Source organism: Mustela nivalis (assembly GCF_964662115.1).
Source record: "Mustela nivalis genome assembly, chromosome: 15".
NCBI lineage: Eukaryota > Metazoa > Chordata > Mammalia > Carnivora > Mustelidae > Mustela > Mustela nivalis.
In genome coordinates, this window is record NC_139034.1 from 58,505,020 (window position 1) to 58,577,108 (window position 72,089).

Sequence of the window (72,089 nt, forward strand, 5' to 3'; positions counted from 1 at the left end):
TCAAAACTATGCTAATGTCACTCATAATTTTGTTCTTTTTACTCCTCTGTGGGAGCTAAACTGCGTCTGTTGATTTTCACCTCTAAATTGATGCATATTTTATTCTCTCCTTTATAGTAACTAAAAAAAAAAAAGATACTGGTCCCATATTAATTAATTTTTTAGATTACGATCATACTCTCCCAAACTTTTTTAACTTTATGAAATCATTTTTGATTTAAAAAAAAAAAAGCGGGGCACCTGGGTGGCTCAGTGGGTTAAAGCCTCTGCCTTCGGCTCAGGTCATGATCCCAGGGTGCTGGGATTGAGCCCCACATCGGGCTCTCTGCTCGGCGGGGAGCCTGCTTCCCTTCCTCTCTGTCTCTCTCTCTCTGCCTACTTGTGATCTCTATCAAATAAATGAATAAAATCTTTAAAAAAAAATAAAAATAAATTTAAAAAATAAAATTAAAAAAAAGCTTCACAAAAGACAGATTACCATCTTTGCATGGGTGCATTTGGGCATGTTACTTAATTTTTTTGTACCTCAGTTTTCTACTCTATGAAAAAGAATAAAAATATTTACTTCTTAGGATTGTTTCGAAAACTAAGACACAATTTGTGAATGTGTATGTACAGGGTTTGGCTCCTTCTCATGTCATGCCCCAACCCATTCCTATTAAACCTAACAACAAGAACAGGACCTGTTCTCAAAAAATCAAAGTCCCAAGATCCCTGCTGAGAGCATTGATTATTTTACTGTATTATAGTGGTGATTCCTCATGCCTTTTGAGGCTTGTAAGGCTCTTTGTAGGGCTGTTTGTTGCATAGAAATGTCCCAGGTTTCTATGCATTTTTTCAACCTTTATATTTGTTTTTAATTTTTCTTGTATTGCTTCCTGCACATCAGTTTACCAGCTGTCATTTTGTATCAAAATCAATGCAACTTCTACCATCAGCCTCCCACGATTTAATTCACTGCCTCAGATAACTTGTGAGGTGGAAAATCAGATGATCAAGCCTATTGGAATTTGGGGACATGTAGGGGAGTAGTAATTATCAAATCCCATCTCTGCACTCAGTGCTATGCTGGGTAATTGTTTCATGCTGGTCTCAGCCTTTTGATAGAAATGCTATTGGCTAGAAATGCCTGGGGTCACTCACCCAGGCCCTGGTGAGCGTCCCACAGACATCTCCCTTTTCCAAACCAATGTGCTGACTGGACTGACCCTTGTGGTTCTCATTATGTTTGCAAGTCATCCTTCAGCAACAACCATCAAAATCTTTGAAAAAATAAAGACTTAATACTTACATGACCTGAAAAGTACACAGCACACAATGAGGACGTGGGTAGAGAAGTAGAGAGAAAGAGAGTATGCATGGGGCCAGGAGTTGCACCTTTCCTGGGTCATGGTTCAGGACTCAGCATTTGGCTCATTCTTTATTAGTGAATTTAAAACGTAAGAGCAGAAATTTAAAGCAAGGGAAGAGGAAAGACACGTGGCGCAAATGGTCAGTTATGAAAATCGACCAAGAGCTCTAAAACAAGAGCTTAGGTAGGGGAAGTGGCCTGGCTCTTTATCTAGTCCCATGGCAGGGAGTTGTGTTTACTGAGATTGCAGTCTTTGAAGTGGATGCCACAGCAATAAAATTTTAGTTAGACACTTACATGACAAAAAAGAAAAAAAGTCAAAACATCAGGGCTTACACTAACTACCAGGATTTACCAGATTATATTATTTAATCCTTAGAACAACCCAGAAAGGAGGTACTGTTATTACTTTTGTTTTATAGATGAGGAAACTGAGAGGTAATTTGTTCAAGGTCAAGTGTGTAGGAAGGAGTAGAATCAGCACCTGAAGTCAGATCTTCCAAATCCAGGTTCACTACATTCATATCATATACCCTCGAGGGATATAGTTCTGTAATGGATTACTAAGGGCCCCAAACTTGTGCCATATTGATTTAGTTATGATTCTGCCTTATAGCACTTTTCTCAATGATCTCAGGTACTTTTTTGATATTTAATTAAACACCATAGCACTGTAGCTCTCTGCCAATTTTTATATGATAAAATTTAATGATGAGGTAAATCTTGGAAAATGAAGTTTTAATCAAAGAAATCTCTTATTCAACAGCAGTAAAAATGAAGTAGTGATGTTTATTGAGTGACTGCTACATGTCAGTCTCCATCCTTTGTTCTTTACACATACTTTACCTGGGTTATCACATTTAATCCTCAGAATTACTCTGTGAAGTAAATGCTTTTATTATACCTATTTTGCAGGTAAGAAGTGTCAAGTAGTTAAGTAATTGGCCACCCCATCAGGGACCAATAGAGCTAGGTTTCAAAGTCAGGCAGATGAGACCAGTAAGAGAGCCAAAAACAGACACAATGCCTTAAGCACAGCACTCCAAAGACAGAAGGTTCCAACAGTGTTACTAAATATTCATTAATGGTTCAGAGTCATTGAGCAGAAAGTAGTTTACCTCGATGAAATTCAGTTTTCGAAAACCAGGAGTAACTATTCAGGCTATGGGTAGAACTAAAATACTGGCAAGTGAAACCTATCTACTTATTTCATTTTCATTAAGAAGTAACCCAGATGTACAGCTTTTTACAGTTAACCCCAGAATTGTCAGACCGAAATTTTTTTTTACCATGCTTTCCCTTATGGAAGCCATCTGGGGCTCAGTGTGTTTTGCACAATCTGGCCACTTCCTTCACTAATTTTACTTTTTGTTTTGGCAGGGGCTTTCCAACCACCCCCAGAGCTACCCCCTTTCTTCCTTCTTCCTCCCACTTTCCAGACTGTCCCATCTTTGGCCCCTTGTTCATGGTCATCCTTTGTTTCTCACTTTCTACTTACATCCTTGAGGACTCAAGTTCTCAAATGAAATTTCTAGGTCTTTTCCATTTTGAGCATCCTTCACTAAACAGAAAGTTAGGTAGAACTTCATTAATTCTAAATTGGCAATCATAGTTTATTACCTTTCCCACTTTATTATTACCTGATTCCCACTATATTGAAGTTCAGGAGCACATCTAAATTTTCTGCTTATTCTTTTTAACTGTAAGTCTGTCTTAAACTAATGACCAAACCCTTGAGTCCAGGATCTCATTTGCATCAGAAGTAAATAAAGTAGTAAAATTGCCATCAAGAAATGGCTACTAAATGTGTAGAACATTAAACAGATAGATTGACCCAATAATTTTGCCACCAATTATATGTGTAAAAAACTTAATGTATCCTTAAAATGATATTCTTTTCTAAATTAAAGTCTAAAAGTCATCAAAATATCTTTTCATATTTTGTTTTTGATCATAAAATGCATCTCTAAAGTAGATGCATAAAATTCTACTATATTATTAAATATAAGAAGGATGAAGAGCTAATAATAAAAAAAGAAAAAACTTTACTATCAATATACTCACTCATGAGCACATGTCATTTTTTACTGAAATAAATGTACTAACAGCATGGAGAATATATGTAGTATGATTAGAAATTCCCTGTAAAATATTTAAGAGTTTAAGATTTGTTATATTGAACTCACTATAACCTAATGCACCAGAAAACAAAGTTGGCATTTTCTTTCACAGGCATGGGAATGGTGATTCTCAGAAGAAATTCCATAATAGAGAACCTCAGGTAATTAATCATTAATGAAATTACAAAGGGCAATTCTTTTGGAAGGAAAACTAGGAGAAAAACAAATGTTGGTCTTCGGCATCTCTGAAGAACAGCAATTCCTTGTTTATGAACAAAACAGAGCTAAAAGGAAATTTTTGTTTTCCTTCTTTCATGGGAAACTGAGCATAAAATATAATTGCTATAGGTATCACTGAAAATAAGAGGAATAGTTATTAAGTGGCAAAAGCATTATTTCGAGATCAATAAAGCAGGGAGTTTGGAGTGATAAAATAAGAAAAGTATGTTGATATGTATGTGGGGCATTGGGGACAGTGGAGGATGATGATCCTTCTTTTGGTAAGAATAGTCTAGAATAATTTAGGAGGCAGCTTTCCAGCTTTGAGATCCCAGAAGGCTTACATCTTAAGAAGCAACAAGCAGGACTGGATACTCCCCTGTATATGTAGTATAAGGAAAACTATAGTGTGGCTGGTGAGCAAGCTGTTAAGTCAACTCAGTTTCCTGTCACTTACAAAACAGTTCCCTCCATCTCCTTGCTTTCTGCCTCAAATCCCAAATGGAGTCTTCATTTCACTAGGAAATCTGAAAATTACTTCTGTTGAGCAAGGAGTGGAAAGTTCAGGAAGAATTAGCTATTAGGCTTAGAGAATGTTTGAAGCATAGACATAGGGATCTCCTCATGGGACAGTGAGAGAGGTCCTCTAGAAACTCAGACTCACCAAGGACTCCCCCATCTCCTTGCCAGTTGCACACATGGTCCCAGGGAGAAAATAATGGGGCACACACAGTGGTGTCAAGGAGAGGCAGGGGGACAACTTACCAGTGTGGTAAAGTATGCCCTTAACCATTTTATCAAGTGACATTTGCAAATTCCATAACCTCTCCTTTCTTGCATCTCTTGGGGGAAAAAAAAAAAAAGAAAAGTAAAGAAAGGAAGGAAGGAAGAAAGGAAGAAAGAAGGAAGGAAGGAAGGAAGGAAGGAAGGAAGGAAGGAAGGAAGGAAGGAAATCTATACCCCCTACCCACCAAATGAAATTGAGAGAATGATTGATAACGTGTTTTTCATGCTTGCAACTCAATTCTGAGGAAGTTTCCATATAAATAGAATTTAGGATTATTACCATACTGGATGCCCAGGTTTCTTAATAAAGTTCACAAGGTTTGCTAGGAGCAAAACTGGGGTAAGGCTGTTAGGAAAAGCATTGTGAATACTTCAGACAACCCACAGAGTAAGCTTTGGGAAGTATTTTCATTTCCTCCTGTACCTTATTCATTTTCTTGACACTAAAATGAACTTTAAAAATGACAGCATTTGTTGTCCACCCGTGAAAAGACCAGACCTCAGACTATCTGGGAGACTTTTTGCTAAAATGAGATTTTGTTTGAAAACTTCTTAAATGTAAAAAAAAAAAAAAAAAAAAAAAAAAAAATCCCCTGAAAAGGTTAAAAACATAGTGAGGGACAACCTGGTAGCTAAAATTAGGCCTGTTCCTATTAGCAAAGGCCAGGGCTCACGATGGGGAAATGTGGAAGCACCTTTGTTGAGAACATCTGAACCTTTTCATCATCACTGGATTCCTAGGGAGCAACAGGCATTTTATGTCTTGCTTTCAGTTATGCTTTCTCATCTTCCTTGCTATCTTAATTTGATAGTTGGTTAGGCCATGAAAAAAAAAAAAACACTCTATCTAACTGAGGTTCTTCTTTTAAGTAAGTCTCTTTAATGAGATTTTGAAATGAAAAATATAATCCCCGGTAATATTTTCTGTTAGTGTCTTTCTTTCTTTCTTTCTTTCTTTCTTTCTTTCTTTCTTTCTTTCTTTCTTTCTTTCTTTCTTTCTTTTTCCTACTATAGGTAAAAATAAAAATGTGGCAGTTTCCTTTAGCCATTACCTCTGAAACAACTGAAAATCTAAGGAAAAAAACTTCAGTGCTTTCTCATCTTCCCACGGTTCAGGAAGCTGTAAGATCAGGAAAACAAAGATTTTAGAATTAAACCATTTATGTATTTAAAAAAAGGATCATTTTTATTTAATAGAGTGTCCAGACATGGCTGAAGAAACCCGGTTTCTATCTTTCCCTCAATTTCTCCATATCTTCAAAATAGAGAAAAATAATAGTAACAGAAATAATAACACATGAAAACAAAGTTGGTTAAATGAAAACAATAGCCTTTAATGAAAGGCTTTTCAGCTTTCTCCTTAAAGATGTGGTTGTCTTTTTTTTTTCTAGCTGTATGAAGGTATGATTGACAAACAAAAATTATGTATTTAAGGTATACAATGTGATGATTTGATATACATATACATTATGAAATGATTGCCATATTCAAGCTAATTAACATATCCATTGCCTTACATTGCTGTCTTTGTATGTGTGTGGTCAGAACACTTGAGATCTACTTTCTTACCAAATTTCAAGTATCTGAGTCACCATGCTATACATTAGACCTTGAGGAACTACTCATAGCTGAAAGTTTGCACCCTTTGACCAATATCTTCCCATTTTCCCCAGGTATGTTAGTGTTTCATGGGAAATAATTTTCATCATAGTACAGTGAGAAGAAGAAAAAACAAACATACCTGTAACATATTATTAAAAGCAGAAAATATCTCCAGGGAAGCAATCAATCTACAGCCCTGCTATAGGAGGAAAGCCAAAGGTATTTATTTCATCAAGGCGTCATTATATAGATGGAGAAATTCTGTTTGTGAATCATGGCAGCCTCTCCCAAATAACCAGAATATTATGTGAGGCTCTGAGTTACCTAGAGAGGGGTTGCTAATCAAACATCAACTCCATTTGCAAATTCCAAATTGGAAATTTTAATAAGGTTCAACCACTTGAATTGCTTTTCTTAGCAGTTTCTCTTTTTGGGGGATCTAGGAATTATGATTCCATAGACTCTTTACAGTACTAAAATCAGCCTTGCTTAGATTAACCTTGTGATACCAATATCAAATAATTTAATTAGCTTTATTTTCATTATTTTATAGATCATGTGTTGGAAAATGTTAAATAAAATAAAGAAGTGTATTTTTTTAAGTGGTGGATGCATCACCCTTTCTTCTTCTATTCTCTAAAATAATAAAGAAAACAAGAAACAGAAGCCAAGCTAATAAAATTGAAGACACTGGTAGCCAGAATTGTGGAAAGACTGCCAAGTGCAGTGAAGGTCAAATGGAGATGAGGGAAAATGCTGAGAAAGCAAGCCCAAAAATAGAATTTCAAGCAATGGGGCAGAACACCGTTATTCAAAGAGGGTTTTATGAGTTTCACCAAGTGATTCGCGTTAATGCCAACAATGATGGCAAAAGTGGGTATTGTGAGCCTCTTGAGGAAAGTATGTCACTTATTCCTGCTCCCCGTCCCTAAAAAGCACAGCTTGAAATGAATCATGAGGAAATAGTCATATAATCTAAATTGAGGGTATTATGGACATCAGCAGAAATGGAAACCCACACAAAATTTGGTTCCTGCGCTGAGACTGATGATCAGACACACTTGCCCCAAGATGATATGGGAAGGTTTATTACTCACATGATGAAGTTTTCTGGGGGAAGTGGGCAGCTCCCAAGCACACCCAAAAATAGAAAGAGAGGAACAAGAGACTGGCTTTGGGTTTTTATTGTCATTAGAAGTGGGGCAGAGCGAGGGTTCCTGCACAGGAGTAGGTGCTTGTATGGTTTAAACCTCCAAATGGACCCAAAAAGGAACAATCTAGGTTTTCTTACCCTCTTGCCTACATGTGTGGCTGAAGGGGAAGAAGCAAAGAGAGACTGAAAAGTTGTCAACAAAAACAAAAAAATAGTAAGACTGCTTATTACGAAGGGACACTTTGCAAATAATCGGCCTAAGCTCTTCTAAAATGTCAGTATAAAGATGTAAAATCATATAGAACTATTCCAACATTGAAGAGGATTAACGAGACATAGCAACTAAATTCAACGTGTGATCTTACATTAGAAACTGAATCAGAAAACAATGCTCTAAAATAGGATATTGAGGCAATTGTGATATTTTTAAAAGATCTATTTATTTGAGAGAGAGAGGAAAGAGAGAGAGCAAGTGAGCGGGGGTGGGGGAGGGGTGGACAGGAGCGGGAGATAAGCAGTCTCCTCACAGAGAAGAGAGCCAGATGCAGGACTCAATCCCAGGACCCTGAGATCATGACCTGAGCCAAAATCGAGAGTCAGGTGCTCAACCTACTGAGCCACCCCTGCTGAATTCTGAATATGAATGACATATTGTATTTATTTGGTATCAAAGTTAAATTTCCTTAATTTAAAAATATTATGCCATAGTTATCTGAAAGGAGGTTTTAGTTTTAGGATAACCATAAAGTATTTATGCATAAAGAATCATGAAATCTGCAATTGATTAACTAAATAATAATATTTCTGTATATACATTGTAGGAATGTAAATACTTAAACATATAGAGAAGGCAAACATATCAAACATATCAAATGTCATCAATTAATCTAGTTAAAGAGTACATATACACAAGTGTACCTACTTGCAAATTTTCTATAGCTTCAGGTTTCTCCAAAGGAGAAGGACATGGTGTGAAATCTTTTTCCTGGAAATAAAAAATGGATTCATAGTACTATTTTTTTGTTGAATGTAGAGAAGAAAAAAACAACTCATATGCTTGCATATACCCTGGTTCATATCAAAGAACTTCACTTAATACCAGGAAGAAAATCTACTAACCCAGATAATTATCTTGCCCAGTATGAACATAAACTTATGCCAACAGCAAGTTCACTTCATGTCATCAACACAAAGAAGCCAGCACAAGACCCATGCAAATACCAATAACCAGTGGTTTGAAGAGTCTCAGGACTGTGGATACAAACCTGAGCCTCCAATCACCTTTTTCAGTCACTGCCTTCAGCTCTGCTATGTCAAATTCCCTTTCCAGTTCCTTAAGGTCACATTGGGGAGAGTCCATAAATTTTCAGTCATATTTAGTTATTAACACTTTAGTCTATTATTATTGTTTCAACCAGACATTCAAATTAAAGCTCCCCTCCTTGTCAACACTGGTCACGTCTTATCTTTTTGTTTTTAGCCATTCAGATAGGTATAAGGTGATACCACATTGTGGTTTTATTTTGCATTTCGCTGCTGATTAGCGATGTTGAACATCATTTCACTTGTCTATTGACCACCTGTATGTCTTCTTGGAGAAATGTCTGTTCAAATCCTCTGCCCATTTTTTTTTAAAGTAGGCTCCACGCCCAGCATGGAGCTCAATGTGGGGCTTTAAACTCATGACCCTGAGATCAAAACCTGAGCTGAGATCAAGAGTTGGACACAGAACAGACTGAGCCACCCAAGCACCCATCTGCCCATTTTTAAATCAGATTGTTTATGTTTTTTGGTATTGTGTAACATATTTATATATCTTGGATATTACCTCCTTATCAGATGTATTATCTGTGAATATCATCTCCCATTCAGTAAGTTGCATTTTTGTTTTGTTGTTGGTTTCCTTTCTGTGTAGAAGATTTTGTTTATTTTTTTCTTAAATTTTTTAAATATTTTATTTATTTATTTGACAGACAGAGATCACAAGTAGGCAGAGAGACAGTCAGAGAGAGAGAGAAAGACAGGCTCCCCACTGAGCAGAGAGCCCAATGCAGGGCTCGATTCCAGGACCCTGGGATCATGACCTGCGCCAAAGGCAGAGGCTTTAACCCACTGAGCCACCCAGGCACCCCTATTTGTTTTTTTAAGAAGCTTTTTATTTTGGTCTAATTCTAATAGTTTATTTCTGCTTTGTCTCCCTTGCCTCAGGAGACTTATCTAAAAATGTTATTATAGCCAGTGTCAGAAAAATTACTGGGTTCTCTTCCCAATTTTTATGGTTTCAAGTCTCACACTTAGGTGTTTAGTCCATTTTGAGTATATTTTTTTGTCTGGTACAAGAAAGTGGTCCAGTTTCATTCTTGTGCATGTAGCTCTTCCGTTTTCTTGGCAGTATTTATTGAAGAGATAAATCTATCTTTTCGTCTGTTGTGCATTCTTGCAATGTGTCCACCTAAAACTCATGTAATACTGTATGTCAACTACACTCAAAAAAAATTTAAAATAGGATAAACTAAAATAAAATAGTACCTAGGGTGCCTGGGTGGCTCAGTGGGTTAAGCCGCTGCCTTTGGCTCAGGTCATGATCTCAGGGTCCTGGGATCGAGTCCCGCATGGGCTCTCTGCTCAGCAGGGAGCCTGCTTCCCTCTCTCTCTCTGCCTGCCTCTCTGTCTACTTGGTGATCTCTCTCTGTGAAATAAATAAATAAAATCTTTAAAAACAAAATAGTACCTAATAAGACATCAAAAAACATAGTAAAACAAACAAAAACAAAGTAAAGTTCTTCCCTTCCACGCAAAGTAGAGCAGGCTTGAGATGGAGGAACCTGAAGTGAGGAGGGTAAGGAGAAAGGACACTCATCCACTTTCTCTCTCTCCTAAATCTAACTAATCTAGACCTGGGGATAGAAATAAGAGAAGACGGGGAAAAGCACTTACATTTTATTTATTGGATGAAGAGGTAATCCTAATGGGTGTGTGAGAGTCTTTTCTGGCTACTGCTGAGTGGTTACAGATACTTGTGGCTCAGGAATCCAAATGCTAGCTGACGTATAACGTTACACGTGAACCTGAAATCTGACTTCAGTTTAGCTTCTTCCATCTCCTCCCTGTAACATGGTATGGTTAGCAGCACCTTGCTGCTGGGAACCTCCTCAACCTGAAGACAGCTCTCTTAGCTGGGGAAACCCAGCTTCCTCCCAAGTACCCTGAATACACTGGCTATTTTGCTCCCTTGTCACATTTAGTAGAGATAGCAGCCTACTTCCCCATGAACCCTTTTTTCTATTCCACCGTCTTCCTTAGCTGCCTAAGCAAATGGCAGCTAGCAACAAAAATGTCAGTCTTCCCTATCATCTGACTCTCTGCTGGTATTTCCATAAATCCTGGCTTTGAATTGGGTTAGGAAACAGCTTTCTACCACCAATATAAGCTGTAGACCCTTTATGATTTTCTTTTCCTCCCTCTGGTCACAGAGAAAATGGCATAAACTGTGTAAAACAAAAATTGGGAAAGAAAGGGAAAAATAATGTAGATGATAGTGTAAGTATTGTCTTTCTTGTAACAAACCAGGGAATAAAAGAAAAGATTTCAAATTGTTAATCAAGAATAAAGATATAAGTATACATAGAAGTAAAAAGTGAGTAATGTCAAGAAAATGACAAAAAATGTAATATAAATATAATATTAACTAGTGGAGGGAGGGAGAAGAGGAGAACACAATAAAAATCTTATTTTGTCAATGTTCATATTGGCTATAGCAATAGAAGTTTAAATACATAAAGTTGTATTGTAGTCTAAAATATAATAAAAATAGGAAGATCCCAAATTATAAACAGAAACATAACAGGTAAAGGAAACCATATCATGTAGTAAAACATGAAAAATAAAAGAAACATTAACACAAAATTTAGCACAATATATGAAGACTAACTGAAACAAAACAAGTATATCATATTGATTAGTATAAATGGGCTAAAACTCTTTTTGAATAAGAAAGGCCAAACCAAATATTTCCTGTTTACAGCATATTACCAGCCTCTAAATCAAAAGGAGACAAACCATAAGTGACTCTTAATCTCACAAAAAACTGAGGGTTGCTGGGGGGAGGAGGGTTGGGAGAAGGGGGGTGGGGTTATGGACATTGGGGAGGGTATGTGCGTTGGTGAGTGCTGTGAAGTGCATAAATCTGGCGATTCACAGGCCTGTACCCCTGGGATAAAAATATATTATATGTTTATAAAAAATAAAAAATAATTTTAAAAAAGGAGTTCAGAAAAGTTGAAAATAAAAAGATGAGCAGAAATAAACAAGCAAACAAAACAGGCAAATATAAACACAGGTAAAATGAGAAGATCTTCATATCAGAGTAAATTGACAAATAAAGTAATTTTATAATGATAATGGGTACAGTCTATAGTAAAAGTCAAATAATTATATAACTGTATTTACCAAATAAAATGAACATAAAAATGGAGTCAGTCTCAATTATAGAAATACAATGGGAAAATACTAATGATAGTAAAATCTAATTCACATTTCTTTATCTATAAAAGTTTGAAGATGAGAGACCTAAATAAAAATAAATATTTTCTGATAATTATGTATTAATTCTATATTCTAAAGACTAAAAATCTTTTCAAATATCCATTGAATATTTACAAAAATTGACTATTTATACAGCCACAATACAAACATCATTAAATTCTAATACTCAGTGATCATGAAGCAGGAAGAACAACCCTCACAAAATTGAATGTAAAAATAAAGTATAAGTAGAAAATAAGTATAGTAAAGATATTCTATATTAAAAGATTTGAAAACAATTAAAAGAAGTGTTCACAAGAATAGAAAAATCCATCCATTAATTCACCAGAAAACATGAAAATCAATTAACTGTTGAATTAAAGAAATTAGGCAAATAGCATGGCAAAGTATAAAAGTATACTTTTATACTTTATAGCAAGGTATAAAAAAAAAGAAAAAAGAAAATTTATAGGGACAACAAGCAGAAGTTTATCAGTTATCATGCAGAAAGATGTTAAAACCACTGAATAAAACAGAAGTGGATAGTAAGAGGAAATATAACAAAATAAAATAAAGAATCACTAAACTTTCTTAGGGAAAGGGTGAGAGAGCGACATAATAAATAAGAAATGACATTGGGGAAATAACCTCATGTGGCTAGAACATTAAAATATTCCTGTGAGATCACTTTGTTCAACTCTGCACAAATGTACAGGAAATAGATAATTTTCCAGGAAGTTACACTTTCTCAGCTTGTATCTGACGATACAGAAAATCTAAAAAAATGCACTTTATCTCCTCATAATGATGGCCTTGTTATTTCAACTCTTCTGGAACATATAAAAAGAAGAAAGCTTTCTTTTTAATTTTTTTAATTTAAATTCATTTACCAAACTATAGTGCATTATTAGTTTCAGGTATGGTGTTTGTAATTCATCAGTTGCATATAACACCCAGAGCTTATCACATCATGTGCCTTCCTTAATGTCCCTCACCCAGTTACCCCATTCACCCCTCACCTCCCTTCAGCCACTCTGTTTCCCAGAGTTAAGAGTCTCTCATGGTTTGCCTTCTAGAAGAATGCTTTCTAATTATTATTTAATGAAATGATCATGAAAATGATATTAAAACCTGAGAAAGATAGGCCTAAAAGAGAACTATAAACAACTCTCAGTCACAAACATGCAGAATATAGCCATAAATTCCAACTAATTGATCTCAATTGATGAAAGAAGTGACACTCTGACCAGATGTGGTTTATGAAATAAATGCAAGGTTATTTTAATATGAGGAAATTTACTAATATAATTCACTATATCTATAATGTAAAGGAGAAAAATAATTTCTTTTATATGTTGCTGAGGCATTTAGGAAAATTCAACATTCAATCTTAAAAACAAGCTAATCAAAAAGCCTCAATAAAATAGGACTATTTTGATACATCCCAATCATGTGGTCTGTGTGCATGTCTCTGTCTCTCTCTCTCACTCCTCCTCCAGGGAGACACTGGAAATCTCTAGAAGGGCTCAGACAGGTGCCTCAAGAAGGGAATGTAAGGGCATAATGAAATGAATGGTGGAAAAATTATTTGTGTGTGTATATAACTTCAACACAACTGATACAAGATAGATCAGGTTTATCATTTCATATGCTAGTTGACTATGAATTCCATTATAGAAAATAAGCTAAAATCTACCATATTTTTGTATTGAAGTGGTAGGGCTTATATAAGGGAAGACTTAATTAGGTGAGGTACTTGATGGGTGCACCTACACCATTTAGAAGAAAATTATGAGATAAATACAAAAGGTTACTAATTACTGGCAGAGCTCACTCTCTTATAATGCAGATTAAAAGAAATGATATAGCATGAAATTGCTTTACACATCTGTCAAAAGTAAACTAAAATGATTATATCCTATTTCATGCTGTTTTGAACATTGAGGTTATTTTTTAAATTCTAGAATCATAATCTTATTGCTGTGACAGCATGATACCAAGTTCTACTTTAATGTAATGGGAAAAAATAAAGAATAATATAAAAGAGTTATCAAAAAAGAGAATTTTGTTCAAGTGACAAAATGATTTGGACAAGGATGAAAAGACGATACTAAATAATAAAAATATGAATGATGCCCTCGTTCTGGTATCATCTATACACATACTGTCAGTAGGTGAGAATTCTTAAAGCATTATATGTCTATTAGAAAGATGTCTTCTCTGAGTAGAATATAAAGCACATTAACCTTGTGGTCACAGCTTAATAGTGTAATATGAGTGAATACACTTTGGAAATATAATGAAAATATAGTTAATGTAACAATGTTTAAAAATAAGTTAATATAACTATATACATTAGAAATAGTAAATATCTATAAAATATTGTTTCTCCTTTAAAATTTCTATAGCACTCACTTTTACTCTCCTAGAAAAAGCTCTGCTCCTAACTTACTGTCATCTAAAACTGGTGAACATAAAGTTCTGGGAAATTACTATGGAGAGGAAATGAATAAATGTGCTGAGTTTATGAGAGGTGCAGATTTGTGCCATATACAGAGTGCTGAGGTGGGAAAGGGAGCCTCACAGAGTAATAATGGTAGATCTTTATCTTCAAAGAGGGGTCCATCCTGTTTCAATGATTGTCAGTGATGCATCAGTCATAAACAGGACATTCTAGTCAAAGTGAGCAGAAGCGTGGAGGTGTGAAACCGGCTGGCTTGTCAGGGGTGCTGCAGGCAGTTCTCTCTGACTCAAATAAAGAGTCTGGGAAGTGATAACAAAGGAGGGCCCCTGGTGGCTCCGTCAGTTAAGCATCCAGCTCTTGGTTTCAGCTCAAATCATAATCTCAGGGTCATGAAATCAATCCCCACCTTGCGTTCCACACTCAACAGGGAATCAGCTTGAGATTTTCCCTCTCCATCTCACTCTGCCTCTCAGCCTAGCCCCATGCAGTTCTCTCTCTCTCTTTCTCTCAAATAAATAAATAAATAAATACTTTAAAAATATATAAGACTGGGGAGTAGATAAGACTAAGATAAGATAAGAGCTTTTGGTGCAATACCAAGAATTATGAACTTTCTTCAGAGTAAAATGTATAATAAAAAATGTTAAACGGGAGATGTAGTATTGGTCTTTGGAAGGTCACTCTGGCTATGATTTGGAGAGTAGACGGGGCAGGGTATGAGAGTAGAAGGAAAATATCTTGGCAGAAAACCTTTCTCAGGGATGATGGACCCTTGAACTATGAGAATAGAAATAAAGATGCTGAGAAGACCGCAGGTTCTGTGTGATGGCCATGGATACAGAGTCTATAGAACTTGGCAATTGAGGGACTATTAGGAGAACATCTACGATATAGATAAATAATATAGATTTTTGCCTTTGATGCTTGGGCAAATGTTGGTCATTTCATTGAGATAAGGAACACAAGATAAGTAGGTTCTAGGGAAACATGGGGACTTATTTTAAACAAATACAAAGAGGATGTCAGGCAACCAGCGAGGCTATTGAAACTTGGTAAGAGATCAGGCAGAGAGAGATACATCAGGTTGTTTTGTTTTGTGTTATTTTCCACCACATAGTTGGGAGTCACACAGAATTTATCAATAACCCCTTTAATGATAAATGCTAGTGAACAGCATCATTACTCTGGACTCACAGAATGCCAAGATCATACTGGTCTAAATGTAAACTCTTGAGTATATTTATGACACCCTGATTAATTTGCCTCCTGACTATGTCTCCAATTTCATTTCTCCCAATTTTTCTTTTCTCACTCTGCTCCAGGGATACTGATATTTTTTCAACTTTTCAAGCAGTGTTTTTGTTATAAAAATTTGTCCATTCCTTCTGCCTGGGATTCCTTATCATTCTGCCCTCCCATCATCAAAAAAACAAACCAACTTAGCTCTTTCTCATCCTTCTAGGTCAGAAACTTCACTTGCTATCACAATCTAACATAGGTTCATCCACCTTGTTATTTCAAGCCCTTAATGGCTTCCCTCAGAATCCTGTTACCTTGTAAATATATTCCTTTACAATCTTTCTCCCTCCCAGTAGACAGTACAGTAGACTGCTATCTTGTATACTATTTTATCTTGAAGTCCTATAGCAGTGTTGGGCACATTAGAGGAATTCAATAAATATTGTTGAATAAAGATATGAAAATACAATTATGAATCTAATCATTATAGAGGGAAAAAGGGTCCTTACAGATTATGACATTAACCTGTCATAATTTAGGTGTCTTTTTAGCAAATAACTAAACTCCTCATTGATAGATCTCCATTTTTCTCTGTGCATACAGGTCAAGCATGCAGCCACTGGTGAGACTAGGAGAAAGCCACACTTTCCTAGGTTCAAATACTAGGATTTAGATGACATCATCTTGAACTAACTTCTCTAAGCCTAACCTCCTCATCATCAAATATGGAAAAGATCTCTCTCTCCTATGGCTATCCTATGGCTCTGTGGTAAAGATTAAATGATGAAAGAATCCAACCCCTACTGCAGAGATTTACTCATGGTAAGCACTCAGGAAACCGGGGGCAATGATAATACTGCTCATACACCCGAAACAAAACCACTTGCTATAACAGGTGACAGTGACTATTTTATTTTGAACTACAAAACATTTCCAACTTAGCAAAATCAGAGAAAATATGTGATAAATCACATGTACCTATCAAGGCTTCAACAAATATATCAGCTCATGGTCAAGGCTATCTATCTGTAACTCATCTATCTTACTCTTTTACATTACATTTCCATGTTTCTAGATGTACGTCTAAAAATATTTTTATACTTTTAAACATATCCACAATACCATATCACATTTAAAAATAATACTTTTTTAATATAATCAAATATTCAGTTAATATTCAAAGGTTCCCATTGGTGATATACATGTATCGCTAATTGCTACTGGGGGTAGAGCAGGCTTTCTTGAGCAGAACAGTGGCCTTCAACTGAAGCACAAGTCTTCTTGATACATTCTTACATGGAAGGTGCCTGAACTTTACGTAAATAACAGGCTAACAGTCCACCTACCCTCTGATCTCCTGTGGCAGTTCCTCATGGCTGAACCCAACAGGAGGCCAGAGCATGGAACCCTTTTGATACAGTCAGTGCAGGTCAAATACTGAAAGCAGAATGCAGAACTGAGAGGGGTGAAAAGTGGATCTGGAGTGGTAAACAACAATTTTAGCATAACAGTGATCCATGCAGTCTTTCCAGAATTTACACCACACATACACAGACAGACAGACAGACAGACACACACACATATCCCTTTTAGTAAATTATTAATCTTTCATATCAACACTGTTCTGAATTTATACGTCAACATAATGAAGCACTCAAGACCACACGGATTAAAGTGGGCCATAGGAGAATTTGGGAAGAAAGACCATGAAGTAGAGTTGAAAAATTTAGAAAATAAATCACTTGCAATTTCGGCTTCACCACTTCATTAAGATGTGATTACTTGCTACCAGAGACTACACGAATGTTTTTATTCTCTTTTTCCTTTCTCTACAATGAGGTCTGGTAACCCCAAATACTTGCTCATTCACACTTCCAGCTAGGCCTGGCCGTGTGAGACCATTTTAGTCAGTGGGATGGAGGTAGCAGTCACTGGGTAAGAAGTTTGGGAAACTTTTTAAATGGAGCAGACAACTCTAGCGACATACTCCCTGGCTTTCTCTCTTTCCTCCTTCATTCTCGCTGGCAGGCAGGCACAGCGCCTGGAGGGACAGCAAACACACCGCAAGCATTAGGATGAAAACCACCCAGTGAGGCTAGTAGAGCAGGAAGAACAGAGGAGCCTGTCTTCTGAATGACATCCTTGTACAGCTTCACCACACCAAGGCTGCCACAGCTTATTCTGAGGGAAGAAGAGCCCTTATCTGTTTAAGCTGGTGGTAGATCTACATTCTGTCATTGGAAGTTAAAAAAAAAAAAAAAAAAAAATCCTTCCTGGATTATATGCTTACTGATTTTCTTATTTTTAACAAGAACTGTCCATCAGAAAGTTAGGCTGTTGGCAGGTAGACAGGGGACATTGTGATGCCTCCTAGATTTTTTTTTATCCCTCTGAGATTCTTTTGGTTGTTCATTCTAGCTACCATGGTTTACTACTATAGGCAACGTGAAGGAATATGGTTTACTTACTCTGGATTCATTCACTGAAACAAAGTTTGGGCTCAGAACCAGATGTTTCTGCCTCTAACAACAAATTTAACTGTGGTAATGATTAAAACAGATATCTGAGTTTTCTCCCCAAGGGAGACTAGACAGACTAGAGAGCTAGTCCATCAAAGAGAATGCATGGGTACAATTTTATGCTAGTTAGGGAAATAGAGGTTCATATATGAAAGTAAAATAAATAAAAATAAAAGTCACCTTTTAAGATGAGCTTTCAGCTTTTTTGCCATCCACTTTATGGTCTCATGATTTTGCTCAGTAATACTAAAGGTGCACTTCAGTAATCTAAGACACTCCAGGAGCCCAACGAAGAGCAATTACAGATTTTTATAATTTAGGGCCTTGTGCCAGGAGTCATCCTACATCTGATTAAAGATGGTTCTTAAAGGAGTAAGATGCATTTTATGCTTCATATGTTTTTTTAAGATTATTTATTTATTTATTTTGAGAGCGAGCACTCATACGTGCACAAATGGTAGAAGGGGGTAGGGGGGAGAGAATCCTAACCAGGCTCCATACCCAGCCCCAGGCAGGCTTGATTTCACAACCCTGAGATCATGACCTGCATGGAAAGCAAGAGTCAGATGCTTAACCAACTGAGCCACCCAGGCACCCCTAAAAAAAAATTAAAATTCGTGTTTTAAAGTTGCTCAATTCTTAAGACTGAACATTTTGTATCCTTTTTGCCCTTTTATTTAGGTAGCTGTTTTCATCAATTTTTACATATCTATAACTCCTTTTTCCTACCACTGTTTTCTTAAAAATAAAATGGCATAAAGGAAAATCAGAAAATACAGAGAGTCAAAACACTTAATTCTAGATACAGCTCTTGGGTGATCACCTTGGCCACAGCATGACTGACCTTGACAGGAGATCTCTAGGAACGCTGCTTGAGAGAGGCATCAAAGCAGGAGTCTGGCTGGGAAGGGGGGTTGGAAAATTTATCAGCACAATACCGTGTGGTGGAGTTATGTCGGAGATGGGAGCAAGGGCTAAAGCCCTCCTTATTTCCTTTTGCTTACCACGACCCTCTGCATCTTCATTTCTTCATTTGTAAATTACAGAGACTGGTTGAAATATACGTATTTTAAAATTCTAATTCTACCTTGGGCTTTCTACTATTTCCTAACTTTCATCACATTCTCACCACTTACACACTTTTAATTCCAACTTTTACTTTTCCCTGGCAAAGTCACTATCAGGCTTTCCCTGACACATAAAATCTGTACTATGTCAATGCTGTGCCAAAGTTATATGTTCCTCAAAGCTTATTTTATCTCATGAGATTACTCTAGGTCAATTATACATATTTTATTTTTCATAATGTTTGATGAGCTCCAGAGAAGCTTGTCACATAAATATATTGTGCAATGGCCCTGACATACGAGGTTTACCTGATTTTCAGAAAAGCACACTGAAACTCATAGATCACTAAGTAACAAAAATGACCATTGCATTAGCTTTTTTAAGGTAGTTTTACACATATTATCACACATATTTCTTTCTAGGTTTTACACTATACTAGGTTTTATACTATGTATTCCACACATACACATATTTAGTGTTTCTGTTACGAGTATTCCTAAGTGGTAGATATTGCTTCCTTTTTTTTTAGGCAACAAGTGAGAGGCTGAGATGAGTGACATATCTCACCTCAGTGAATGGTGTCATCCTCTTTCAAGCCCAAATCTCTTTGACTCCTAGAGCCATCTCTTCCAACCACAGGATTCCACTACCAACTAGGCTTTCCCACTTTTTTCATGAATATAACAGCTCTGCTTACTTTTCTTCTTGCCAGATCAAAACTCCAAGTAGACACAACATTAACCATCTACTCATATACTTGATGACTAGCCTATGAGAGAGTGTACCATTTTCAAGATCAGTTCTTCACTCCACAGTCAAAAAAAAAATGTTTCCAAATATGAGGGAGACAGGGTCCAAGTTCCCACTCCAATTTTGTACCATGGCAAAGAGCTCATGGCCCAGGGACAGTGTTGATTTTAGCAGTGCTCACAGAGGCCTTAAAGGGAAGGCACTTTATTATTAGATAACTGATGCAGAAAAAAAAGACTATAATCTACATACTTCCTAAAAGTGATTTAAGGTGATGACTTCAAATAAAAATGAGCAGAGATAATAAATTGCAAAAGAGAAATGATGAAGCACAAAGCAAACTTCTAAAATAAATAAAAGATAGGTTCCACATACCAGAAGAGAAATGGGAACAAGGAGAGAAAACTTGTGAGAGAAAAGACTTGGAAAGAAATTGCTGTAAGAGAGAGTAAAGCTTTGTCCAAACACGTCTAGAAGCCCAGCTGGACACAAAAACATGAACAGCTACCACACAGCACTTCTCAAAATTGACCATGCATGTGAATCAACTGGAGATCTTGTTCAAATGCAGAATCTGATCCAGTAGAACCAAGATGGGGCCAGCCATGCTTAATAAGTTCCTGGATCATGCAGACTATAAATAGAAAGAGGCTACATTAGTAGTCCAACAACCAAAAACCCAACCTAATGAAACAAAAACAAAACCAGAACTTTATTTTTTATCTGATAGTTATGAAGCCAAGAAATACTTAAAATAGCTGGTAAAACACCATAAGCTAAGAAAGTGTGGACCAAATTCCTCAGAAGGACCCAACTTTGCTGACATTTTCTTGATTTTTAATTTTTTAAAATTTTTATTTCAGTATAGTTCACACAAAATGTTGCATTAGTTTCAGATGTACAGCATGGTGCTATAAGTTTGTCCCTTCGGCTATGCTCACCACAAGTGTAGCTACCATCTGTCACCATATAACACAATCACAGTATCTGTCCTTACAATACCATTGACTATATTCCCCATGTTGTTACTTTTTTCCCTATGACTTATTCATTCCATAACTGGAAGCCTGTATCCCCTATTTCCTCTACACCCATTTTGCCCACTTTTCCATCCCCACCCCCTCCCCTCAGGGAACCATCATTTTGTTCTCTGTATTTTTGGGTCTGATTCTGCTTTTTGTTTGCAAAAATCCTAGAAGAAAACACACACAGTAATTTCTCTGACATTGGCCGTAGCAGTATTTTTTCTAGATATGTCTCCCAAGGCAAGTGACATCTTGATCTTGATCTTGGATTTGTAGCATCCACATCTATGTAACAATAAATTTCTGTTATTTAAGCCACCCAGTTTGCGGTATTTGTTACAGAAGCCCCAGCAAACTAATACAGAAAGAAAATAATGTCTCTATAGAAGGAATATTGCACCACATGTCATCCTGAACTGTGATTTAATGCGAACACCCTGAAGTGTCCCTTAGCCCTGAATATTTGTCTTCTCTTCCTCAGACATTGCCTTCTTTTACAGTCATTAGCATGTGTTTGCCTCTGTGAGCTAGTTTCTGGGATATCCAGTCATCTCGGCACCAAAAAAGATCAATGAATGGTATTCTGTTCTTTCCCACTTGAATAGACTACTATTGTGGTTTTCTGGGCCTGAAGAGGAAAGGGAGGCTGAAAAGAAAAATAACTTGTCTCCCCACAGTAACTTCCCCCAGTGATTTCAAACTGACAAAGAGCTCACCAATTTTTTTGGAAATATGTAAATGAATATCTGTTTAACAAAGCCTAAGAGCTTTGTTTCATTCCCTACCTTATTTTCCCTTCCTATGAGCAGAGAAGCAGATAAGATCTCATGCTTCTGCAGCTACCACTGCCATTTTCATACTCCTGTAGTTTCATTGCCACTTCCATCCAGTTACTTAGTAACTGCATGTTTGCTACCACCCATGGAGCTGAAGCCCTGTCCATCATCTCACCTACTACATAGCTACTGCCTATTACTGTATATATATTTAATTTGTATTACTGTACCATATAGCTAGTGTGTATTACTACAGCCCATAGCTAGTGTATATTACTGTAACCTGGAACTAGTGTATATTGCTGTAATAGGTGGTTAGCATACTCATTTCTCTTTGGATGGATCACACATTTGATTTACTGCCCTCTAAGAAAGAAACATCAAGACTAACAGGATATCTATCCTGATATGGATTCTCGTTTGAAAATAGATTGAAATATAATAGAATACCACATGAGGGAGTGTTTCTCTCAAGTGCCCAGTACCTTGTATCAAAGCAAAAATTGCACTAGACAATGTTAAACAGTTTAGGAAGATTTTATTCAAGGCTATTGCAATAGAAGAGAGAGAACAGAACTTTCTGATCTTGACACCAGAGAAACAGAGTTGGAGAGTTTTTAAGAACTGTGGTAGAGGGATCGTAGGATAACCTATGTTTAGTAGTAGTCCTTGCCCAAAAACTGAAGCTTCCTATATCTTCAGAACAGGAGTTAGTTTTACAACTTGGAGCAAGGAAGCCTCAGAAATTAGGCTCTTACCCTCCTACAGAGAATGGGAATAGGGGACACTATGTTCCTGGATGGTTAATTTCAAAGGGATGATTCCCATGCCCTTGAAAAAGATAGTTCAGGATTATAAACCTGGTGAAAGGCTTTTTAAAAGATTTACATCTCAAATAGAAAAATAATTTACAATTACAGGTTTTCTAACACACATGCTCTAAGGAAAGGGAGGTCAGGATGTAAAGGCAAGAAGAAGCCTTGTCTGAAGTTTAGGTAGGCTGAGGGAAATGTTCATGCTGCCTTGGTCACCTGATAGGTATGTGGGTAAGTGAAGTATCAAGTAACAGTTTGCCTTGATGCAATTAACCGTGTATTTGGCAAATCTCCTGTGTGGATCAGTAATTCCCAAATGGGGTTGGGAATAGAATCAGAACTATTTGAGGATTTTTCAAAATAACAAATTCTCATATCCTGCCCCTGGATATTCTGATTTCATAAAGTTGAGGTGCCTCCAAAGAACTTGAGTTCCTACATAACCTCTCAAGGTACAACCAAATATATCTGGGAACTAGTGGTTGAAGTTAACATTATGGTGACAATATGTTTCATGGGGTAATTGTGAGATACAACATAGGATTTGTTCTCATCCATTCCAATTTCTAGAACAATTTTTTAAATGTTAGTTGAATAAATTGATTTAACTAATTTATACACTAGATAAAATTGGTTTATGAAAAATTTGTTGTCTGCTATTTATAATTACTCTTTCTGGCTTTTGGCTTCACATCCTAATGTTTACAAAATAGAATTTATCAAATAAATAAGAACACTCATCTATTGAATTTTTTATAAATTTACTAGTGTCTTTTTAAGCAGGAAAAATGAATGACTTTGACCTGTCTGTTCAAACCACTCAGATTGAGCCCTTTAGTTTGGTGAATAAAGAGTAGGCCGTCCAGAGAAAGTCAGTGTTCCCAACTCTTCCCTGTAGGCTGAATACCATTAGTGTAAAACTGTGAAAGCACATCTGTTTTTCCTTATGAAATTCAAACAATTGCCTAACCTCTTGGCTCTTAAGTAAAATGTTCAAGGGTTCACATGACAAGACTTTGTTGTATATAACAAATCTGTTGTATATAATGAATCTGTTGTAATAATATAATCTGTTGTATATAATGAAATTTAAACTGTTTTTGCTAAAGAGGGAAGAAGGGGTATAAATAAATGGCTATGAAACATCTGGTTAAGATCTGGAGAAAGTTGTATTTTTTCCATGTCTCCCAAAGGTTTGTTCTATCTGTCACCCATGGCTTTGTTTGAGTTCCTGCTGGCAAAAATATCATGGAGAAGTACAATGTCTGGAGCCTACTATGGCTTCCTGCTTGGCTGGAACTGTAGCTAGTCCCTGGACAGACAGAAAGCAGCTGTGCAAGAATCTGTGTTTAAAATAGTGTTGCTTGATAGAAACCAATGCAACTCACAGGGCTCTGCAATACATCTCTCTTGAAATATTGTACCATGTGCAAATTTGTTTGTCTAAGATTCAATTCTAGAAGTTTAGTAGTGTTATATAAACAATTGGGAGAGGGAAAAGATTGGGTGCACAGATTCAGGAAAAAAAATATCAATGCTTTATACTTTGCTCAGATGTAACTAATTATGTGCCAGAATGATTTATCTCACTTTAACTTGATGCACGTGACTGTGTATGTGTGTGAAGAATTTAAAGGATGGAAAAACTTCAACCACTTAAAACTGAGAAACCTATATATTTGGAGCATGACACTTTTTGAATTAATCACATGAAAATAAATATTTTCAGTTTCATCTCACAGATGCTTTCTTTACATTTATCAACACGTAAAAGTGAATGCTAACATATAGGGGAAAATATATAGTCAAGTTAGCTTGCAATGATCAATATTAAGTGAGACCTCAGAGAACATATTTAAATAATATTAATAGAATGACTTCATTTCAAAAGTCATAAAAGTTTAGAAACTTAAGTTTTACAAGCCTGTATTTTCTTAACTAATAATACACTGAACATTTACTGTAGGCCAGGGAATATACCAGGTCCTTTATGTGGATTAATTAATTTAAATCTCATTGCATTGCATTATAATTATCCATATTATGGGTGAGGAAATCAAGGCTCAGAATATTTCACACCTTGAACAAAGTCAAAGCTTGTCAGTGATAGAAGATTCACTCTCCAGGCTTTTGCCCTCTCTCTCTTCCTATCCTGTTTCCTGTGTCTGAATTATGTAAACGCCGCACTTCACTTTGTTTTTTCAAATTTTTTATTTAAATTCAATTTCATTAACATACAGTGAATTTTTAGTTTCAGGGGTAGACTTTAGGGATTCGTCAGTTGCATACAACACCCAGGGCTCATGACATCACGTGCCCTCCTTAATGCCCATCACCCAGTTACCCCATCCTCCCACCCCCACACCCTCCAGCAACCCTGACTGTTTCCTAAAGTTAAGAGTCTGTTATAGTTTGCCTCCCTCTCCGTTTTCATTTTATTTTTCCTTCCCTTCCCCTATTATCATCATTTCATTTCTTAAATTCCCCATAAGAGTAAAAGCATATGGTCTTTGTCTTTCTCTGACTGACTTATTTTGGGTAGCCCAATACTTTCTAGTTCCATCCATGTTGTTGCAAAGCACTTCATTGTAAGTGTTTAAACACAACCAGGCCACCTGAGAGGGAAAAATATACTTTGTACTTTATGCTTATAGCAAACCATTATTGCTTTGACCTGTGTTCTATCTACCCTGTGTTTATTAATATTGGTAGAGGAGATTGTGCAAGTGAAATAAGTCAAACAGAGAAAGACAATTATCATATGGTTTCACTTATCTGTGGAACATAAAGAATAGCATGGAGGTCATTAGGAGAAGGAAGGGGAAAATTAAGGGGGAGAAATTAGAGGAGGAGGCAAACCATGAGAGACTATGAACTTCGGGAATCAATCAGAGAGTTTTGGGGGGTGGGGGATGGGTGAGCCTGGTGATGAGTATTAAGGAGGGCACATACTGCATGGAGCACTGGTTGTTATATGCAAACAATGAGTCATGGAACACTACCTCAAAAACTAATGAGGCACTGTATGGTGATTAACAACATAAAAATTAAAAGAAAGAAAGAAAGAAACTATGTGGTGATTTTAAAAAACATATTTTTGTATAACAAAATTTATCTAAGAAAAATGGTCAGGGAATGAATTTAATTATTTAGTGAATGATTCTAAATCATGCTTTCTAAGTTAAATTGCAAAATAACGATGCTTAGCATGCATAAAATTCAAAAAGGGAAGGGAAGAAATTTTTGATAGACATTTTGTCAGTTATTTGAGTTGGCTAGCTTTTTTTCATGAAATTGCTTTGTTGATTTATTATTTGTGTTGGTGTGATGCAAACAGAGTATGTAGTAATGGCCAAAAGTTAATACAGCTTTCAATGTGTTAAACCACAGCAATATATAGGTGGAAGCGTTCTTACTAGTCAGTGAACCCCATGTAACACGGGAGCCCCTCTACAAAGATTTATATCCTAATCTTCCCATTAAATACACGAAGAACCTGAGCCTAAGCTCATTTAAGTGACTCAAAGTCAGAAAACTTCCCTATTTTCAGTCCACTGTTCTTATTATAATTGTTTCCTCACAGTAGCCTCTGCTTTACTGAATTAGTGTCTAACACAATCAACTACATAATGGTGCCAAAATATGAAAGGAAAAGTTATCTGTATATCAAGCAAGACAGTAAGGTGGATTCTAACGGACATCCCATGTGGTATTAGAGAATACTTAGTACTTAGCTTGAAACCTTGGTTCAATCCTAAGATTTTACAACAGTCCCCTCCTCCTGCCAAGCAGTGTGATACCCTCACATGTGTACAAACATGCAAATCACAAAACTAATCTCATATCCTCCATTCATCCTGCTTGTAGTTTCAAATCCCCATATATAATCCCCATAGCTTTTTCCACAGGCAGAGCAGTGGCATTTCCAGGATCTTTAAAACTTTCTTTTCAAGAAAAAAAAAAAAAAAGAAAGAAGAAGAAAGAAATTTTAGTCATAAGGAATAAATAGGTGCTACTGGGCCAAGACAGTAAAGTATCTATTCCACAAATCCATGATAGGAAATAATGGGGTTGACCAGATGTACAGTCAACATGCACCTTGTCCCTGAAGCTGTGCAAGTAGTAGGATGGGCTCCAGTACATAACTCGGAGACTTGCAAAATACTGAGTTCCTCAATACTTACCTCCAAATTCCACCCAATGAAGCTGTTAAAATTTACTAGAACTCTATTTTATTCAAGTCTTAAGTAATAAAAGTGATTTAATAAAAAATATATACAAGCCCTTACACCCGAGTCCCTATCATTATTAGATTCTCCTTCAAGTTAATGGCTTTGATCATTTGTGATGCAGAACTACCCATGTGGGAGTGAAGGCTTAAATTGAGCTTGATGTCATATAGTTATTCTTTGCTGTCAGAAATGCTGCTGATGCTGGCTTTGTTTTCTGCAGTCAGCTTCTTATTACTAGCTGTATTCACACATGACCCGGTTTTTAGTAGAACTTGGATGCAACTTCCAGCACTGTTTGCATTAACTTGTTACACTGGAAATTAATAACAACTTGAGTAAATGTTAGTCGAGAAAAGCATTTTAAGGTAACCATAGCTTCTAAAGTTGTATTTTCCCCAGGGTCTATGTCATAGTGAGGGTGCCATTAAGAGTATCATTCATATTAGCAGTGTTAAGTCTTTAAGAAATTACCGGCTGCCTTCTCGTTCCCTAAGTACTCAGTCTCTTCCTTGGAAACCAAGTCCACCCTAAAGAGGGTGAGGCTATTAATTTCACTCTTTCCTCTGCTACTGTGAAACCAAAGTACTGTCTCATCTAAGATATTATTTCTACCCTGCATGTATTTACTTTCTCTCCAGTCAGTATTTTGGATGTCAGGTTTTTTTGAAGCCGTTTCACATCAGATGTTAGAGATAATTTAGTGGTTTTCCTACTTCTGGTGACTTCTGAAAATCTGTGGTTGTAAGTTGTTCATCAAGAGACTCAGTTAGAGTGCGTGAGATGGATTTTCTATACTTGCCCTTTCATCCTAAAACTGACCGAACTAGGAAATGTGCCAGAGTGGATGGAAGAGGCCTGGGTGCAGAAGCCAGCCAGGATTGTCCGGTCTGCAATGCTGCTCACCGGACATTTGGCCTTAGGGATTCTATTGTAACCATCTGAAGTATAACTCTTCCAACTGTTGATCCCATGTATCAAGCACCACCTTCATAGGATACTTGTGAGACTAAAATTGAACCATATATCTGAAAGTGCCTAGTACAAAAAAAGCATTTAATAATTATTGCCAAACAAATAATGATTAATAATATTTAAGAATACTTTCTTAGTTTGTAGCCCACATTTGTATGCAGTCATTACGTCAGTTCTCTACATCACTTGAGGTAGGTAGCTATCAAGATTTCAACATTAGACTGAGGAAATCAAGTCTAAAAGGTGTTAAAGGATTTGTCTAAATTCATAAGCACTCAAAACCAAATCTTCTGACATTTATCTTTATGTTCTTTTGGGGTCTGGCTCAAGTAAGCAGTTAATAAGCATTGACTGAATAGAAATGTCATTTTCTTTTTAATCTTTATTATAGAAAAATTCAAACACACACAAAATCAGATAGAATATATAATGAATCCCCAGATACCTTTAACCCAGCTTCAACAACTTTCAAAATTTTCCCAATTGTTTTTGTGTATTTCCTTGTCTCTTTTTATTTTGGCTGTTTTAAAGAAATTCTCAGGCATCATCACATTTCACTCATAATTACTGTTAGTAGGCACAATAAGTTTTTTCAGTGTTCCAAGACTCATTGTTTATGCATCACACCCAGTACTCCATGCAATATGTGCCCTCCTTAATACCCACCGCCAGGCTAACCCATTTCCCCAACCCCCTCCCTTCCAAAACCCCCAGTTTGTTTCTCAGAGTCCATAATCTCTCTTGCTTTGTCTCCCACTCCGATTTACCCCAATCCACGTTTCCTTTCCTTCTCCTAACTTTTAAGAATATTTTTACTATACTCACCATTCCTTGATCTGATCTAATAATTTTTAAAAATTCCTTTCTATTATTCAAATTTTCCTAATGTATCTCAACCAGTATTCATTCAGATGATTTGTTTGAACTGAGATTAAAATAAAATCTATATATTGAATTTAGTTTTTGTAACCCTTAAGGATCTTTTATTCTCTAACTGTTCTCCTTCATTTTGACTTCTTGTCATTGGTTTATTAGAGACATTTTTTTTTTTTTATTCTAAGTCATAGGGCTAATAGTGCCATTTAACTTGCTTGCCTATCAATCCAGTGTTCCTGTTAACCACTGTTTAGATGCAGACTCTTGATTAGATTCTGATTCAAATTTTTAGGTGTCATAAATGATTAACACTCCCTTATTCTTAAGCTTGGCTTCTAGACCTTCACTCCCCATATCCTTTCTTGTCAACTTCCATTTTTCCATTCCTTATTTTATCCTGACTTCATCTACTAGTGGCCTCCTCCTTCTCAGAATATGACAATTCTTCTTTACTTCTCTATTACTGAGTCTCATATTGCCACCCCCCAGTACAATCTTGCCTTTCCCTGACTCTGGGGTTTGCAGCATATATCACCCCTTTTGCTCCACAAAGCATCTTAGAGGTTTTTCATAATGTTTTCACCTACCACCTTATTATAATGGAACATACATAGGCTCCTGAATATTCAGACTATGTATTTAGAATCTGTCCCTCAGGGGACATGTTTTTTCTGTCTCCCAGGTCTTGCCCTCTGTAAACTCCAGAAATTTCTCCATGTAGTCTTCTCTTGTGTAATGCTCTTCCCTACAAACTATCTGCCTTGGTCTCCTTGGACTCCCACCCACCTCCATCTCTCCAATTCACTGTGTCCACTGGATTCTGCTTGAATTTCCTCTCCTTATGCCATGGCCCAGAAACTCTCCCCAGGCAATAAGCTGATAGAAATGTAGGGCTCACTAAAATTGTTTCCCATCTCTAAGGAATTCTTATCTTTCCTTGTCAGTTATATTGAGTGTCTTAAAAACCATTGCATCATTCTTTTTGTCTGTATCTTGGTTATATGGTCTGTGTTACTCTGGATTTAAGGCGGAAGTCTGCAGTCTGTTATTAAAATGCTTTGGAATGAAACTTCCTAATAATAAAAGGATATTTCACTAGTGATCTAAATCAATGACGAAAATTTTGTTTTGTTTTATTTTAAACCGTGGGAACAAGATGAGAAATGGCAAAGAGATTGTAAAGCTCAGTAGAGTGCTAGAATTTTCTTTTCCTATTTTGATAAGTTTGTGGTTATTTTTCTTGTGTGCTGTATGTTTCAAGCTAATGATGGAATCCAAGCACAGTATGAGGGACTTGACAGATATGATAAAACTGACTGTAGCAATTGACTATTTGGAAACAGACAATACCAGTGAGGATCTGGCAGAGACCGAACTGAGAAAGATGCCTAACCTCAAGCCACAGCACAGAAATTCTAGGTGTGCTTCTAGAGGGACTCCATGCCTCAAATCCAAATGAATGATGAAATGACATTTAAAATCATAACTGTGTTCTCCTCTATAGCCACAATATTTGCTGCTGCTTTTCTCCATAGAAAAAAAATAAGTAAATGTTATAAATTAATAGTTATATGAACTGTGACATAGCAATGATTTTATTTGTTCTGTGGCATGAAAAATAGATAAATACTTTATGAAGATAGAAAATAAAATCACAGGGGTGCCTGGATGGCTCAGTCAGTTGAACATTTGTCTTTGGCTTAGGTCATGATCCCAGTGTCCTGGGATCAAGCCCTGTGTCGGGCTCCCCATTTAGCAGGGAGTCTGCTTCTCCCTCTCCCTGTTCATGCTTTCTCTCTCATTCTCTCCCTCTCTCAAATAAATTTTTTAAAAAAGAAAGAAAGAAAATCACAAAAGCAAACAAAAATGAACAATAACACAACTATCAATGATGTTTTAATTGCATCATCACATCCATGTAAACCTACGTAGTCATTTCCACACTATATATCTTAGAAATACTTTATGTTTGATTTTCTCTTTTCTTTAATATTTAGACACTTTGTCGACCTTGTTTGTAACTGTGCTGTACTTTCCAGGCATCTATAATTATCTGGAAATAAAACAAACCAGAATCTTCTAATAAAAAAAATTCTAGAAAATTAGAACACATGAAAAAGTAATATATATTTGAAACTGTTGCCTTTGGAGTCAAAATGAATTTTGTGGTGGAACTGTTGCAGATAAATGATCTTACTGCAAAAAACATATTGAAGGAAATGGAAGAAACCTGAAATTCATAGTTGAAACTATTTATTTGTTGGGAAATAGTATTTACTGCTGAAGGAGTATGATGAGACTATTTCATTTGTAAAGAAAAGCATTTCTTTTCAGTTGTCGGAAACCAGAAAGGTAAGAAAACTGTATTTTTATTTATGAGCTCACAGACAGATTTGAATGATCCTATAGGCACAAAAATAATAATATCCAAAATGATTCAGAATGTGTGAATCATTGTTTCCATTAACTCAACAGAATGTAATGTAACAAACAAGGGGCAACAGTGGTATGGCTGTCAATCAGTATAAGATGTTCTCATAAAGCCTCAGAGTTTGTCTTAATTAAAGAGAGTGTTTCAATTTTAATTTTATTGGAGAGAGAACAGAACAATCTAAACAGAGTCATAAATTTTTTAAAGATTTATTTATTTATTTTAGAGAGAGGGAGGGGACAGGGGAGGAGGAAGAGGGAGAGAACCAGACTCCCTGCTGAGTGGGGAGCCCACCGTGGGGCTCAATCTCTGGACCCACGAGATAACATCCTGAGCTGAAGAGTGTTTGCTTAACCAACTGAGCCACCCAGACACCTCCAGAGTTATAAAAATTTATCTGCAGCGTATTTGATTTTTTTTTAACATAATTGAGCAGGCAGAAATATAATAGTGCTTATAACCTGAGTGGAACGTTTAATAGCTTCCCCAAAGTTTAGGAAGAGAGATGGAAACTTTATTTGTGCACTATCATGATCACCACTTAGAGTTAATTTGGATGAGGTTTTGTCAGCTAGTGGAACTCCAAAATTCTGTCAGCATTAATAATTCTTTCAATAATGGTATTTAGATATCTGCAAAGAAATTGGCAGTATTTTGAGGAAACTGTGGTTTATAAAAACAGGTTGGACTGCATGTTAACAGACACTGGAGCTCTTTCTCAAAAATTTCAGTATATATTGCAATATTGGAAGTGGTATCAAATGAATATTTCAGATACACAGGTGGCTGGGGAATTAAATGGTTTGCTGAATTTGCTTTTTAGATTAGAAATTACTATTTCTCTAAAAAAAAATAGCACATGTTAAGTACAAGGAACTTCCAAATAAAACTGTGTATTTTCCTTTAAAACTGAAGTACTTCTGTACTGTTTGTCATCTTAGAAAAATGGTGAATTTTTCAAAACAATGTGTGACAGCAGATAAGAAACTATACTTCTGACTTCTCTTTATAAGTCTTGTTTGAGAATTAAAGGAACTTCAAAAGGAAGAACATTCCTAAAATATTTCACATTTTTTCTTACTTTTTCAGAAGATTATACAACTCACATTCAGATTTCTGAAAGCTTTAAGTGGAATGAAAATGTAGTTTAAATAATAATCCATGTGTATAAAAATTTTATAGACTTCGTGTAAATAAGATCCTGTCTTTAACTCAAAAAAACTACGTAAAGTTTGGCTTTATCATAAGACATGATCAATAATGCTCTTTGCTTTTGAAAGCTAATGCATGTTATGTTGTCTTGTCTAATCTCTACAGCTGCACAGAATGTTCAATTTCTACTTTTGTTGCAGAAGAAATGCCATTCCCTACTACAAAGGCAGAAGAGAGGGTCAGTGGTTTGGATCGAGGGTTCTCAAAGAGAAATTGGCAATCAATTTATTTAGCCTGGAAGGCTTTCTGTTCCTAGAGGAAAAAATTGCAACATTAGTTTGGACAGGGATAATAAAGTATTTTCCAAAACTTATTCATAAAAATTTTGCAACACATTTACTTCATATACTACATTACTTAAATTTCCAACTTTTAATTATAAGTTTGAAATCTTCTGTTCTATTTTTAGTTTTATGCAATGTTGGCTCTTTTCAAGACAATGTACTGGAATTAACATGTTATTTCATGAAAATAATACATTATTAGTCAAGATAATCAATTTGAAAAAATGTCAACATAAAACTGTTATGAAGCTACTTGCTTATTAGTGGTCATTCATGAAGAAATATTTCTCTACCTGTCTATGTAATCTACAATCTTAATTACCATTTCAATAATGCTAGACTTTTGGTCCAATAATTAAAATTTTGTCAGCACAAGCATTTTCAACTTCTATATGCCATGTGCTCTGGTATGGACTGATTTGTGTTCCCTACAAATTCATATGTTGAAACCCAAATCCCCAATGGAACTGTATGAGAGATAGGGCCTTTAAAGAAGAAATTAAGATTAAATGAGGTCGTTAGGACTGGGTCCTAATCCAATACAATTGGTGTCCTTAAAAGAAAGAAACACCTGGGGTGTGAGTACACAGAAAAAAAGCCATATGAGGACACAGTAAGAAGATGGCTATTTGTAAGCCAAGGAGAGAGGTCTCTGGAGAAACTAAACTTACTAACACCTTGTGCTTTGACTTCTAGCCTCTAGAGCTGTAAGAAAATAAATGTGTGTTGTTGAAGCTTCCCAGTGCATGCTATTTTGTTATAGTAGCTCTAGCAAAGTAATACATGTCCCAACAAGTGCTATCTTATTTTCTGTTGACTGAACTTCTATCATATGTCTTATTTATAGAAGCAAATATTTCTTATTCATTATAATAGATATTCCCAACTGTAAGGTGGAAATGCATATACCAAATAAGTGGACTAGTCCTAAATTTAATAATTAGGCTCTTCATCTCAATCTAGATAAATTATAATTGTTTTAAAATTGATCTTCTTCCATCACTTCTTTTATTTCCTTGACTAGGTGTTCCAGAATCAAAATCTATTTACCAGGCCCATATATGGATTGAGTTCACAAGATATCCTGGATGTCTCAGGCATAAAAATTACCAAAAATGATCCTGAGTCTTGTTTTCTCTTGTATCTCTATCATGGAATGTACTTGAAGCAATTTCCTTTGGTATTCCAAGGTAGGATGTGTTATTTGTGAGCTAGCCAGAAGAATCTTCACATTTCTCTCTAATATACCCACCCATGCAGATTCATTTCACAACACAAAGATGAAAAATAAAAGAATTTTATTTAATTGTAGTACAGAGAGGAAAACTACAGAAATACCTTCCTCCTACTCCCATCAGCAACCTTCAATTCCATCTCCCTGTATTTGGTCCCAAAATAGACTATCCTTATGTCCATGGCATTTCCCGTCTTAAGATGGAAGTTGTCAATAATGGACTTTGTATTAAATGTTCCTTTTGTGTCATGACATGACTTAGCCTCACCCTCAATATGATCTTGTTCTAGGGCAAAAGTTGACTAACGGCCTTGCAAATCATACCTGACTACTGCCTGCTTTTGTAAAAATAATTTTATTGGAACATAGTCATAGCCATTCTTTTACATTTTGTGTATGGTTACCTTCTCAACACAACAGAAGAGCTGAGTAATTGTGACAGGTACTTGGCTTGCAGAGTTTAAAATATATACTATATGGCCTCTAAAATAAAAGTTTGCAGATTTATGTTTTATAGTGAAGATGGGGACTAGAAAGGAATTGGAAGAGTAGAATCGGTTCTCAGAGCATCGTTCAAAGAAAATGACCTGACCCCACTTTATAAAACACCACTAATCTGAACATGCAGTGTCTGCCTCCTATTGGTCTTTTTACTCCAAGATCCCCATATTACTGGTAGAGGCCTAAATCCTCAGAACACCCAATCTGCATAGAATGGTTTAATTTGTTATTGGCTTAAAGACTTTGTCTTATTAGAGAATAAGAGATCATTAATAACTTGACATTAAAACAAGTTGAACTCTTACTGAAAGTGCTTTTAAACTCAAATCTGAGTCTAAACACAGACAATATGAATATCTGAACCTAAATAAGTATAATTCTTATATCTTCCTTTACAGAATTAGAGGATTATAACAAAAGACTTTTCAGAATTCACCTTACCTAGACTAATGCTTGCTTCCACTTCCTAACCTACCAAGGGACCCAATCTCAAACAAAATTTTAAGAAGCTTCTCAGAAACATGTTCAATAAAATGACTGTACAACTAATGCAGGGAAACTAATGCAGGGAAGGAAGCCAAGACTTCTGGGTGTTAGAGAAATCCAGCCACATTTGAATGAACTTGAGTTGTATGCATTTTTCTTTTCTAGCTACAATTCTAGCCTCCTTTCATGCCTAAAGCATTAATTTTGCATGCCATAAAGTTTTGAAAGAAAATCTTCACGAGGCTAAGGGTGTTGAGCATTAATTCATTAAACATTCTGGAAATTGCCTGTTCTTATCAAGTCATAAGCCAGGCAGTTCATAAATCTATTACAATGCAGCAGAGCTAATCAATGAAATCCAAATGGGCAATCCAAATGATTAACTCAGTCTACCAGAAGTCTGGAGTTTGTTTTGTGTTTTTCATTTTTTTGCTGTTGTGTTTTACATGCTTAACCTTAAACACTTAATAAAATTGGCCAAATCTGTATCTATCTGGAAAGAGGGTTGCTGTGGTTGTACAGTTTTTAAATCTACATAAATTGTTCCTAAAAACAGACAGCACTTAGAACAGAAAACAAAAACCTAGAGTCAATATCTACAGCAAAGTTAGGCAAAATAAATCCCCACAAAACCCCAAATTTGAACAGATGGAGACAAACCACTGACAGCAACAAAACCCACAAGAATCAGAAACTGAGAAGGAGGAATCAAGGAGAAGGCAATGTAATTACAACCACTCTGAAAACCAAAGAACCCTCTATCATGAACAACTGCCCACTGGAAACCTTAGGGGTCCAAATCAGTTTCAGTAACTGAAACTCAGAGCAAGGTGGATAGTCATCCATTCACAACTGATTTTAAGGCTCCACAAGAAGTCAGATAGCACTGAAGTTATCTGGGTCCTGAAACAGTGAATAAACTGAAGCTCCCTTTCTAGAATAGAACAGCACCAAAAAAGAAAAAGAAAGGAAGGAAGGATTGAAGGAAGGAAGGAAGGAAATGCTAATAGTAGAATCCATACTCTGAAGAAACTTCAAAAAGTAGAATAGAGAAATAGCAGAGAAAATGTTTTACTTAAAATTGAGAGAAGAGAGATCAGCAGAAATCAGAAGGTGTAAGGTCATAATCTTGTTACCTTTTGAACACATCAAAAGAGAAATTTTAAGAGCTTTGAGGCTAGGAAAACTCTTCTGGTTCACTCTTCCTATACTAAGATTGCCAAAGAAAAACAAACAACAACAAACAAACAAACAAAAAACAAAGAAACAAAACCAAAACCGAGTTATTTCAGGTAAAAATCAACAAAGTCAAATATTGCTGTTGAATCTCATAACAAAGTTACTTTAGGAAAAAAACAACAACAGCAACTAAGAAACAGAATTATCCACATGAGAGATAATGAAGGCAATCCAGAAAGAATGCCCTCTAACAGGTGAAAACAGCAATCTAATATTTTATAAAGAACTAAAAGAAAATTTAAAAAATAATAATAGTACAAGCAATGAAAGAATAATATAAACTAGAAACAAAACCTGACTGTGAGGTGAAGAGAGGACAGGAAGATTTGAAAAGGGCATATTCCTTAGAAACAGAGCCTGAGATTTGGATGGATATTATTTTATTGAGAACATGTTCTTTAGAAAGCACAAAATCTGTGAGGGAGTGAGGGAAGTTGTTTGGAAGACGTAGGACTCCAAATTTTCCAAAGATATGATTAATATAAGGAAACTCAAAATAATCAATGGTAAAATTACTGTGATAATACGAGATTTTAAAATAAAACAGTATGGGAGTGCCCTGGTACCTCAGTTGGGTAAGGATCCAACTCTTAGGATCTCAAGGTTGTGAGCTCAAGCCCTGTGTTGGACTTCCTGCTGAGCGTGAAGCCTACTTAAAATAAAAATGTGTTATAAAATCATCAGACAAGAATGCATAACCTTTTAAATACAAACAAAAACTAATTAGAGGACAGAATGAAAAAAGACATTTATAAGAACTAATGAAAAATTTAAAAAGAGGTAATATCATTGCTGCTATAAACATTGGAGTACAGATGGCCCTTCTTTTCACTACATCTGTATCTTTGGGGTAAATACCCAGTAGTGCAATGGCAGGGTCATAGGGAAACTCTCTTTTTAATTTCTTGAGGAATCCCCACACTGTTTTCCAAAGTGGCTGCACCAACTTGCATTCCCACCAACAGTGTAAGAGGGTTCCCCTTTTTCCACATCCTCTCCAACACATGTTGTTTCCTGTCTTGCTAATTTGAGCCATTCTAACTGGTGTAAGGTGGTATCCCAATGTGGTTTTAATTTGAATGTCCCTGATGGCTAGTGATGATGAACATTTTTTCATGTGTCTGATATCCATTTGTATGCCTTCATTGGAGAAGTGTCTGTCCATATCTTCTGCCCATTTTTTAATATGATTGTCTGTTTTGTGTGTGTTGAGTTTGAGGAGTTCTTTATAGATCCTGGATATCAACTTTTTGTCTGTACTGTCATTTGAAAATATCTTTTCCCATTCCGTGGGTTGCCTCTTTGTTTTGGTGACTGTTTCCTTTGCTCTGCAGAAGCTTTTGATCTTGATGAAGTCCCAAAAGTTCATCTTCGCTTTTGTTTCCTTTGCCTTTGGAGACATATCTTGAAAGAAGTTCCTGTGGCTGATATCGAAGAGGTTACTACCTATGTTTTTCTCTAGGATTCTGATGGATTCCTGTCTCACTTTGAGGTCTTTTATCCATATTGAGTTTATCTTTGTGTACGGTGTAAGAGAATGGTCGAGTTTCATTCTTCTACATATAGCTGTCCAGTTTTCCCAGCACCATTTATTGAAGAGACTGTCTTTTTTCCACTGTATATTTTTTCCTGTTTGTCGCCAAACTGTGGAAAGAACCAAGATGCCCTTCAATGGACGAATGGATAAGGAAGATGTGGTTCATATACACTATGGAGTATTATGCCTCCATCAGAAAGGATGAATACCCAACTTTTGTATCAACATGGACAGGACTGGAAGAGATTATGTTGAGTGAAATAAGTCAAGCAGAGAGAGTCAATTATCATAGGGTTTCACTTATTTGTGGAGCATAACAAATAGCAGGGAGGACAAGGGGAGATGGAGAGGAGAAGGGAGTTGGGGTAAATTGGAAGGGGAGGTGAACCGTGAGAGACCATGGACTCTGAAAAACAATCTGAGGGGTTTGAAGGGGCGGGGGGTGGGAGGTTGGGGTACCAGGTGGTGGGTATTAGAGAGGGCACGGATTGCATGGAGCACTGGGTGTGGTGCAAAAACAATGAATACTGTTACACTGAAAAGAAATAAAAAATTTTTAAAAGAGAGAGAGAAAATGGAAAAAAAGGTAAGACCTATGTTAATCACTCTTGAAAGAGTCAAAAGTGGAATTGACTATAAAGAAGGGAAAATAAAGAAACTCACTGGAGGAACCAATTCATTATTTAGAAAATAGTGGTGGTGGTGGTGGTGGTACTGGGAATTTTTTTATTCCCATAAGAATGATCTCACAGAATAACCTGGTAGTTGATAAGGAGTATTTACCTTTATAACATTTCCCATTTAAAAAATGAGCGATGCCTGTTCTCATATACAGGACTCATTTTTCTCTTTCTGATTTCAATATTTTCCTTTCTTCTTTGGCTTTAAAGAAAAACAGACTATAGTTAGTGAATGCGCAGATCTCTTTTGTTTATCTTCCTTGGAATTTGTTGAGCTTTTAGTTATATCTATTAATAATTTTCAACAAATTTGGGAAGTTTTTGGACATTATTTCCACTCCTTTCTGTCTCCTGTCTATCTGGGACTTCTACTATCCATATGTTGGTGTGTGTGATGATACCCCATGGAACTGTGAGACTGCTCATTTTCCCTAACATTTTTTTTTTTCCTGTTTGTTCTTTAAATTAGATAACTTCTATGGACTGGTCTTCAAGTTTATTATTCTTTTTTTTCCCAGCATCTCAAAACTGATGTTGAGACCATTTATTGAAATTACCGTTGCTTTTCAACTCTAAAATTTCTATTTGATTCTTTGTTATTTTTTAAGATTTTATTTATTTATTTGACAGAGATCACAAGTAGGAAGAGAGGCAGGCAGAGAGAGAGAGAGGAGGAAGCATGCTCCCTGCTAAGCAGAGAGCCCAATGTGGGGCTCGACCCTGGGATCATGACCTGAGCCAAAGGCAGAGGCCTTAAAGATTTTATTTATTTATTTGACAGACACAGATCACAGGTAGGCAGAGAGGCAGGCAAAGAGAGAGGGGGAGAGGCAGGTTCCCTGCTGAGCAGAGAGCCCAATGCGGGGTTCCATCCCAGGACCCTGAGATCATGACCTGAGGTGAAGGCAGAGGCTTAACCCACTGAGCCACCCAGGTGCCCCGGAAGGCAGAGGCTTTAAACCACTGAGCCACCCAGGTGCCCCTATTTCTTTTTTGTAGTTTATCCTCCCCTACTGAGATTTCTTATTTGTTAAGCCATTGTCACCATAATTTCCTTTGAATATATTTAAAATGGCTGCTTCATCGGCTACATCCAGCCTCTAGGCCCATGCATAGTTAATTTGTATCGACTACTCTCTTTACTGTCCTGTTGCATGTCTCATAATGTCTTATTGAAAACCAGACATTTTAGATAATATTTCAGTAATCCTACATTCTTGGTTTGTTTGGGTGTTGTTATTTTTTTTTTTAAGTTTAATGTTTCTCCTTTCTCCCTCCCTCCCTGACTCCCTGCCTCCCCTACCCCCCTCATCCCTAGTCTGCCTGCTTGCCTTCCTTCCTTCCTTCCTTCCTTCCTTCCTTCTTGTATGTACTTAACCTTTAGATTCTGTCTCTCTTCCAGTATTTGACCACTGATGTATCTACATAATTTTTTAAAATTCTTATTTCTATTTTTTCTTTTAAGCCTGGTTTTTTATGGTCCAACCTTCTGTCCGCATAGCCAAGTGGTCAGCTCATGATTTGGGCAGCGTTTCTGTTTAAACACCTGATACCCATAGCCCTCCACTCTCTCTATATTAATCTCTGTGGAGTCTGGAGAGTACATTAAACTTTTCATCCAATTCTTAAGTTTATCTTGGCTCTGATCTTTCACCGGGCTCTTTGGGATCTCCCCCACCAACGTGTATAATTGTCCAGTCTGCCGGGGATATATGAAGAGTTGTTCTCAGCACTTCCATGGCTCTCTCTCATTTTTTTTCAGGATCTCTTGGGACCATAACCTCGTTGACCAATGCTATGTTTTCCTAATTCATTGCCTAACATTCACCACATTTAGTTGACAAAGCCCGGGCTTCAAATATAGCCCCCTTTCCCTCGCAGCAAATTTTGAAAATCTTGAAAGCTGTAATTCTTAAAGACCAAGCACTAGGAAGAGGATAAGTTCAATAGGCGAGAGCACATACTCCTGCTGGCCTTATTTAAGCTCTAGTGATTGTGAAAGAGTAAATGCTTCTCAATTTGTGGTCTGCATTTGTTTGATGTCCATCACTCGAAATCATTGTTTTCAGCAATTTTGTTCAGTTTTATATTTGTTTGATTGACTGATTGCAAAAAGGATTTGCCAATTCTTTATGGGGCCATAACTAGAATTCTCTGTTGTTTTTTTAACTGATTTTTAAGTGTGATGATAATATGGCGGTTGTGATTTTAAAGAGCCTGTAGCAGCATGAAATATGTACTAAAATATTTATGATGAAATTATATGATACAAATATTTTCCTTAAAATAATTTGTGCCTGGAAGAGAAGGTAGACATACAGATGAAACAAGACTTGTGAGTTAATAATTGTGGAAGCATAGTAATGGGTACCTAGAGATACATCACAATTCTCTCTAGTTTTATATATGCTTGAAATTATTCATAATAAAACATTAAATTAGAAATAATGAAATGCTTGGAATCATATGAGTTGTGCGCAGCATCAGGAACAGAATGAGACAAATATAGTTAGTTCTAATGCAGTATTTTATAGTAAAATACCACACAGGCAACTTATTTTCCCCTTACAAATGAATTCAAACTCCTTCAAAAAAGCAAGCTATCAGCCTACAGAGATTGCAATACAGAGATGACTAACATCACTACATTTGCTTTTCCCCTTATCAGAAAGTCTCATACATGTGATAGCTTTACATTTATGGAGTATTTATGAGTATCAGATACTGTATTTAGCATTTGACATATATTGCCAGGGGTCCATGCTTGGGCTTCTAAGTTTCTAATAAACTTGTGGCTATTTCTTGATCTTCTTTCTTGAAGTTTGCAGGGCGGGGAGTAGCAGAAAATTTAAAAACATAGTAAGTTCAATTAATAATTGCGAGGGAAGAGACAAGCAGAGCCTGCTGCCTACCCTGTGTTCCAGGAAGAATGTTATGCTTATGCCAGTACAGGACGTGCTGGCAAGCTCACAAATGACATTGTTCACAGAGAGTCAGAGTTCAACCAGTGCTTCCCCGTTCTCTCTTCGTCAGACACATATGAGCTTTTCTTGGAACTGCTTAGCTATGTGTACGTCAGTTGTCCTTAAGTATGCCTCTGACTTTTTGTATTTCACACCCCACAAGAAAAGGTTGGGGTCCTTGAACTGTGACATAAAGTAGGCTTCCACGCTAGCTCCACACTGTCCACACTTCCCAGCTGTGGAAAGGGTGTTAGCCACGGGACACCTATGCACTGCAAGGGGCTGGGTCCTGTGCACGCTCCCTCCCTCCCTTTGCTATAAATGAAGGTTGCACCGCTCTAGTTTGCTGTGCACGTTTTCTGCTCTCAGTGGCCTTGAATTGTACACGCATCTTCTCCCTGGATGGAACCTTACCTGCCTTTGGACCCTCACTATACTTATATGATATTCTATTCTGCAGCACCGTCTGACCACCTAGTGAAACAATAATCTTACATTTTATCTGTTGTATCACTTAAGGATATTTGGGGAGACAATGAACTGTTACAGATTGGGGCAGGTAAATAAGATAGGGAAAATATTCTAGTGTCACTAGGATGGAGGTCCAGATATTGCTCTAACTTTTTAGGAGCCTTCTGGATTTGAAGGGCTTTACCAAAACTAAATTAGTGTCCTAGAAATAAATGCACAGGAAGATATAGGTCCTCAAGGCCTACCTCTGGCTCACGTTACACATCTGGCTTAATCCTGGGAAACTCTGCTTGCAGTAAGCTATGATACCCAGGTTATGATATAGATGCTACAATCCAAGAAAACAATTATCTGTTCACTGACCTCAGGGCAACACAGTGCCTTCAGCACCCACAGTGTGATGGCAAGAAGACTGGGGATGGCTCTTATGACTACCGATTCCTGAGCCAGTTGAATTTCCACCTCTCCAAAGCATGCCTGCTGCTCCATCAAAGTTCTAAATCTCCCAAGGGTGACTTTGGAAATAGACATCTTTGAAGACCTTCTTCTCTGCTGATGTGGAACATGATTCATCAGACATAGGACATGTTGTTTCTTTATGTGACTATCTTGGCTTAAAGCTTGACAACTCGTATGTTGTGGAGTCACTTTAACATTATTACCTCTACTAACACAGGCCTGGGAATTCGTCCGTGAAATACCCACTTGGATGAGGATATGCCTTTGTGCATCTGACAAGGTCAGTCTAAAGAATTGTGCCTAAAAGCATGTGAATGGAAAAGAGAGGCAGGGAAAGGACTCGCAGGGAAACCAGAAACCAAACCTCCCTATAAGATAACTGACTGCCTTTGTCATACTTCAGAGAATGAACAAATACTTTTCAGTAACCTTGATGATCGATAATGTGAGTTCTGAACTTCAGATGAGAGAACACAGAGCAAAGTAAATGAAGGTTAGACCAGCTAAAATTCCTCAATAAATGTACAGTCTTCTGCATTTATTTAACCTGGTAACCTGGCACACTGAAATCTTATTATTTTTCTTTTTTTTAGTGGTAGAAGAGGATTTATCTTTCACTTCACAAGTAATGGGAAACTTTATCCTTCCTATCAGAGCTTCTGAACTTAAGATTAAATAATCTTTATTTTTTGAACGGGGGATTATTTTGGTTTTGCTGTATAATCATCCCCAATCACACATTCTTGACTAAGACCTATCTGAAAAGTTTAGGCCGGTTCATATTTTTGGATTAGCAAATGCCATCTAAGAGAAATGAGAGGAGATTCTCCACAAGGTGAAACCATTTTCTTTGCATACTGGGGAATAGCCATCATTGCATAAATGATTCAAGAAGGATGCGTGATGAAAATATTTACTTTGCTTTCTAAACTATAATATGTCTGTAATAGTAGGGTGAAATTTGCTGTTTTTAATATGAGGATCTATTGGCCCCTATGTATTATCTTTGGAGTTTACTTAACTACTTGAACTTAATGCATCAAACTCTGTTTCTTCAATTCTTTGCTTTTTTTGTTGTTGTTGTTCTCATACAAGATTTATTCCTCAGCATCACTCCCTCCCGCCTCCCCCCATTCTTTGCTTAAACAAAACCTCAAGAGGCTATCTGACAAACTGATCCCCTTACCCTGCTTTCATTTTTCTTACAGCATTTGTCACTTTTTAAAAGATGTATGGTTTATATAGATTTTAGCTTTATTGTTTATCATTGATTTTCTCTTCCTCTGTTAAAATGTAAATGTCGTAGGGGCAAGGATATTTGTCTCTTTTGCTCTCTGAGATATCCTCAATTCATAAAACAATATCAGGCACATAGTAGGTGCTCAATAAATAATTTTTCAATTACTGAAAGCATCCATGATGCAAACAATGCTAATGTGATTTTCTGTTGTTCCACAGAGTTGGTTGGCTTTAATAGTAGATATATAAAAGCTACAAAATTTAAAAGTCCATCTAATCAGATTCCTTTAGATTTCCTTAGAGTTTCTGAATCATACTAACTTATTCAGAGGACATGTAATTAACATGGCTCCTCTCCCAGATAAATTCAAATTGTTCTTCTGCAACTTCTTATCCTCTTGTTCGTGAACTTAATTATTTTAATACTTTTTCAAGTTCTTTTTTGAACAAAACTCTGAGCAATTCTCATCCATGAATGTTTTCCTATTTTTATATTCCATTACATCTGAATGTTTTAAAAGATTATCTGTGTGAGTGTGTTCGTTTGTGTGTTACAACATACAGTCTAACAAAGAGTTTCTTATTGGAAGAAGTACTGAGTATTGGATGCTTGGTATTAAGTATCTGAACACTATGTCATTCTGCTTTCTTGATAAGATCTGGCTGTCTTTCTCAGTCATTTTGGAGATTGATTCAGTAAATACCAGTGAATACCAGTGAATTACTCTATCACTGGTTCTGTTTTGATCTAAATGCCCCAGGCCTTTAATATCAGTGTCCAATAACTCCTTCCTGCCAACAAGACTTTAGACTTTATCTTCAAAATTATCTCAGGAGTTCTGGGATATCCACAGGGTCCTGAGACACATGTGCTTAAGAACAAATCTACCCCTGTTCTCTGACTCTACCCCACTAGTTAAGATGTCCTATCACTGCTCTGTGTGTGTTCCTGGGGAAGCTTTTTACCAATGCCTGCTCTATGACCCTAAGCTGTACCATGCTGTGTGGGGAGGGAGCGGGTGAATGGCCTCCTTAAATACAAGATAGAATGTTGCTATCTGGGCTCCAGAAGTAGGCCATTTGGGCCCTAGTCTCTAGAAACGTTTATAAATACAGCTGTTTAAAACCAAACTAAAATCTTAAAACAAACAAACAACAACAACAAAAAAAAAGCCACTGACCTTGAACTTAGTTAGGACACTTTGTAGATGGGCGCCCCTGCCTTCCCTATAGCTACCTGGTATGAAGAAGGAGGTTAGTTTGAATGCAGAGGACAGTTAGTTATCCAAAGGTTAGTTTGAATTTACAGAGGACGGAAGGATGTCTTAGCTCAGGTTACTATAACAGAATACCATAGACCGGGTGGTTTAAACAACAAACAATTATTTCTCATAGTTCCAGAGACTAGGAAGTCCAAGATCAAGGTGGCTGCAAATCTGGTGTCTGGTGAGAGCTCTCTTCCTGACTTGGGAATGGCATCTCTCATTGTATCCTCACATGATGGAGAATAGACAGAGATGATACAAGCTGTCTTGTGTCCCTACAAGGGCACTAATCTCCCTCTGGAGGGCTCTACCCTCCACCCTGATTATGTCCAAAAGGTCCTACTTCCTAATACCATCATATTGGGGTTGAGGATTTCAACATGAATTTCGAGGGAACATAAACGTTGTCCATAGCAAGAGTTGTCAACCTACCAATCATAAAGAGAGGTAGAGCCACAATATTATATCTTAAACCATCTCTTCTCCCTTCAGTTCTTTAATTTTCAGTAAACACTACAAATTTTGAATATGCCAAGCAATGATACCTTTTAGCAAAAATTACTGAGTTAGTCATGGGTATTCAGCTATAAGAATGCAAGGCAATGCTAATAGGAACTCGAAGTAACAAAAACCTAAGACTAAATCACAACACTCGTTTATTTAATACACACTCATCAAATGCTTAATATGCGGTGAGATACCAAACAATTTATGAAACAGTCTGTCCTTGCCCTCACAGATTTCTTTATAGAGGAAACTGTGTGTTAAGTATATAATGGCCTACACAGATAATACAAACAAGTGTACTTATTTGGCCACTGGTTACTTGGCAGTACTAACACTTTGGAAGTACAAAAAATGAATTAGCAATGATCATTGCCCATGAAGATGGTATAATATGAAATAGGAGGACAGTAGTTACTAGTAAGGCTGAATGGGTATCGGATTTCTTGACCAAACCTAAAAGTAGTGAAAAGGTCTTTTAAAACAAAATTAAAGGGGAAAGCAAAGAAGTATGATTCTATAAACTTAAAAACTTTCTTTTTTTTTTTTTTCCTATGAATGTTTTTGAAGCAAAATCAGAACCTGCAGACTAAGGCAGGAAATGTCAGGTTGATATGCGACAGTCTGAAAAAGCCCTCGATGTTTCCTTTACAATCAGTCATTGACAACCTGAAAAGGCATAAGTCCACCTTTTAAAGCAGCAATAATTTAGCTGAAATTGATCACTTAAGGAAGACAAAGTATTACTGAGCCTAAATGTGGCTCTCCACACTAGCTCAAACTGTCTTCAAACAAATCCACAAAGGCAAGGGATGAAACTGAATTGATATATACAGAACCCACCGTCACATGAATCTTCCCTCAGTCCAGAGACAAAGACAACAATTTCACAGTTTTCTAAATTATTGAAACATCAACCTAGAAAGGAAGCAAATTACCAACCATGCTTTTAAACTGTAAAAACAATTATTTAAGAAAGAAATTTTAAAAGGGGTTATGTAATTAATATTAGCCTTTAAAAATGCTCAGTCAAAGCGTTACTGCAAATTGATGAGTTGAAAGTGATATGAAAAGGGCATGAAATTAGTATAAAGAAGCTAAGTTTGTGAAAGTGGTATTATTTTCATTATGATTGTTATTGTTCATTTCGTCAGAAACACTACTAATTCAAAAATTCCTGGAAAATGTGTCAGCGGAGGCAATTTTTAAGAATAGAAATGTGCGATACAATGTTTAAAAAAATATAAATTATCTTCATATAATAGATATAAATTATCTTTCAAACCACAGAGAACAGTCACTATTTATAGGCTAATGAAGATGTGCTTAGTTGAATGAGTGAAAATGGACACCCAGTCACTTTGGAAGGACTCTCCTCAAGGCACACACATAATCGATGTTCCTGCAGAATTCTCAGATATGTCACAAGAAGAAGCTCAACGGGCAGAGTGAGATTTAAGCCAAGAACTAAAACAAATATGCTCAAGATTTTGTGATATTACTGATGTTTCCAAATCAAATATTTCTATGAAAAGTGTGTGGATTGTTCAACTGACGGAAACATAAAAAGACAGTACAAAATGTGCAAGTCAAAATCATCTAACCAAGACAGGAGCCTGAGTCATATCATTTAAGTCTGTTTTCCATAATTGGTACTTGTAATTCCAAAGCAAAGTCAGGTTTTAGATTATTTTGTCAAAATGGCAGAGCCACCTCCACAGGGCATTGGGGACTGATTATAGAGTTGTGCACAAAAGTGTCAGAGGCTCCACCTGGTCCTGTGAAAAGCCTCCTGTCCTTGGGTCCTACCCCACCGTGAAGCAGTGGTTTGATACAGGACTGGTCAACCAAGGCAGAAAGTTTCTGTGGGTCCCATCTGGGAGACGCAACGGCAGCAGTAGTGATATTCACCCACCAGAAGAAATAGATAGAGCTGAGCAGATAAATAAGTGGTGGCATATACCCCTCTCTTATCAAACCATGAGAGGAAACTAAATCTTCTATGAAAAGGTTAGAGAACAAGTGTATGTTATTTCCATGAACAAACTATATTCTAACCACTTCATATGGAGTATCTAGTTTAATTTAAATTAATAACCCTTGCCTCTACTTTATCTATTTATTTTTTTATTAAAGATTTTTTTTATTTATTTGACAGATATCACAGGCAGGCAGAGAGGCAGGCAGAGAAAGAAGGGGAAGGAGGCTCCCTGCTGAGCAGAGAGCCCGATGCGGGGCTCGATGTGGGACTCTTTCCCAAGACCCTGGGATCATGACCTGAGCTGAAGGCAGAGGCTTTAACCCACTGAGCCACCCAGGTGCCCCAAAGGCAGAGGCTTCATCCACTGAGCCAGTGAGTTAAGTCCTTGTCTCTTCTTTAAATAATCCCAATTCTTTTAAGTTCCACCATGGCCACTGTCTGCTTCATGGTCAGATGTTATACTGTTCAGTGTTCTCTAAAATGACCAAAAGGATCTTATGACCTATCAGATGGATTAGATAACTTACAACTATCTCTTTGGAGAGCTAATGGGGTTTTAATATTGTAAAAAAAAACAAAAACAAAAACAAAAACAAAAACCAAGCTGTACCCTTTCAACAAAAGGGAGCTTTAAAACCTAAATATCAGTTGGAATCCTAGAACAGCCTCATTGACATGGAAAGCCCTCAGAATCACGATGACATCTCCCTCAGCTGTCATCACATCACCACGTGTCATTTGAGAGTCTTTTCTCTTTTAAAAGGAATGCACCATAACAAAAGGTTTAATGAAATTACTTTTCCTAAAATTTTATATCATGAAGAGTCAGAATTTCTTTCATCTCCCTAATAGAAAAGCAAATCCGTACTCTTTAAAGCTTTCTTTGCTTTGCTCTGCTGGAATCTGTAGAGGAAATATACAGAGACAGAGAGGAAGAGAGCATGAGAGGAAGGGAAGAGGGGAGGGAGGGAGGAAGAGGAGGGGGAGGGGGAGAAGGAGAAGAGAGAGAACTATGCTGTCGGGCTTCATCTACCATCTGCAGAAGCATAAGAACAGTTGGTCCAGGGAATAAAAAAATATTACCTGAAAGTTTCTAACATAGTTTCTAACAAAGTTCCCCATTACATATAGACATTAGGAAATAGGATACAACTGAAAAATGCTGCATATTCAAGATTTTTATATACAACCTTTCTTAATAGAACAGAATATCCATTTAAAGCTTCACATTGAAGAAAGATTTCAAAACCTGCTTCTTGCTAATAAGGAATGTGTAAATATCTATTAGCTCTTCTGCATACTTGGCTTTATTGATGGAAAGAGTGTCAAGTTTAGGCATAACACAAGCATCAGTGTGGTCAGCTGCCAGCCCAGGTAATGACCATCCACAACAATGGGGAAAGCCATCCTAAGAAGAATCAGAAGTAAATCTTGGTTTGAAGCTGAGTTTTTAATATTTTGGAACAAATATTAAAAGAAGACAATGATTATATTTATAATTGAAGGTGTGCTTGTAGAGTACTAAAGTTTGCTTGTGGAATAATGTATATATAGTTCTCAAATTACTATAGTATACACCTGAAGCTAATATAACATGGGTCAAGTTTACTCAATTAAAAATAAAATAATAAAACTGAAAACAAACAAAAACAAAACAAAAGTTTGCTTGTGGAGTTTATTAAACTTTCCTTGCTGTGCCATGAAAATGGAATTGGGCTGATTGAAATGTACATCAACTTTGCTTGAGTGCATCTCAAAGAACCCATTGATCTGTTAAGAAAAATGTATTAAGATCATTTCTTCATCTTCTGGTAAAGATGAAGATGCATCTTTAATAGACACGTTCCATCAAATTATTTGTATTTCTTGAATATGCAACCATTATTCATGCAAAAAAAAAGAAAACCACCAAAAAACCATTTTGAAAGTCTGTCACTCCTAAAGAAAGGTTATGCTCCCTTTTATTGGAAAAAGGAAAATATATATAAATAATTCTTCATATTTCTCTTTATTGCTTATTCAGGTGACTATTATTAATCACAATAATGACATAGCAATGATTTGGTTTTACTATATCCATTGTCACCAAATAAAGTGCTTAACATCTGTTTTAATTTTAATCATCTAATTAAATATGTCTACAGTTATAAGTTGTCTCAATTTCTTTTCAAAAGAAAAACAGTTTAAATATTATTATTGTTTTAAAATGAAAATTCAGCGTATCTGACCTTTCCCTACCCATCCAAACTGACAAAAGAAAAGTTGCTGGTGTTCTGCATATATCTTCTGATAAATTTCAATTCTAAATTGACTTTTTTTCTGTGAAATTTAGGTATTTCCACATTCATTCTCAGATAAATAAAATGGTAAAAGAATTTTTTGAAAGAAGAATTTCAAGAGCCGTAAAATGCAGCTTAGAGATTAGATGTGTTTCTTATAAAGTATATAGTTGTGGGTTTGTTTGTTTTTTTTTTTTTAGATTCATTTTGACAATCACTGCTTTTAACTGGAGCATTTAGTTCCTTATGGTTAACATAAAAGTGATATATATTTTTTATATAACCATATTATTTATGGATTCTACTTACTCCATTTGCCTTATTTTGTTCATTCCTTTCCTTTTTCTTCTCGTCTTCTGAAATCCTTTTTCACTTCTCATTTGTCCCTCCTCTGTTGGTTTGGAAGTAATATACTTGTTTTTATTACTTTAGTGGATACCCTAGAAATTACAATGTCCATACTTAACCTATTGAATTCTGCACTCATTCATATTTTTATCTTCTTCCTCCAAAATACAAAAACGTTAAAAAGTTTAACTCCTGTAGCAGTCATAGAAATGTTTCTCAGGTCTTCTGACATCGTGGGCATGGTTGACTCTTGGCCCCTAATACTGCCTCTCAGGATCCTTTACCAATTTTGTGCCAAGTCCATGCTTTCCCTAGGTTCCTCTCATGTTTTCCCCAGAATGACCACGGTGAGGGCTATAGTGTCACCCGTTCTTGCCCAATGCAGATTTTTTCTGATGGACAAATTTTACTTGAGAACTCCCCACTGGCCTGGAGGAAATATTTTAAGACCTGTGCTGCAGTCTGGTCCTCTTTCTACCCAATGCTTCTTCTTCCTTCTCTCTTTCCTCACATGGGAGACCTGTATTGTGGTCTGACTGTTCTCACCTTCTTAGCTCTCCTCTCTTTATCCTTCATGGTATTTCCTCTAAACAATGCCTTGTACCTCTACTCTGATTTGATATATGCTTCTTGGGTCTGAACTATTAGAATTCCTTTGTCTGCTTCCTAACTTAACACAATTAGGAAATTTTATTTCTCTCTTTTTAATCCCATGAGACACAATTAGTATTCCTATATACAACCAAGGTATATCAAGATGAATCCAACACTAACTGCTTTCTTTAATCATTACTCCTTGCTTCATCTCCTGCATCTGGAATAATTTTTCTTCTGAAGCAATTCCTTGGGATTTGTTAGGATTCTCCAATCTTTGGAATTATTCATCCTTCTGAAACTATGATTATATGTGCACTGAACACTATTTATTTTAACTTTATTTGTATTCTGCCACCTCACCTCACTATGTGACATTCTGGGTTTTCTGACTTACCATTGAGCTCATGAATTTTCTTTTTAGATATTTCAAAATGGCTGACATATTTAACCTTTTTAAAAAATTTTATTTATTTGACAGAGAGATCACAAGTAGGCAGAGAAGCAGGCAAAGAGGGAAGGAAGCAGGCTTCCCACTGAGCAGAGCGCCCGATGTGGGGCTTGATCCCAGGACCCTGGGATCATGACCTGAGCCAAAGGCAGAGGCTTTAACCTACTGAGCCACCCAGGTACCCCTTAACCATTTTATTTTTAATATTAGGTATAGTTTTTATTTCTAGAATTTCTATTTTTAAAAAGTGTATTTTTTTTCTCATAGATACATGCTTGTTGCCTGATTTTAGTTTTTGAATGTAGTGAGAATATTTGTCTTATCTTTTTTTAATGCTTCCAATATTGAAGTCTTTGTGTCTGTTTCAGTTTCTGTTGTTTGTACTGAATTCCCACATATGGTGCTTTGCTTCATTGTAGCTTGAGAGGTTATGGGGGCAGGGGAGACTAGGAGATATGTTTGGGCTATGTATCCATCGAAGTATTTCTAGTGATTTCAACCTCCCAGTGATAATGTCTTCCTAACCTGCACTCTAGTCAGCTGGGTTCGGTGTCAGAGAGTCTTTTCTTCATGCCCAAAATACCATCAAAATTTCAGTTCAAGCGTAAGATTTGGCAGCATGCCCTCAGCACAAAAGCAGTCACAAAACCCTGCTTACCTGTCCGTGTCCCACTTTCACTTAGATTTGGGCTTGATAACTCCTTACTCCATTGTCAGCTCTTCAATACTTTAAAAACTGTTTTTAAAAATGTATTTCATGAAACTTTTGTAATGTTTGTAGTGGGTTGCTTTGTTTAAAAAGCCAGTTCACCATGACATTGGAAAGGGACTTTCTAAGACTGACATTATAAAAGTAATACAGTAAAAGCTAATTTTAGAATAACATATATTAAAGTTCTTAAAGGCATTTTGCATTAATTTTCTAGGTGCACTGAAGGGTTTGATTTCACCAATTGAGATTATCAAAGCAAATAATGTGTTTTTTTAGTCATCCTATCAAATAAATAAAAATACGCAAGTTCATGAACACTCAGTTGATTATTTAGATACTGAAGACATAATGATTTCTATACCATTGCTTATATCAGGTAAACAGAATTATAAATTGAGAGGAGAAATCATCCTTCGTATTGTAGCAGACATTCCTGTTTTTTAAACTAGCACAGTTGAATAATGAAAACATCCCAGGTATTTTACAAAAGAAATACTGGCAAACTCAAAATTTAAGTTCCAGGTTCACCATACTATATGCTTCGATAAGAACATCTTTAAGTGAAACTTAGCATTAATGTGGACCTTCTCACAGTAATCGTTACTAGATAATACATAAGGTTGCCCTATCCAGATCTCAATGTGAAAGAAATAATCTAAGTATGAGTTGAACAAACAAGTGTTCACCAGATTAATTATGCTTACCAGACAGTAAGTGAGGTAATAACAAACTTTGCCTTGCCTTGGGATATTCATAATCATTATTTGGCATACGATTAGGCTTCGTCCAGAAAATGATAGCTCCCTATCAGTTTAGTAAGGAAAACAGAATCTGTTAAAAAGGAGAAAAAAATGACAGAGGTTACCCTACAGAAAATATGAGAAAAACTATTATTTAATCCAGTTGAGGGCTATTTAACCTTACAGCCCATTGTACATGTCTTGGAGAGAATTAAGGAAACATGGTTCCATCTCTATTTGCTTAGCAAATAAAATAATTTCCGAGAATGAAGAAAAAATGGTATAAAGAGAATAAAAGGAAGCCCAGGTGGAAAGAGTCCTAGAGGCGGGGAGATAGGGAGAAGGCTCCTGGATTTAGCTGTAGCAATCATGGAAAGTTCATCTAAAGAGGTAACAATTGGGCTGAGACTGCAGTGGCATGGAGGAAACAGCCATGCAGGAACTGACTTGGATATTCAATGGAAACCACTTGTCCCATGAACTGGTGTTTCCTACCTACCATCCACTGTTCTCTTTCTTCAAACCCAGTGTCCCGTGTCTCTCTGTCCTCTTTCACCAAAGCAGAAGAGAACATCCATGGAAAACAAGAGTAAGAGAACACAGGTGAAAACAGAAGAGAATGTTTTACATATGCAGGGGCCAAAAGGAAAGTTAGACTCTGGTAGGAGAGCACAGACATGGAAAAGGGATACAGAAAGAGACAGAAGCATTTTTTAAGTCTTATGCAGAGAAGTAAAGGGAATAGAATTTTTAGCCTTTTAAAAAGAGGGCTGAAGTGTGCTGCGAAGCAGGTCTGATACTATCAGAGTATGATGAGCAGGTGTTCTCTTCATTTACAAAGATACATATGTTCATTTACAAAGATACATACATATGCAGGGCTGCACGGGGGCTAGGCATGATGAACAATGCCCTGCGTGGAGTCTGCCTAGACTTTGACAAATAAAAATACTTGGTTACTTTTTGAAACTTTTACCAGAATCCTCTCCACCTAAAACCTTTTAGCCATCTAGTTTAACGTGTATTTTTATCCCATGAGTTAGAGTCAAAAGTCATGGAGTTCTCTGTGACCTTTCTGAGGCCAGCAACAGAGGCTTCCTGTGAGAGCACAATCATGGAATGGTGCTTTCAGATTCCTTTTTAAGAGATTAACCCAGCACTCAGGAATGAGCTAATCAGAGCCAGTTTCAAATATAGGTTACATCAATTTCTATCTTGGTGACTTTGAGCAAATTACTAAAGTTCTCTGGGCTTCATTTTGTCATCTGAGAAGACGTCTAATAGTAATATTTACCTCAAAGGGTTTTCTGAAGGAAAGACAAAACAATATATATAAAAGCCCCTGCTTGTGGGGTATGTTATCATCAGACAGGATGTAAATTAAACTTCCAGGATAGACAAGATCATGAGAGAGGCTATGACATTTTAATCAGCTCAAATACTCTCACTAAAACAGAGCAACTAGGATAGCAAAGGAAAATTTCTACGGACAACATTTTTTACCAAATTAGATGAAAAATGCTACCTGAATAAAATCTTTTTTAAAAATGGGGCACCTTGGAGGCTCAGTTAAATGTCTGCCTTCAGCTCAGGTCATGATCCCAGGGCCCTGAGATCCAGCCCTATGACAGGCTCCCTGCTAAGTGGGAGTCTGCTTTTCTCTCTCCCTCTGTAACACACCCGCACAGCCCTGCACCCCAGCTCATGCCTTCTCTGTCTCTCTCTCTCTCAAATAAATAAACAAAATCTTAAAAAAAAAAAAAAAATGCTCCCTAATCCCAGAGTACAAATTGGTGAGGGCAATTTATGTGAGTGGTTTAGCATCCACCAGTGGAGGAAAAACAGGTTGTAGATATTAATCTCAAAAGCTCTGATAATATTAATCAAAATCAATTTTGCTTAATCAAAATCAAACCCAACAAGCTTGGAAATGAGATTATTAAACAATAAGTGAATCCAAAGGAGAGTTGACAAAGCTTAAGAAAGCCACAAGAAGAGGAAACAAAAGACGGAGAGGCATTGGATTCAGCAGTGAGTACAGAATTGCAAAAACAAACAATAACACACCTTAGATTTATATTCAGAGATTTATTTCCTACCAGTGGGAAATCCGGTATGGCACCTCCATTATATCAACAGAAATGGCTCTTTCTACTTTTTTGCTTCACTCGCCCTTCAGGGATTGTCATTCAAAATCAAAGTCATTCAAACTCAAACTCATACGGGTACTGATGCTCCAGCCCGTGGGTCTTTATTTCACGTTGAATATAGAGAATGAAATGACAACTAGGTCCATGGTAACTGAATCCGCCCCCTTTTAAAAGTTTTCCCGGAAGACCAAGCCAACTTTTATTCACGTCTTATTGACCCGATCTTGGTGCTTTAACCACCCTCTCTGCAAGGGGGTCGAGGAATGTCATTTTTTTTTAATTGAGCAAATTGCTGTCCTCCCACAACAAATCGGAGTAAAGAAGAAGTGGCAAACGGACAAGGAACTAGCAGTGCTCATTTCTCAGTAAATGTCAACTATTTTCTCAGGCGAGAAGTACAGATCAATGGCCAACAGAGCAGCAGGTAGCTAATCCAGAAACCCATTTATTTTTCGGACTTGTGCTGGAAACCACAGGTATATCACAGGTTTTCCCAGTCTGCGAAGCAGAGTAGGAAAATGAGCGTGCCCCTGATTCAGACTCAGAGGTTGAACTGGGTCTGGTTGGTTCTGCTGTCCCTGCCTGTGTTCATTTTATCTCATTCTTAGCTCTTTCCTCAGGCAGTCCTTCCTTAAGGATTCACAGATTCCCTATTTGAGAGTTTACCTAAATGTTAACATTTTTTTACAACCCAAAATTAAGACTCGTCATGATTCCATTAAATCATTTGCACACACACTAGAAAATTCTAGTTACCTGACTTTCATGCTCACACCTGATTTTGACAGCGCTGTCCTCTGCCTTCTCATTCCCTCTCTCTCATCTTGTAAACAAGTATCCACTTCCCAGTCTGTACTGCCACTTTTTCTCATTTTTGTTGGCGTTTTGTTGTTTAAATGACCCCAAGCACACTGAAGTGTTGCTTAGTGTTCTTAAGTGGAAAAACACTGCCATGTGCCTTAGAGAGAAAATACCTCTGGTAGATAAGCTTCATTAAACTCCATTCAGGCATGACTTACAGTGTTGTTGGCCAGGAGTTCAATGTTAATGAATCAACAATATATAGTCAATAAAGTGTCTTTATAAACAGAAACATGCGTAGAACAAAGTTATGGATTGCTTATTTGATAAAAATGTTGTTACCAGTGGCTAGCAGAAACTTAATCCTGTATGTCCCTGAGATGGTTCAGTATTCACTAATTCACTGTTGGTGGCAACTTTATAGGACCCTAACTACCAAGAATAACGAGTATTGACTGTATATCCCTACTTCTTTACACTGTAATTTTGTAGAATGAAGCCCAGAAAAAAAAGAATTCTTGAAGCAGTCAGTAGACTCCATAGCAATGTATTAAACTAAAGACTATTCAATATCCCACAAAGATGCAAGGAACCGTGGAGATACAAGAGATGACCAAAACCCATCACTTGCTCTTTAGAAACTTAGAGTTTATGACAGAGGAGGACATATATAGTTTAATGAAAAGTAGCCTGTGATAAAAGCTATGCTTTGAACCTAATAAACTTTTTCCTTTTTAAAAAAAATTTTTTTAATTTTTTATTTATTTAATTTATTTGATAGACAGAGATTACAAGTAGGCAGAAAGGCAGGGAGAGAGTGGGGAAGAAGGTTCCCTGCTGAGCAGAGAGCCTGATTTGGGACTCAATCCTAGGATGCTGGGATCATGACCTGGGCTGAAGGCAGAGGCTTTAACCCACTGAACCACCCAGGTGCCTTAAACTTTTTCCTTTTTAAAGAACTGGCAAAAATCAGGCTGGTACATTCTCCTTCATTTCTCATTTAAAAATAAAAATTTATAAGTCTTATTACATAACTTTAATAAAAATTAGTTTTTCTAGGAGGTTCATACTGTCATCATTTATCTTTACAAGTAACAATGAGGCTCATTGTTTAGGACATATAATTCAAGTAATAAATTTCAATTTTTTTTTAATACTTCTGCAGGTGTATTTCAGCAAAAGTAAGATTTTTCCTTTCATTGAGCTAAACTCTGGTTCTGGTATTGTCTTAGATTTATTCAAAGTCGTTCCTCTATTTTAACTTTACAGCATTTGAAACTCCTGAATATTTTCTTTTTACCAGTAATTTAATTCTTATTTATGACTTCCATTTGTTCTTACTTCCTTCTTATCCTTCCCTATTATATCTTCCCCAACACCAGAAGCTCGTATCACCTCATGATATGAATCTAGTTATTCCAGTTATCCTCCAATCATTTCAGGCGAGGTTGCCCTTGGCAACTTAATCTTTTACGTAACTGGCAAAATGTCATAAGACGTCCTTGACTATGTGTCATAGTGAGGCACCTTAAATAGGACTCTGCATATAATGTTCAGAATGAATTTCAATTTTCAGCTCGGTCCTTAGCTGAACAACTGAATTAAAATGTTTTTCTACATTTATTCCAAGATATTTTGAATTTAAATGAATCATTCTACTTTTTATTATTTTTTTTATATTTCAGTTCAAAAAAATCTCCAAGCAAAGGATGATCCACTATTGCTGAGGTAAAAATTGCCCCCTAAAGAGTGAGTTTTGTTTTCCGAGATATGTTCTTGCTAATGTCTTCTAACCACATGAATGTCGACTAGAGAGGGCATTGATCCACCATTAATAGTGCTTTCTGTTTTACCTAGAGCATAGTCACCACTAAATGGGAATGACATCAGTGGAGAGACGATGTAAATTGTGACCAAATTAAATGCCTTATTTTACCTTCATTGTTGGAGACACGAGCCATAGGGCCTCCATTCAGATGTCTAGATTGATAAAACAGAAGACTGAAGTTTCCTTCAGACGGAGTCTTGTTGACACTTAAATGTATGAAAGAGTTCTCAGAGCTTACAACAGACACACAAAGACCAAAAACTCTAACACTGAGCTTTCCTTTAGCTAACCAGCACTGGTTTTGAAGCATGAACATGAACTGAACTTCCTTGCAATTGAATCATAACAATCGGGTCTCTGTTTTTGAAGGAGTACAATCAGGCTTTAGTTGTTAAGCGTTATCTGAACCACAGACTTCTTCCATCTCTCTGTCTTCTTCCGTGTCTAAATTTCTGGCCCCTACTGTTTCATCTATGGGCTAGTTCACATGATTGAATTCTCTAAACTCTGCGTTTCAATATTTTTGCTTAAAAATATACAGCACTTTCTGTTATTTTTTAAAGCAGAACATGGAGAATATGCCTGGGCTTCTAGGAAGGTGATGATTAGGTAACACCGAAAGGTCGTTACTCCCAGACTTTCAACACATTAATAACACATTTAGTGTCTCTGCTCCTCCCCTGCAGAGCTGAGAGGGGAAGACATTATGCAGAGGAAGCCCAAGGAAAATGCATCTCACAATGGCACACTGACACTGTTCATTAGCCCAACTCTTTGAAAAGCACTTTTCTAGGCCCTCTTACATGACAAGTCAAAGGCAAGAAGGGTAAGTTACAAAGAGAGAAGACCTGATCCCTGTTCTTAGAAAAGCTAACTGTACAGTCCAAGAATCATAGAAGCAAACAAGTTAGGAATAAAAGAAAATATCACACTAAGGTTTGAATCTGGAATTGTGGGAGGAGACACTGGTTTTCAATGCTGCCCTAGTGGCCCTTGGGGCAGAAGGAGAGGAAAGGGATGGGAGACACATGAGTGAAGCAGAGAGAAAGCCCTGTGTTTCCTGCATTTTTACCTCATCTCTAGGTGCCACATTTCTAGCCACTGGTGCCTGTTCTACTGTGTCCTTTTCTGTTTTCTCATTTTTCTTCATTTTCTTTTATTTTCCACCTGGCTAATGAGTCTCCACTGATGAATATCTATTTCCTTGTAGATCTCTCTGCACCATGAAAATCTGAATTTGCCAAGGTCCTTGAAGGCCAACAGAAGAGCTTCTTTCTTTCCATCATAGAGCAACAGGCATAATCTTGAGCATATTGAGTCGTTGTTTTACACCAGAATTTTATTTGTTTCCCCACATCAAACAGAAACGTCTAGTTTTAGCACTTTTTGAGTGTCTGACTTTGCAGGGAGCTGTCTTAGAGATAACTGCATTACCATTGACTTTCTATCTTAAAAAAGAAAAGAAAGAGAAAGAAAAGAAGGTGTGTTTTAAATCTAACAGTAAAGGTAATAGTACTTTAAACTTGCAAGAACAATTAATTCACAGTCAAATCTTGGCCCTCCTTTACTTATAAAAAATTTTACTTTTTCCAAAGATTAAAGGAATACACATCTTTTTCCAAATATTTTAACAACCATGTGGTGAAGAAAGAAATTTACCCATGATGTCATTATTAAAAATTAAAAAAAAAAAAAAATTAAGCATTAGGGGCACTTGGGTGGCTCAGTGGTTAAAGCCTCTGCCTTCGGCTCAGGTCATGATCCCAGGGTCCTGGGATCAAGCCTCACGTCTCTCCTCTCTCTCTTTGCCTGCCTCTCTGCCTACTTCTGATCTGTCTGTCAAATAAATAAAAATCTTTAAAAAAAATTAAGCATTATTATTTCAGTCTTTGTGTGTCCATGTGTAAGGGTCCTGTGATTACCTAGCTATGCACTGCATTTTTATATAATTGGAATTAAACTACCAACATTTTGTATTTTACCCTTTTAAACAGCTTTATTAGGGGAAGCGCCTGGGTGGCTCAAAGCCTCTGCCTTTGGCTCAGGTCATGATTCTGGGGTCCTGGGATTGAGACCCGCATCAGGCTCTCTGCTCAGCAGGGAGCCTGCTTCCCTTCCTGTCTCTCTGCCTGCCTCTCTACCTACTTGTGATCTCTGTCTGTCAAATAAATAATAAAATCTTTAAAAAATAATAAACAGCTTTACTAGGTATATTAAATGTACAATAAACTATACATTAAAGGTATATAATTGCAATATTTTGACAGATAGATGCATTGGTAAACCGTCCGCACAATCAAGATAATAAACATTTATAGCACCTCCCCAGATTCCTCAGGCCCTTTCATTCTCCCTCCTGCCTGAACTACACTTCTCCTATGACAAGGCAATAACAGATCTACTTTCTGCCACTACAACGTATCTTGCATTTTCTAGAGTCTGGTATAAATAGAATTATGCATTCTGTATTCATTTGGTGGGTGGTGGGTCTGACTTCTTTTGCTCAGGCATTCTAGTAAGTACATGGTACAGCTTATTATGGCTTTCGTTTGAATAACCCTACTGGCTAAGAGTATTGAGCATGTCCTTTTATTACCATTGACCTATCTTTTTGGGTGTAGTGTCTATGCAAATTGTCCATTTTGCAAATGGGTTGTTTGTTTTCTTATTCCTGAGTTTTGAAAGTGATGGGGAGCCTCCGAGCAAGCAGTCAAGAAAGAATTCTTGAGACATTTTTGGTGCTCCCCCCCATTTTTTTTTTTTATTATAGCATGGGAACTAGAGCCATGGGCATAAAGAGCTACACTGTGATTGTGAGGTGTGTCTTATTATATATCTTTAAGCTGAGGCGGAGAAGAGATAATGAAAGTCTCTAAAGAGATTTCCCTATGTTAAATAAGAGTTACAGGATCCTGGAGGTCTGACTACTGTCAAGCTAAGGTTGCTTTTAGTCTCTAGAAAACATCAACATTAGGGCAGCCAGGAGTTCCTTGAAGAATGTCACACTCTGACTGTCTCTGGTGTTTATCAGTGGGCTGCAAGTTGTAAGGAAACTTAATTTTACCTATATTTCTCTTGCATTTGTTCTCATCAGAAAGTTCTTTTTCTGTTTTGAATACAGATCTTTTTACAGACATTTGATTTTCAAATATCTTCTCCAAGTACGTAATTTACCTTTTTATTATCTGAACAGAGTCTTAAAAAGAATAGAAGTTCTTAATGTTAATGAAGTCCAGGCTAGCCATTCATTTATAGGTACTGTTTTGTGTGTTGTAGCTAAGAAATCTTTGCCTAAGCCAAGGCCAAAATTTCTCTCCTGTGTTTTCTTCTGAAAGTCTTATAGTTGTAGATTTTCAGCCCAAGATCCATTTGGTGTTCATTTTAGCATATGGTACAAGATACGGATTGAATCTTTCCTCCTGTGTTTTTGATAGGGATATACAATTGTTATAGTACCATTTGTTGAAAGATTATTCTTTGCCCCACTAAATTTCCTTCGCACCCTTGCTCAAAACACCCTTGCTCACGTCCATAAGTACGTGATCTATTTTTCAATTCTATAGTCTACTTCATTGATCTGTTTCTGTGTTTTGACACCATTACCACTCAATATATGTACTTGAGATTGTTGATATTATTGGTTTTAAATCTGCTGTCTTACCATTTATCCTTTAAAAAACAGAATCCCTTAAGTTTTTGTTTTGTACTGGATTCAGCCTAGGCATAGAAATGCTATTGCTAGAAATGCCTAGGGGGCGCTCATCTGGGCCCCAGTGAGCTTTCTCAAACATATCCCCTTTTAGAACCATTTTAGTGGCACCAACCCTTATGGTTTATATCACGGTTGCAAGATGACCTTCAGCAATAACTGTTAGGAAACTTTAAAGAAAAAAAGAGTTTATTACTTAAAAGCCCTGGAGCACACAAAGCATGCCAACAAACACACAGCAAGGTAGCCCATAGAGAGAGTTCACACTAGGCCTGAGGTTCTGCTTTTATTGGGGTTGAGAATGGGCGCCCAGGGTTTCCAGGGCTTACTCATTATTGGTAAATTTAAAACATAAGAACACAGGATTAAAGACGGCACCTGCTGTGATAAGCACAGGCTATTGAATGTAAGTGATGAATCACTGACTTCTACTTCAGAAACCAATATGCACTGTATGTTAATTAACAAAATTTAAATTAAAAAATAAAACATAAGAGCACATATTTGAAGCGTGAGAAAAGGAAAAATAAGTGGCACAAATGATCAGTTATTGAAATCAACCAAGATCTCAAAAACAAAGGAGCCTCAGTGGGGTGAGGCAGCTTGACTCTGTCTAGTTTTGACTGGCAACTTGTTAATTCCCCATAGCCTCTGTGAAAGCAGATGCCTCTTTGAAATGGATGCCTCTTTGAAGTGGGTGGCTCCGCAATCAAAGCATAAGTCAGGCGCTTGCATCACAAAAAGAAGCCAACTATCAGGTTTTACACTGCAGTTCTTACTTTGTTTTTCCTCATTTTTTGCCTTTTTTTTTTGGTTGAATTGAGTATATTTTATGATTCCATTTTATTATCTTTGTTGGTTCCCCTAGCTATCAATCTTATGGATGTTATTTTAGTGATTAATTACTTTCTGCTTATAGTATATTTATTATCACTGTCTACCTTCCAGGTCATTCTACCATTCTGCATATAGTATAAGAACCTTACAAAAATACATTTCCATTTCTTGTCTTCAGGTCCCTATGATATTCTTATCATATTTAAATGTTTTATTCCCATGTGTTATAAACTTCATAATACCTTATCATCTTTTAACAATTAAAATTTAACTAAGATTTAATAGATTTAAATAGATTTAAATAAGAAAAAACTTTAAATTTTAATTAATTATTAATATTATTAATTTTATTATTTTAATTTTTATTTATTTTATTTTATTTTGTATTTTATTTTCTTTTATTATTATTTATATTAAATGATTATCTTTATATATTTATATTAAATATATTTGTTTATTATTTATTATTATTTTATTTATTATTTTATTATTGATTATTAATTTAAAAAATTTTAAAATAAGATTTAAATAAGAAAAATTTTTAAATTTTAATTTCAATTATGTCCATAGTAGTTACCACTTTTGCTGTGCTTTCTTCCTTTGCGCAGATCCATATTCCCCTCTGGTACGCATTGTCTTCTGTGTGATGAGTTCCATTAACGTCACTTGTAGCACATTTCTGTCGGTGATGAATTCTTGAAGGTTTTACATATTTGAGTAAGTATTTTGCCTTCGTTTCTGAAAGATATTTTTGCTGGGTGTAAAATTTCAGGTTTACAGAATTTTTTTTTCTTTTTTTACGTTAAGGATGTTACCTCTGTTTCCAGATAGAAATTTGCTGTCACCTTATTTACCTACACCATCCCTACCACTTTTCTTTCACTTTTCTGAAGCTCTTTCTCTTTGTCACTGTTCTTAAGCAATTTGTTAATTGTGTAGCTTGGTTTCTTCATCTTTCTTGTGCTTAAGGTTCACAGATTCTTGGATCTATGCATTTTCGGCTTTAATTGAATTTGGAGACTATTTGGTGTTTATTTCTTTGAATACATTTTTTCTACCTGTCCTTTTTCTTCTTTTAAGACTCCAGTTATATATTTATTTAACTTCTCAGATTTCTTCCATATTTCATTCTCTGTTCATATTTTATTTTTCAGTTTTTTCTGTGTTTCATTTTAGTTTCTATTGCTGGGTCGTTATGTTCATTAATATTTTCTTCTGCAATATCTAATATTGCAGAATATCCTGGGCAATACTATTTTTCATATAAGACACAGTTTTCATTTCTACAAATTCAATTTAAGTCATTTTATAAAATATATATTTTATATGTTTCCACATAATAAATTCAATCTTCTTTTTGGTTTCTTGAACATATGAAATATGATAATAACTATTTGATATATTTATTTACTAATTTTCTCATGTATGTCATTCCTGGATCTGTTTCAGTTGATTGATTTCTCTTCCTGTTATGAGTTCTATTTCCTGCATATGTGAATGCCCAGTATTGTCTTTTATTCATTTATTTGTGTGTGTGTGTTCAAATTCCAGTATAAATAAATAAAGTATACAGTGTTATGTTAGTTTTAGATGTACAATATAGTGATTCAACAATTATATACATTACTCAGTGCTCATTACGAGAAGTGTATGCTTAATCTCCTTCATCAGTTTCACCCATTCCCCCAACTCACCTCCTCTCTGATACGCATCAGTTTGCTCTCTATAGTTGTCTATTTTTTTGTCTCTTTTTTCTTTATTCACTTATTTTGTTTAATTCCATATTTGTATGATATAATAAGGTATTTGTCTTTCTCTGACTTATTTCATTTAACATTATATCTTCTAGATCCAACCATGTTGTTTTAAATGGCAAAGTTTCTTTTTTATTTTTATTTTTTTTTTAAGGGTTGGCTGCTCTACCGCTTTATTAGTGCTAGAAAGTCGGGCTTTTGTAAATAGTACAGCCTTTACTTTGCAACCACGAGTCAGTCAAGGGTTTAAAGTAGGAGAGATGGGTGCCATCTTGCTACTAAGGTTTCGTTTTTATTATGACCGAGTTGGATCCCATCTTATCCCATAAGATGGATAAGGCCTCATCTTTATCCATTTATCTATGGTTAAACACTTGTGTTGCTTCCATAGCTTTGTTTTTGTAAATAATAATAAACATAGGGGTGCATATAGCTTTTCAAATTAGTGTTTTCATTTTCCTTGGGAAAATAAGCAGAAGTGCAATTACTGGATCCTCTGGTAATTCTATTTTTAATTTTTTAAACAACCTCCCTACTGTTATTCACAGTGACTGCACCAGTTTGCATTCCCACCAACAGTGCATGAGGGCTCCTTTTTCTCTGCTTCCTCACCAACATGTGTTGTTTCTTGTGTTTTTATTTTAACCATTTTGATTTCTAGGAGATGATATCTCATTGTGGTTTTGATTTGCATTTCCCTGCTGATAAGTGATGTTGAGCATCTTTTTATGTGTCTTTTTTAGAGAAATGTCTTCATGTCTTCATGTCTTCTGCTCATTCCTTAATTGGATTATTCTTTTTTGGTGTTGACTTGTATAAATTTTTCACATACTTTGGATGCTATCCCCTTACTGAATATACCATTTGCAAATATCTTCTCCCATTCAGTAGGTTGTATTTTAGTTTTGTTGATAGTTTCTTTTGCTGTGTGGAAGATTTTATTTGGGTATAGTCTCTATGGCTTACTTTTGCTTTTGCTTCCCTTGCCTTGAGAGACATATGTGAAAAAATGTTGCTAGGGCTAATGGAAGAGAAGTTACTGCCTGTGCTCTTTTCTTGGGTGTTTATGGTTTCAGGTCTTACATTTAGGTCTTTAATCCATTTTGAGTCTATTTTTATTTATGGTGTAAAAAAATGGTCCAGTTTCATTCTTTCACATGTAGGTATCCAGCGTTCCTAACATCATTTGTTAGAGATTGTCTTTTTTCCATTGCATATTTTCGCCTCTTACATCAAAGATTAGGTGACCATATAATCATGGGTTTATTTCTGGGCTCTCTATTCTCTTGCATTGATTTATATGTCTATTTTTGTGCCAGTACCATATTATTTTGATTACTACAGCTTTGTATTATATCTTAAAATCTAGGATTGTGATGCCTCCAGTTTTGCTTTTCTTTTCCAAGATTGCTTTGACTATTCAGATTCTTTTGTGGTTCTATACACATTTAGGATTATTTGTTCTAGTTCTGTGAAAAATGCTGTTGGTATTTTCATCAAGATTGCATTAAACCTACAGATTGCTTTAGGTAGTATGGACATTTTAACAACATTGTTATTTATTGAGCAGAGATTACCTTTCCATTAGTTTCTATCATCTTCAATTTCTTTCATCAATGTTTTATGTTATACAGGTCTTTCACCTCCTTAGTTAGGTTTATTCCCAGGTATTTTAATATTTTTGGTACTATTATAAATGACATTGTTTTTCTTTATTAAAAAAAGATTTTTTTTTTTAAGGTAATCTTCACATGCAAGTTGGAAAGGTGGAGCTCAAACTCACAACCCAGAGATGAAGAGTTTCATGTTCCACTGACTGAGCCAGGTAGGTACCCTGGTATTGTTTTCTTAATTTCTCTTTCTGCTACTTCATTATTAGTGTATATAAATGTAACAGACCCCTATATGTTGATTTTGTGTCCTGTGACTTTACTGAATTCGTTTATCAGCAATAATGGTTTTTGATGGAGTCTTCGGTGTTTTCTATATACAGTATCATGTTATCTGCAAATATGGAGAGTTTTACTTCTTCCTTACCAATTTGGATGCCAATTATTTCTTTTTGTTGTCTGATCACTGTTGCTAAGACTTCTAGTAGAGTGTTGAATGAAAATGGTGAGAGTGGGCATCCTTCCAGTTCTACATTATTGAGTATAAAGTTAGGTATGGGTTTTTCATATATGGCCCTTACTATGTTGTGTGATGTATGTTCTCTCTAAATGTACATTATTTTGGGTTTTTACCACGAATGGGTATTGTATTTGTCAAATGCTTTTTTTGCATCTATTGAAATCATCATATATATCATTTTTAACCTTTCTTTTTATTGATGTGAGATATCATGTTGATTGATTTATGAATATTGATCCGCCCTTGCATCCTAGGAATAAATCCCACTTGGTTCTTGTGAATGATTTTTTAATGTATTGTTGGATTTGGTTTGCTAGTATTTTTATGAGGATTTTTACAGCTATGTTCTTTAGAGATATCGGCCTGTAGTTTTCTCTTTTTACAGTGTCTTTATCTGGTTTTGGTATCAGGGAAATTCTGGACCCATTGAATGAATCTGGAAGCTTTTATTTCTTTTCTATCTCTTGGAGTAGTTTGAGAATAGGTATTAACCCTTTTTTAAATGTTTGATAGAATTCGCTTATAATGGTTTCTGTTCCTGGACTTCTGTTTGTTGGGCATTTTTTGACTACTGATTCAATTTCATTACTTGTAATCCCTCTATTCAAATTTTTCTTTCTTCCTTATTCAGTTTTGGGATGTTACATGTTTCCAGAAATTTGTCTATTTCTTCTAGGTTGTCCAATTTGTTGGCATATAATTTTTCATAATATTCACATAATCCTTTGTATTACTGCAGTGTTGATTGTTATTTCTGTGCTTTCTGATTTATATTTGAGTCCTCTCTTTTTTTTTTTTTTTTTAATTTTTATTTTTTATACTATGCAGCCATCAAAAGAAATGAAATCTTTTTTTTTTTTATCAGTTTGGCTAAAGATTTATCAATTTTGTTGCTCTTTAAAGAACAAGTTCTTGGTTTCATTGAACTGTTTTATTGTTTTGGGGTTTCTTTTATTTTTCTGGTTTTGTTTTTGTTTTTATTTTATTTTTTTCCGCTGTAAACTTTATTATGTCCTTTCTTCTACTGGTTTTGGATTTTGTTTGTTCTTCTTTTTCTAACTCCTAAAGGTGTAATGTTAGGTGGTTTGAGATTTTTCTTGTTTCTTTTTTTTTTTTTTTTTTAAGATTTTATTTATTTATTTGACAGACAGAGATCACAAGTAGGCAGAGAGACAGGCAGAGAGAGAAGAGGAAGCAGGCTCCCTGCCGAGCAGAGAGCCCGATGTGGGGCTCAAGCCCAGGACCCTGAGATCATGACCTGAGCTGAAGGCAGAGCCTTTAACCCACTGAGCCACCCAGGCACTCCATCTTGCTTCTTAAAATAGTCCTGTATTGCATGAAGCTTTCTTTGAACAGTTTCTAGTACATCCCAAATATTTTAGACTATGATATTTGTATTTTCATTTGTCTCTACGAATTTTTAATTTCCTCTTTGATTTCTTGGCTGACCAATTCATCATTTGGTGGCATATTATTTAACCTCCATATATTCGTGTTCTTTCCAGATTTTTTTCTTGTGGGTGATTTTTAGTGAACAGAAAAGATGCATGGTGTGACTCCAGTCTTTTCGAATTTGTTGAGTCTTGTTCTGTGGCCTAAAATGTGATCTGTTCTGGAGTATGATCCATGTGCACTTGAAAGGAATGTGTATCCTGCTGTTTTAGGATGGAATGTTCTGAGTATATCTGCTAAATCCCCCTGCTTTAATGTGTCATTCAAAGCCACTGCTTCCTTGTTGATTTTCTGTTTGGATGATCTATCCATTGATGTAAGTGGGCTGTTAAAGTCCCCTACAATTATTGTATTACTGTTGATTATTTCCTTGATGTTTGTTCTTAGCTGCTTAATGTATTTGTGTTCTCCTATGTTGAATATATAAATATTTACAATTGTATCTTCTTGTTGGATTGTTTTCTCTTTGATTATATAGTGATCTTCTTTGTTTCTTGTTGCAGTGTTTGCAACATACATGTATTCCTAACATGGCTTTCTTTTCACTTCCATGGTAAATGCTTTTCCATTTCTTCACTTTCAATATGCATGTTTTCCAGGCATTTGCCAGATATTCAGTAGCAGCAAAGTGTAAGACGCTTTTCTGTGTTGTTCCCCACTTGGCCTGTAGTAGACTGGATGCTGCCTCCAACCCACTGCTGGGGCCACAGTGTGCCTGGGGTGTGGTTATCTTTCCCTTTTCCCAAGGCAGAAGTCACTTTGAAGTTGTGCTGGTCCCAGTCAGATCTGCTTGCACACTGACAGGGTGGTGGAACCACTTTGGATGGGCTCTGGCCAAGGGTGTATTTAAGGAGACAGTTCCACAAGAGAAGAGAGAGGTGGGACATGCAATGCCAGTGAGGTCCATGCTGGTCTGCTGCATTAGGGGGCCTGCAGCCACCTGGGAAAAGTGCCCAGGCCTGCTGGGCTGGAGGAGGGTGGATCACACTGTTAGAACCAGGGGGCAGGGTGCACTATTAGCTAGCCAGGTGGAGAGTGTTGGCTGCTGTGCTGGTTCCCACAGATGTCTGTATATCTAGGCTGGGAGGCAGGTGAGATAAATGGTGACTGTGAGCTCCTTTATTCTTGGAGAAGTCCCCCAAAGATTCCTGACCCTCCACCACATGCTTGAGACTAGTAAATAAATCTCCATCTGAGACACCCTTGGCATTCTTCAAACTGCCACTTCTGTGCTTTATCTTAGTAGACTGTTTGTTGTGCTGTCTCTTTAAGGAAGGGGACTCAGTTTCACCTTGCCCTCTGGCTTTCCCAGAACCGAGCTCACAGACTTTTAAAGTTCCAGGTGTTAAGCTGTAATGATTATAAGAACTCATAAAGTTAGGATTCTCTGGTTTTCAAGGCTAAATGTTATGGAGATTCCTCTTCCTTGTACAGGTCCCCCATGCCTGCAGTGCCTGGTGTTGGGGTTTTACTTCTCGCCCTTCTCTACCCATTGCATCCATCCCTCTGGAGGACAGTGCAGTGGGCAACTTTGTCTCCCACTATGTCTCTGTCATTCCTACCACTATTAAGACTAGACACTTCTTACCACTCTAACTGAACTTTCTGAAAACAGAAACTAATCTTGGTCCTACCCAGTCTGAGTTTTATGCTTTTATATGGTTCTTTGCTCCAGCTACTAGAAATTTCCTCTCATGCATGAGTTAATCAAGACTACTGAATATTCAGGAGGACCATCTGTGACTCTTAGGGTTGACTTTCTTTCTTTCTTTAAGATTTTATTTATTTATTTGACACACAGAGAGAGAGACAGAGCATAAGCACGGGGTGTGGCAGACAGAGGGAGGAGAAACAGGTTCCCTACAGAGCAGGAGAGCCCAATGTGGGACTTCAACTCGGGACCTTGGGATCATGACCTGAGCTGAAGGCAGTTGCTTAACCAACTAAGCCATCCAAGCATCTTAGAGTTGACTTCCTGTGCTGCTTTTTCCTCTCTGGCACTCTGTACCGCACACACTATCTGCTTTGGCTTCCTGAAACTTACAGTTTGGGAGAAACCTGTAGGTTCAGCCTATATTTTCTTTCCCTAAGCCATAGCTCGGAAACTTTCTCCAGGTAGCAAGCTGGGGAAAGCATAAGGGCCTACCTCATTTGTTTCCCCTCTTTCAGAGATCATCAGTTTCCATTGCCTGCTATCTTATAACTTGAGTGTCACTGTTTCATATATTTTGTTGGGTATTTTAGTTGTTTTATGCAGAAAAGTAAACCCAGACCATGTTATTCTATCTTGAGCAGAAGTGAGTCTTATTGTTTGTTTTTTTAACTTAATGTTATAGAATAAGCTTTTACCTATGTCACCCACACAATATTTTACTGTGTGGATGAAGTATAGTTGTAAAAAATTTTCCGATATGAATAATGTTTCCATGGACCTTTTTTCTACTCTACCTTTACTGGATAGAATTTTGTATCTAGATTGTTTTCATAGGTATGGAATAACTAAGTTCAAAGGATTAAACATTGTATTAGTTTCCTATGGCTGCTTTAACAAAATACCACAAACTGTATGGCTTAAATAATATATTTTATCATTTTATAGTTCCGGAGTTTAGAAGTCTGAAATCAAGGTTTCAACAATATTGGTTCTTTCTGACGGATATGAAGGAAAATCTTTTCTGTGAGTCTCTTCTAGCTTCTGGTGATTTGCCGCTAATCTCTGGCATTCCTTGATTGATTTCTGTCTTCTGACCTTCATATGGCTTCCTCCCTAGGTGGGTGTCTGTGTCCAAATTTCCCCTTTTATAAAGATATCAGTCATATTGACTTAGGGGTCCACCCTACTCTGTATGATCTTATCTTAACTAATTACCTCTACAACGATTCTACTTTCAAGTAAGCTCACATCTGAGAACTGAAAATTAGGGTTTCAACATAGGTATTTGGGGAGGACACAATTCAAACCATTAACAAAAATATCTGAACCCTGTTATATTACTTCCAAATTGATTCTAGAAGGGTTATAATAGACAAATTACATATTAAATATGCTTTTTTGCACAAGAATTTAAAGAACTTGCAAAAAATTGTAGAATTGAGAAAAGCAATTTTCACCTCATAAAGTATTGTTAGTCAGCAGTTTATTGCTGTTAGATTCATTCTTCTAAAAGTTTTTTTTATAAGTTTCAAAATATATTATAGCACTTTGCCTTTTCCCTTCCCTGAACTCCTTAATCTCCCTGTGGTTCTACTCTGAATTAGAAATATGTTTTCCTTTTCAATTGTCTATTGACTTTCTAACTAAGTGAACTTTCTTTAGATTATTTAATTTGTCTCTTTTTTTCAACCTGCTTTTACAAGTAAATGTTTAAAAAGCGTGTGTACTTCTCCTAAAAGGAAATTAACTCTATCAGCAAATTAATGTGTGGCTTTCCTAAATTGAGTTGAACTCTATCAGCAAGTGTTATTTTTAAGAGTATTTGCCCTAAAGTCCCTGAAATATTAGCAAACAAGGGAAGTCAGAGAAATTAAAATAAAATTTTATTCACTGAATATCTCCACTTTCATCTCTGTAGCTGTACAGGGTCCAAGTATAACCTGAACTGGAATTTAGTATATCTGAATTTGAACAATTTTCTGGTGAAGCAAACCACCAATAATTGATTTGCATAAAGATTTGTAACTGATATAAATGAAGGTGTCCGTTCCGGTACTGGTGTTTGGGAAGATAAGGGATGGGGATGACCAAAAGTTAACTTTCTGAGATATGGACTTCCCATCTCCTCTTTCTTGTCAACCTTCATGATAAATTGTCAGTGTATTAATGCTAACATCCTATGGGTTAAGGAAACCCATAAGGAAAACTGGGTTACCAAGGTAACCAAAAATAATTCAGATTATTCATTCAACAATGTTTAATAACTGTTCTATACTTTGTACTTTGCTAAGTATTAAATACACAGTGGTGAAAAAAAGGTCCTGGTTTCCCTGAATCTTAAAATCTAATCAAGAGAGAAGCAGTAGAAAAAAGAAAAGAATAAGACTTAAATATACTATTTTTTAAAGATGTTATTTATTTACTTGTCAGAGAGAGAGTGAGCACAAGCAGAGGGAGCATCAGGCAGAAGGAGAAGCAGGATCGCTGCTAAGCAAGGAGCCAAATTGGGCGCCTAGGTGGCTCAGTGGGTTAAAGCAAGGAGCCAAATGCCAGACTTGATCCCAGGACTCTGGGATCATGACCTGAGCTGAAGGCAGATGCTTAACCAACTGAGCCACCCAGGTGTCCCTAAATATACTAATTACTCATGAAAATAATAATGATTTATATGAAGACAGAAGGAACTTAATTCAGATTGGAAGACATGGTAAGGGTCATCTCAAGAAGTAAACTTCAAACTAATACCTAAGGAACAGGAAGACAATTGCTGGGAAAAGTAGAATGGAGGATCTTTCACATAGAGAAAAGGAAGGAATGAAGGCATTGACATAAGACAAAGCTTAATGCATTCAAATAACTAGGGGACAAGATGGCGGAATATAATGATCAGGACAGATGAGACTGGGTTGCTGAAAAAGGCAGGGGTACGATAATGTAGGACATTACCAGGTCATGTTTACAATTTGGGGTTTCATTCTAAATTACTACAATAGCTAATAATTTTAAAAGTGTGTAAAGTAAGGGTGGGACATGGCTCACGTAACTGTTATAAGAGGAATGGATGATAAAGGATGAAAGAGGAAATAGTAAGTCAAGACAAGAGAGTGGTAGCAGTTGGTATCATGCAAAGTATATAGAATTGCAGGTGTATTTTTGAGGAAGCACTGGAACCAGCAGGAAAAAGAAGAGCATTTTTTTTTTTTTTTTAATGCAACAAAGATCACTGAAGAGAGGCAAAGAGATATCAAAGATCCTCTACTTCTCTGGCTCAAGGCACTAGATAGTTTGATGCCAATTACCTATAATAAGGGGACCAGTATAAGGTTAAGATTGACTCAAAGATTGAGAGTTCAGTTTTAGTTAAGTCTCAGATATGTTAAGTTGCCTTTTTGATATTCATGAGATGTCAAGGAGAAGGTAGCTAAAAGTCTAGAGATCCCAAGAATGGCCTGATTTGGGAGCACACATTTGAGAATCACCACCACAGAAATGTTGAAGACCAAGGAGAGAGATAGTACAAAAACGAAGATAGTCCAAGGCCAACCTCTGTAGAGCTCTGATATTTTAACAAGTGCTTGTTAATGGAACTGGGGAGGAGCATTTTGGAGATCAGAAGACAATCTTTAAGAGAGTGTGGTGTCCAAAAAGCATTTTTTTTTTTTTTAATAAATGG